Here is a 71728-nt window from a genome sequence, read left to right as displayed (position 1 = left end):
GTAGCCTCAGCCCTGATTAGGCACTGGATGCATACTTAAGTCCAAGGGACACAGACAAACAAAGCCCATGGTTGTAGCGGCCACAGGGGAGAGTGCACTGAACAGGAATTCGGAGCTCAGCGCTGACCGGGATGCTGGGAGATGCCCCCTTAGGATGAGCACACTAAGCTGCTTTCTGGAGCCCAGAGTCAGTGAGGACGGGCTGGGGAAGATGCTCTTGCCCCTTCCCCACCAGGCTTGGGTCCTGGGTCATCCAGTGCTGGGTGCCCTCAGTGGACAGAGAATGAATCCCAGGGACACCAGAAGGCTCAGGCCACATCCTCAGCTTCCTGAGCTTTTGTTTGTTGACCAGTGTGATCCTGTCAGGGGATAGGGGACACTGAGCTAGGGTGGGGCAGGGCTGGGTGACACTCCCCTTCCTCCCCAGGAGCTGTTCAAGCAGGTGCTGCCCCACCAGTGCCTGGGCTCCGTCTGGCCTCCGAAGAACAAGCCCGGAAGACAGCACCGGGCACACACTGTCAGTGCCACCATCACACAATATAACTCTCTGGTCTCCTGTGTGGTCACCACCTGCCTGGGGGACCCAAGCATGAAGGCCAGGGACAGGGCCAAAGTGGTGGAGCACTGGTTCAAGGTGGCCCAGGTGTGTGATGGGAGGCCCAGCAGAGCGCCTTTCCCGAGCCTTAGAAAGTGCCTCTCCTGCTGGACCAGCTCTCAGGGTTGAGGTCTGAGGTCTGAGCCCCAGCACACTTACTAGGTCCTTAGTGTCAGGGGCACGCTGACCTGACTCTCAGGTCCCGGGGTGGGAGGCTCACTTCCTAGCTGGCTCCTCCCCTGGGCTGAGCTAAGATCCTCCTCTCAGTGAATGTTGGGCTTTGGGGGCCTAAGGGGGCCCCACCCTGAGCATCTGTCCCACCCAGGAGGGCTGTCCCTGGGGGGCACTGAAGGGAGAAATCCAGCCCCCACCTCACAGCTCATTGCTTCCCTCCGCAGGAATGCAAGACCCTGGGCAACATGGCTTCACTGCACGCAATAGTATCGGCCTTCAGGAGCGTGCCACTCCATCGGCTAAAAAAGACCTGGGAGAAAGTTTCCCGGTATGTAGGCCCCTCCCCATGAGAGGATGGACGGTGAGGTGCCTCCCATATGTCTCCCAATGTCCCCTCAGCAGCTGCCACCTCCTGGGAGGAGCCCACCCTGCTGACACGGACTGGGTGGTTGGGTGAGGTCTCTGAGCTTCCCTGGCACCTCAGGGTGACAGACAGAGCAAGAAACACCTGGAGAGTTTCAAGTGTTTCTAGCAACATGATCCTGTGCCCAGTTGACCCAAACCTTGTCAAAGCAGAGCTGCTCAACAGAAATGGGAATGGAAGGCCAGGTGGCCCATAGTGGGGCCCCAGCCCAGTCCCCCAAAGACCTCCCTGCTCACAGGACCCAGGGAAAACCCTCACCAGGGAGTTTAAAACCTTAGATTGTCAAAAGCAGTTTGCTCTTAACTGATCTCCCCTGTTCTTCCTCAACGTGTCTTTCCCTCTCCCACACCCTCAGGAGGAGCTCAGTTATGCTGAGAAAACTCTTTCAAGACGTGGATGGAATGACCACTAAGCAGCTCAGGAACATAGAGCCCAGGCTGGAGGTGTGGGAAGGGAGCAGGGTGTGAGGGGGTGGACTGTGCGGGATGAGGGTTTTTTGCTACTTTGTCACTTCAAGATTCTTTGAAAATGGCCCTGCTATGCGTCTGATTAACAGGAAGATGGAGCTGTGTGGTCCATGAGCAGGTGGGGGCAGTGTAAGGGGCAGGAGGCCCGGGTCACAGCATGAACTGGTGGAGGCTGGGCAGCTCCAGCACAGGGGTGCCGGCCTGGCAGACTGAGTGGGTCTCTGGCTTCCGGGCTGCTGGGCCATCCAGGCTGTTGGGTGGATGGGTGGATGGGGTCCCTTCTTCCCTAAACCAGCCCAGCGTGTCCTCAGGAAGCCAAACCCCTGGGGCTCCTTCAGTCTTCACCACATCTCCCAGAGGAGGGCACCCCGCCTGCCCCGGGGATGGGCACTGCAGGGATTCCAGCCCGCCAGGTGCACCAAGGGGCTGCTGGGCCTCAGTCCCGACTGCAGGACCAGAGACGGAGAGGAGTGCACTCTGTGACTCCCCGCTGTGCCCCAGAGCTCTCACTGCTAGTCAGTCAGAGTCAGGGTTCTCCCCCAGCGCCCAGGGGGTGGCAACACAGGCCAGATGGCATCTGAGAGGTGTCTGGGGCACTGACGGATTCTCAGTGCATCCTTCCTGAACAGACCTCAGAAGCTTCCTCTCAAGGACCAGTCAAGGTGTCCTGTCAGCCCTACCCTGCCAGACCCTGGGGGACATCAGGGTGCCGTCCTGAGTGGATGCAGAAGACTGCTGTGCAGGGGAGGGTCCTGGGCTCCCTGGGGGGGAGGTGGAGGCCGGTATGGCCTCGGTCGCAGCCTGGTGGGCACAGAACCAGTGGGGCGGGGCAGGCAGGATGTGCTCAGCCAGGATGCAGGGACACCTGTGCATCCTGGGCTCGGCCCAGATGTGGGCGTGGGCACAACCCGAGAGCCCTGAGGACAGGGCTCTGGTCAGTGGGGAGGCTGGGGGTGAGGTGAGGGCAGGTGGGACAAAGCCTCTGGCTGGGAGGCACAGGAGGCCTTTCCTCTGTGGGCTCCTGAGCCAGTCACTGTCCCCTGTTGGTCCCTGTGTCCTCGAGAGTGAAATGGGGGGGTGACTTTCTGTGCTGCAGGCCTCCCAAGGTGGTCATGAGGGTCAGGGCAGGAAAGGACTGTGCAGAGCTCTCTGCCCCGGTCCACCCCGAGGGTGGAGGGCCAGAACAACACCAACAGGAGTACGACCCTGAGTCCTCAAGAGAGCCCCTGAGCTGGGTGGAGCTCTCACCCTTTCCAGAGGTTGAAATGGGCTCAGGGAGGCCGGGCCCGGGCCCCAGGTCCCGCACTGAGTGAGTGTCGTGGCTGGGAGTGTTCTGGAATCAGAGCATGCTGGGGCAGAGCAGCATCGGTACCAGCCGACTCAGGTCAGTTGTTCAGGGTCTGGGGTGAGGAGTTTAGGGTGACATGGGGTGAGGGCAGTATGGCCTCAGTGACCCTGTCCTGACCTTGGCAGAAGCGGCCCTCCAGGTTTGCCACTCTGCTGATGCACCTCCGGGGAGCTCTGAAGAGGCAGCAGAAGAAAGTGAGTGAGCCCATCTGGGGGGCGCCAAGGGGTCAGAGGAGAGGGGGCTCTGCCCTCCCAGCTGGAGGCCTCCAGGGCAAAGAAGGAGGCCTTTCTCCTGCAGCCCCGCCTCCTGCTCCCGCAGACCCTGAAACCCTCCACTAGCAAGTGACCAGAAGGAGGGCCTGGCAGAGATGGGTGTAGGGTGGCCCTTGGTGGTGGACCTGGGCCTGGGCCCTCAGACCCTGTGATTTGCCCAAAGTGGGTCCTGAGATTGGATTAGGAGGAGCCTGGTGTTGGAGAGTGAGGGAAAGGGGAACTGAGGGGAGGCTCAAAGGGTCCTGGGCTGCTGCCTGTGGTTACCTGGGGGTGGGCCTGGAGGCTGACAGGGGGAGCCTGTCAGGGGAGGGTTTGTGGGGGCACCTGAGAGCAGGAGCTCATGCCCCCCTCACCCCGACTGCCCAGTGTGTCCCCTTCCTCAGAATATATATCAGTGACCTGGGGATGCTGCACACTGCCATACAAGACTACCCTGAGGTTTGTGCCCTGGGGCCCTGGCTGGGGTGACCAGGATTGATATTTGGGGAGGAGAGTGCCCTGCCCCAGTCCTGAGCCCTGAGCTCACAGCACTGCAACCCCCGAGAGCGGGGGCAGCATGCCCATCACAGGGATCCATGTCCCCTCTCCTCTGGATCCCAGAGCCTGTCCTGAGTCCTAGTCCTGTGTTTGAGTGTGTCCAGGGCCCTCCTGGGACCTGACCTAGTTTTACCTGAGAAAGAGTGGGCATGGGGGTGGTCATGGCTGGGGGACTCTTTCTGATGGACCCTGGATGTCTGCCTTCCAGGGACACATGAAAAATTTAGAGAAGAGGAGGAAGGTGAGTAGCTATGACACTCCCTGGGGGGCAGGGGAGGGGAGAGGGAGTCAGAGACACCCTGGCCAGCACACTGCTGGCTCCATCCCCTACATCTGACATTTGCTGGAAGAATCTGAGAACGGAAGTGGGGAACCTTTCAAGGTGGTGGCTGGGCATAGCAGGATGGCATCAAGGATAACTTCCAGCAGGAGGGGCTGGCAAGGCCCACCTGTGAGCACAGGCAGGGCCTGGGTGGAATTCGGGGGAGGAGGGCGCTAAGTGTGCAAAGGCCCAGGAGCAGTCCCCTGCCCCACCCTCACCCCCTGCTCTGCCACTGTCTGCATCCTCCCCCTCCCTCGGGCCCCAGGAACTCAAAGTGTTGGAGGAGATCGTGCTCCTGCAGCAGGCTGCTCAGCTCTACAGCATAGAGCCCGAGGAGTGATTCGGGGCCTGGTTCTGGGCCCTGGAGAGGCTCAGCGAGAAGGAGAGGTGAGGCCGGGCAGGATGTGGGCAAGGGCGGGGGTGGACTCCTCTGCTGGCCAGTCCAGAGAACCTGTGTCTGTGGCTCCCTGCTCAGCCCCAGACCTTGTGCTGTAGCATCTCCTGGGGCACCTGACACGGGAAGGACACCTGAGGTGTGGGTCCTGGGAGCTCACAGGTGCCTCTCTGTCCTGTAGTTACACCCTGTCCTGCCAGCTGGAGGCCCGGTCCTAGTTGGCCTGCACGGCACTCAAGGCCAAGAACATCAGGCGTGACTGAGTGTCCAGGTGGGCGTTTCGACCTCGTCATCACCAGCGGGGACGCAGCTGGGACTCCAGGGTCCCTGGGCAAGCTCCTTCTGCTCTAGGTGGAGAACGCCATTGGAGGCTTCTTTTGAACGTGCCCTGAAAGTCAGGAGGGAGGGAAAACACCCCCCACCTACCTCACAATTTCTCCCCAAGGCCTATTTGTCAATGGGAGGGGTGATGTTTATTTATTTAAGCAGGATTTGGGGTCCTCGATTGGCAAAAACCCCAGGGGCACGGACTTCTGTGTTTATAAGTCAGACCCCCTGGCTGGGAGAGCACACTGTCCCTTTGCACTGAATATGGTGCTTCTAGGCCGAAACTTGTGGACAGCAGGACCAGTAAATGGCAGGGTCCGATCCAGATGGCATAAATGATACAAAAGAAAATGGGGTCACTTATGGCAACAAGATGCCTGCCAGTCAGCCTGACACTTCAGTTCCCGTCATGCTGGACACTTCTGGCAAGGGGACACACTCTGGATGTTCAGAAGAGCCGTGTGTGCGGAGCGGGACCTCCCACAGAGAGGCTCCTGGGGAAAGTCCACAGCGGCCAGCAGGGGTGCGGAGCACAGCAGCCACGGCACACACCCATGTCCTCCTGAGCAAATTGCACACTTGACGTCAGGGGGGCCAAGACCCTTGTGCAAGAGACCCAGAAGAGTGGAGCACACCACTTTCCAGCATAACTGAGGCAGGCTCCAGAGCACTGCTGAGACAGCCCAGCCCCACACATCAGAGTGCTGCTCCTCGCCACACTGAGCTCCCTTGGATCAGCCACCAGCGGCTCCGCTCTGCGGCTCCGCCCTGCTGCCCCGGGGACTGGGGCTTCCCCGCTGCCCACCTGGCTCTGGAGATCCTTCCTGGCAAGACACTGACAACCCCCTTGCCCACCTGCTGTCTTCCGGACCTGCAGGCTCAGACTTAATTTGGTGAACATGTGAATTTTGAGAGTACGCAGATATGACAAATAAAAAGTACACTAATATGGAACTGGAACTTGGATTTCTCTCTCTGTTAAAAGGACAAAACTTTATACTATTAGTATGCCCTGGAAATGGGAAAGTGGAGATTTCATGTGCTCTGCATCATCAGGTCTTTGCTTGATATTTGAAGAGTTAAGTCTTGCTTGGAATCATTTAACTTTCTGTAATTGTTTGTGAAGTTTTTAAGTGGATGATTAAATGGGTAATGAAAATAAAGAAATCTCTTTACAAAGGAGGAAATAAAACTAATGAGGCCTAATAAAACGAAGTAGGCCTCTTTGAGTTTTGAAAAGTAGATTTCAATCCAATGGGCCCCCTCAAGCATAGAAATAGATTCATCTAGATGTGTTCTCAGTGGGTAGAAGCACTGGCACATTGGAGGGCTACAGCTGCAACAGTTACCAGAAGACTTCCAGAAAGGGTTTTTGCTGCTTGCCAAAGAGTCCCGTAGGGACCAAGGGACCCAGTTTAGCAGACAGAGTCTCCACTAGGTGTGCAAAACCTGCCTGATATTATAGCATTTCCATTGCATTTAGTATTTCCAGTCCTCTGGTTTGATGGAACCAAGTGACAAGGTAGTTAACTTTCAGTTGGTAAAACTTCTTGAATCTACCCTAGCTGGCGTAGCTCAGTGGATTGAGTGCAGGCTGTGAACCAAAGCATCGCAGGATCTATTCCCAGTCAGGGTACATGTCTGGGTTGCAGGCCAGGTACCCAGTGGGGGCCATGTGAGAGGCAACCACACATTGATTCCCTCTCTCTCTGTCTCCCTCCCTTCCCCTCTCTAAAAATAAATAAAATCTTAAAAAAATAAAAGCAGGCATTCAGTAAAGTAGCTGAGTGAATAAATGATCACATGGGGGGAATATCATTTAAAAAAAACTTCTTGAATCTTTTCATCTGTTTTCACCTAAGGCCCTTTTCTGGGTATTGCTTGAGATCTATTCCCTTTGGTAAACGTTGATTTTTTTCTTTCTAAAATTATTAGTGAAAGACCTACAAGACTAGATCAGGGAATGCAATAACCTGTTTTATTAAGGAGACCTTCTAAATTATTGCAAAGCACTTATAAAGGCTCTTCAGTCAATGCCAACTTGTGGACCGCTCTTTCCACAACATACCCCCAGAGACAAATACACTGAACACCATTGCCTATGACCTAACAATACTGTCTGTTCACAAAGTGTATTTCCATGAGGACTTCTTCCAGCCTCTCTGAGTTTCAAGGTCAATAGGTATTGACCCATGAGTCTATGTTTTCCATTGAAAAGGGCTCCTACACTTGCCCCTCATTCACCTGATGGAACACCCCAGCCTACAGGAGACCTCAGGTGAGAGTCATCCAGAGCAGGGAGCTGCTCAGACAAAAGGCAGATGGCCCTCGAAGCAGATGCCTTCGACCAGAATCCAAGACTGGGCCAACGAACACAACTTCTGCTGTACATAATGCTTACATTTATTTTATAGTTGTTATTTTCCTGGGTATGTTAGTGATCTTAATTCTCTTATGAGAAGCTGGTCCCCTTCATGACATTTTAGGTTGTATGTTGTAGTTATTCCACATCATTAACCCTTGAGTATATAGAACTTTCTGGAGTTTTTGATGTTTTCACCTTTGTAGATGGGAAACCTTGGCATAAAAGCATTATGATACAATGTGCTCAGACCTTAGCCTGGTCATGGCACCTGCATGAACGCTGCAGTGCCATCTGATGCCTGCCTGTACCTCTGGGAAAACTGATGATCCCACAGTTCCTTCTGCTGCCAATTTCTGAACTGTTCCCAACTTGACTATTGATTTCACCCACCCTCCCCCTACTGAAATTCATCAGGTGAAATTGCAAACAGGAATTCCACCTTTTTTCTTGCCTACTTAAACCCACCCTATGCGTGGGCCATACTCTCCCCAGGTGGGACCAACCATCTTCCAGGGTGGATTAGTAAATGCTTTAAATCGGGTTGCAACCCTATCTGCTATGGAGCTCCCCTTTGTAAGGCCATTTTGAGTGCAAATAGCCACACTGTTCAACCCCCATGGTGTTCAAAAACACCAAAAGGCCTTCTAGAGGAATGTTCAAACCGGACTGAGCCCTGTTTGGAAAACGTTCTCACTTCCGTTCCTGTTAATGGACCCGGAAGGGAATGAGCTCTTGCAGGCATGTCCCCACAGTGTGAACCAAGAGGGGAGGCCCGCCTGGCGCCTGATTAACTCCGAGACCTGAAGTAACTCCAACAGGTGGTCTGAAATTAAAACTCATTACCTCCAAGCACTTTAGGGCATGTAGTCATGTCCTAGGCTAGAACACTCCCTGACAGAAGTCAATCTGTACCTGACTTAAGTCTGTCTGTTGTCGTTTTGCATCTACGATAACATGCCTTCGGAATTCAGGGGAATCCCCCTTCTCTGGACCCCTCAAAGCACAGACACTGCAGCGGAGCACCAAAGCAGAAACCCCAGATCCTCCCGTGGTCACTGAGTTCACTGTGGACTGTGAACTACCCTGCACCCGTTTATGTAAAAGAAGTGTGTGTCTATCATTTCACTTCTGATCCAATCCCAGAAGTTCCCCTGCTCTGCTTTCTCACGCCTCCTTCATCTATCACCAACGCACTTCTTGGGACCCACCGACCGTCCTCTCTGTCGACTGTGGTGTGTAAAGCAGGGGGCGGACCGCATCGTCTGGAGCATTTCCTCAATCCACCCAGGTTCTGCTTCCCAGCAATTGTCCTTAGTGTGGCTCAAATAAACTCATGAACACTCCTCAGAGGTTTGGACGTTCCTGCATTCACAACAAGTTATGTTTTGTCTGTGCATCTGAAAATCAGCCTTAGGCATTTAATTGTCTACATAGCCTTCTGAGTCACTCAGCATCCTCTTGTACGATCCTCAAAATGAGAAGAGACACCCCTTCAAGTTCTCATCAGAAAGATAAGAAGCCTTTATCAGGAGAAGATGACTACCCTGATGAGAATCCCTGTTTATGAAGATAACTCTTTTTCTGACCTGCCAGCAGGTTTTTCAGGAGATGAGGGTAATTGCTGTCTCCGAATTATGTTTTCAAGATGTGTCCTTGGTGCTGCTCCACCAGACGTAATGATGCCAAACCAACCTACAACTGTGCATCAAAAGGCCCGCTCCACTGCCAGAGCCATTCAAGCCCCCAAAACTCCTTTAGACTCCTTAGTATGAGTAATCCTCATCAGGGTCCCCTTGCTTTTATGCTCACAGCCCAAGGAGGAGTTTGTGCCACAGCTAATGCTTCCCCACAGTACCTGGGTAAATACTTGTTCTGAGGTAGAACTAGAAACAAACTCCTTACTCTTGACAAGTCCCTTAAGGGCATTCCGGTTTTTCTTCTAGTGTCAATGACTGCTTAGGATTTGAATTTCTGACCTTTTCAGTTGGCTCCCAAATGGGATTAAAGCTCTTCTAAGGTCTGAGTTGCAAATTGTTTTGCTTATTGTTATTTTAATTTGTTTAACGTATTTGTCAAGTTATTGATGTTATGTGCATCCAAATGTTTAAAACCTCCTGTGAAACCTCGAGTAAGGGTTGTTGTTCGAAGGATAGAAATGACTCATCAGGCCACTGTGTCCCCTCCGAGCCTGTCATGTGGAATAGTTAAAACTGTGCTCCCGATGCCAAACACATTTTGTCAATGATCCCTCATTCGTTTTAAGAACTAAGGGCCTTTGTTGTTCTTAACTTTCCCCAAGTTGTTCTGCCTGCTTTTATAAGAGACTGTGATTTTTGTTTAGTTTGGCAGGTGCCTAAGAGACCTCTGGTGAGCGAATGGCTCCAGTTGCTCCATTGGTCACTGTCCTGCCACAGGAGTCCCACCCGGGACCAGCTGGGACAGGGCAGGGAGCCGAGCACTCTGGCGCCAACACAGGACACACGGACCTGATGGGTCATCAGTGCTGTCTGTGGACAAAGTTCTACCTGAAAGGGGGGAAGTGTGGACTCTGAGAAGGAAGACACCCACAGAAAAGGGCTCCTAAGTGGCTGACTGGGCTCCAGTTTAAAAGCAGAGCCTGACAGTCATTTGTAAACAGGGGCATCTCAGGAAACCACACCTCAGAGAGAGGCCTGTCCTGAACTACCTGGCGCCCACACCGAACTGCTTGCTTGAACTGTGTTCCTATCAGCTAAGCGGGCCCTGATACGGGAGTTCCTAGGTTGGTATTTCAACCAAGAGGACTGAGGCTTTCCCCCATCCAACTGGAGCCGTGTAGCTATGCGTGCCATCAGCATCTTACCTGACCAGTCAGAGAGGCTCCATTCTGACCAACAAAGACACTGCTTTTTGGACCAAACTGCTAGGATTTGGGGTCCTCATTTGTATGAGGATAGTCTAATCAGGGACCAGGGGCTGAGAATTCTGTCTGGATAAGCCAGGCCCTCGCTGGCTCTGGGAGCAGAGTTTCCCTTTGCATGGGAGAGTGAACATTACATTTCCTCGACTGGAGCTGAAACACCAGGGCTGAAAGACTGAAGATGTCTCGCTGGAGCAGAGTGGAGCAGAGCAGCTCAGGGCAGACTGGAGCAGATGGGACTGGACCCCAGCAGGTGGAACAGACCAGAGCACAGCAGAACTGTGGAGCCAGAGAGGGTCCTGGCCCCTGGGGGGCCTCACAGCCTTGCTATGCTGCTTCATATTTAAGTTGAAACACTCTCCAGCTGTTCCACAGCTGTACCGTATCGCAAGTGAGCTCTTTGCACTTGTAAAGTTCTACTCTTCACTGCACCCCACACTGGGGATTCTTGTTGGTGTTCAGTCAGTGCCAATGACCTTCAGCTGACAATAGTAAAGGCCAGGTTCAATATTATTATAAAGTCCTGGTTCTGTTACAACCTGGGTTTTCTGATTTGATTCATTCACTTCCCATGCTCCTTTCAATGAGGTACAGACTTTCACATTGCTCCTTGGAGTATGAAATCTTGCAGCATCATCAGCTTCTTGAGTATGAGAGAAGGGAGAAGAACCAGTCCAGCCTCCCTGGCACCCCAAGGGAGTAGACACCCCAAACTCCCCTTCTTCAGAGGACACATTCATTTCGGTCATGAACCTGGGTCAGGAACAGAACCAGCCCCTCAGAACGCCTGGCTCTTAGAGGTTGGAGGTGCTGGCACAGGCAGAGCAACCGCCACTGAAATGGGGAGCCTCAAAAGGGCACTGGCCAGGGCCCCTCCCTGCCCCAGGGCAGTGGGTGCCTGCTACGATTTAGGGAAAGGGGAAACATCTTCTGCCTCTCTTGCCAAGGTTCCTTTTGCCCAAATATGAGGATCCTGTAGTTTTCTAGTTTAGTCTCAGGAATTGCATCAGCACTAAGTGGGAAAAAGCAAGCAAAGGATCAACCCATGGATGTGGAAAGACAAGGTCACAGGAAGGTCATTTGCAAGAGGGCTGAGGGCAGGCAGGACTTTCCATCCTCAGGCCCCCTCTGGGCTTTCACATTCACAAGATCTGCATCCTTGTGGTGTCCTGGCCGCCACCCCCAACCCCTTTTCCTGCAGGTGTCTTCTGCAGGGGAAGATTTATTGTGCAGCTTTTAGGGCCACAGCTCGCCTTCATTCCATGAACATTTATGCTCCATGTGACCCAGGATGTCCAGCACACCCCTGCCCTTCCTTGTACAATTCTGTTTAAGGCAGACACTCTCTAGAGGCCATCAGCCTCTCTGTCAGCTGCATTGTGGCCACTCCTCTGTGGCTGGGACCTGATGGATCAGGGACGGGTTCTCCTTTGCCAGGATAGGGCCCTGTGTACTTGACCAAGGAAAACCCCAGACTCTTCCTTGCTGGCCAAGGTGACTTCTGGGCCAAGTGCTTCTGAGGTCCATGGTCTTGGACAATCACCAGGTGACGCACTCACTGTGTTGTTACTGACTTTCCTAAAGGGGCAGCTGGGCCTCAGCTGTAAAGCATGTAGTCTCTCTGGGTCCCCCTGGGACCGCTGAGTTCTTTTCCACAGTCTTGTGCTGTAGTTAAGTCATGAGGCCAGGGGGTTGAGCCTTTCCTGTGGTGAGCTTTCAAAGGTGAGACACGGGGCCATGGGGGATCCAGCAGGGAGATGCCACCAAACTCATGATCTCTGTGCATGCATGCACACGGCCATACCTACTACAGTAATGTCCGGAAATGCTTCCCATCTTGGTGGGTAACAGACACTGCTCTCAGCCACCCAGTAGACCCAGCCTAGGTCAGGAGCCAGGGGTCACCACCTGGACTTTGGAACATTCAGTGCTGATTCCCAACAGCCCAGGCCCTTCCTGTATGACACAGTCCTCCAGCAACATGACCTGCTGAAGGAAAGACAGGTGTGACTACAGCCCAAAGGGAGAGAGCTGTACCAGGTTCAGGGCTAATCAGGGCAGGGGGAAGGCAAGGGTGCCCCGACCGTTTCCACTGCAGGGCTGGCAAGCTCCTGAGAGCCGATCCTGCCTGTCACAATATTTACTAACCCTTATGCCTCACGGTGTGGCAGAGGAGGGATAACTTACTGCATCTTTGGGGATGCGGTGGCCAAAAGTACCCTCCCTGTCACCCTGCAGAGTGGCTCGGGAAAGAGCCTGAGTAGTAGCCACAGAAGAGTCATCCTATCCACCAGATTATCAAATTCCTCATTGGCCTAGGTCACCCTTGGTGAACATGTTTGTGGGTCCCTAATAGGTTCAGTTTTTCAGCCCTTCACAAAAGTCTATGCTGATGTTACAAACTTTCCCATTACATTCTCCCAAGCCCTTGGACATTCAGCCAAATTATGCATCCATGAAATAAAATAGAATATTTCTGGCCATTTATGTCTCAAGTACAATCAACAATCAGGTTCACTGCTCAAGGTCTGCCCACTGGGAGCATTTCCCTTTGTCACTCTTCCAGTGATATCCCATCACCACCTAGGAGCTTGTCTTCTGTAATCATCTGATTAAGAATATCAGTGATGATTCTTTGCATATCTTTATTACCACACTGCACCATGAACTATCAATGCCTTCTTTCCTGGGGCTAGGAGGGGCCTGAGTAGACAGCATAGAGCTCCAGAGGGCAGGAGGTGGTGGCCCAGAGAACTTGTGGTAAGAAACAATGCAGATTAAGCAAAACCGAGCTCCACCCTGGATGGCATCAGGCCTTCAGCCTGGGATATGAATGGAATTCCAATCAAATGGGGATAGAGTCATCAGCTAGCAGCACTACAGGTGATTTCCAGGAGAAAGAGAGGCACCCAGTTAGAAGGACAAGGACATAAGGCCTCATAGGTCCCATTGCCAGGTTGACAGGGTGGGGGTGGGGGCATTTGCCTCCTGATTTATCGGGTGGAAGGGCTGCCAGGACACGGAGTGTACAGGGAATGGGGACAGGGAAGGGGGCACCTCCAACATCTGAGGGATCCTTGTGTCCTGGCGTTCAACCCGAGCAGGTTCAACCAGGAAACTTTACCTGACAGCCTGCTACAGCTTCCTCTCTGTGTGGCCTGTGACCAGGACATGAGGGAAGCTGACAAACACGAGGCTGTAGTGACAGTGATCCACAGGGCATGCCCACCCACACACTGACACTTGAATCCAGAAGGCACATTAGGACAGGTGGTAGGTGACAGGATGGCCCCGTATGTGCATTATATAATAAAACTGCATTATCAGCTTGTTCCTAAGTGGTGCCTGTGTCTTTACTGAGAATCTAGACAATGAGTTACAAAGAGCTGAAAAGGTCCGTAGAGATCGCACCTCATACATCCACATGAAGGGGATTGTAAAGCTCAAAGGGGCTGGGAGCTGTCCCAGCCAACAGGGAGAAGGCACCAGGCATATGGATGAGTAAATGGATGGACACGGGCCAGAAACAGAACAAAAACTACCTTTGCTCCACAGAAATGCCTTTCACTTTGGAGCATTTCAACTGAACCTTTTCTTACCTAAATAAGTTCCCAGCACACACCATTATTTCTTAGATGCACTCTGTCTTAACAATTTTAGAGACATGCATTCATAAACTTTTAATTATTCATATAGAATTCCACTACCCATTAGTGTCATTCATCAAATCTCAAATGTTCTGACATAACGTTCAGGTATTTAAAAGCCTTAAATTCCCTTCTAAGCCCTGGTTAAATGATTCTCCTTGTCATATGTGTAGCCTCCATGGGAAGACCCGCTCCCAGTGTAAGTGCAGAGTGTAATTAATTAGTTGGCCACTGATACCTGATATCCAGGTAGTTTCCAGAAGGAGCAAGACCAGCCACCTTTGATCAGAGGTGGCCACTTGCCCACGTCTGCTCCCTCACTGCCATTCTGCATGACGGGTCTGCCTGGGCAGACAATCCACCACTGCCCAGGATACAGCTGAGGAGGAGCTGGGAGTGTCCGTCGCTGAGGCCCTGCATCACCTGGTATAACATTACATTCGGCAGCTGCAGTTTTGAACCATTGTCCTGTGAAGGGACATCAGCTGAGTGGAAATCCTTCTTTTTAGGTGGCTGAGCAAGCAAGCTCAAGAGCCACCCCAAGCAAGATGAAGTATAGGTCAAGTCCTACACTTTCACCTCCTGTGTGGCCTATTGCAGTAGGTGGGAGGTTATTGTCCCCACATCCCAGCACTGATGGGAGACCATTTCCATCTCCTAGCTGTGTGACCTAGTGCTAGAGGTGGAGATGACTGTTATCCCACCCCCAGCACTGAGGTATATGTTGCTGCACTTCCCAGCCAGGCTCTTCCCTAGAGGCAGTAACACAGCTGTTTAGCCTCAAGCTCTCTTCAGGGGACCAAGTTCAACAGGAAACAAAGCTCTTTCCTTGTAGTTTACAAATGTCCCAGGGTCCACTCTGATTTGACCGGCTTGGGATGGACCTAGTTCCTGAGTCCCTGGAGCCAGGATTCAGTGCCCTGACTGGCAAGGCCCAGGGTCACTTGTCTACCCACACCGATTGGAGAAGGGTGATCCCAGGGAAAGGAGGGAGGGGGATGGATGCTGAGTATCTCCCAGAAATGGACAGGATGCTTGGCTTGAGGCTACCCTTCAACCTAATCTGGCTTCTCCTTCACAGGGCTGGGCTCCTGTTGGTGTTCCTGACAGGGGTATGTCCCCAGCCCCATCAGCACTCATTATAGGGCATTGTCATGGTTTTTTTCCCATGTCTTTCTCTTCAAATTCTTCACTCCAGACATCTTTGTTTATCCAGCTGATGTCAGAGTGTCTTCTTAGATCTCAACTAGTAAGGGAAGGAGATAAAAGGTAGTTGCCCAAATAATGCAGTGTCATAGTAAAGATACACCAAAAAGTGCAATGGGAAGTGTATAAAGGACAAAAATGAAGGGCTCAGAAAAGCAATTCTAGGATCTCTTTGAGGGCCCTGAGAAATAAAGGAGCAGCAGCCAGGAGCCAAAAACGTATTATTGATGATAGAGAGGCTGAGCTGGAGTACATAGTGTTAGGTTTATTAGGGCTGCTAATACAAATCCTATGAGGCCAACCCCCCTACCTGGGGCCCTGTAGGCATATAGCCCACCTCAGCAAGAGCAGTGGGATTCTATACCCTGCAGGCAGCTCACATTTCCAAGAGGAAGTTCCCTGCCCCCATCACCAGAGTGGTCATCTCTGACTTTCCCTGAGGCCAAGCAGTGAGATGATAGGACTATTACCCCTATTGGAGCTCCTTGCACATGGGAGGAAACAGATCAACTTTCCAAAGGTTTCTAGAAGGTAGTGTTTAAGATGGGTCTACCAGGTCCTAAACAGGAGGGATTGAGGCCTTCATGCCCACATTTTTAGGCACAGCTTCTCTTCATCCCACTGTGGCCCTCCCTACCCTTGTCTCATGGCTCTAGTGATCATCATTCTACTTGCCTCCCAACCTGGGTTGCTATATGCAATACCTCTATACCCTGGTACTTGGATCCTGTCTTACTGGCACAAGGTCGTGCATCTCTGAACTCTGAGAAACTCTCCCAGCTCCAGCTGGCTTTGTTCCTCTGCACCCGCTACTTTGCAATGAGCCTATCTATCTTCAGGTGCAGCAGCCCTTGCTGGACTTCTTGCCACTGTGCACCAGGCCAGGCTGGAGACTTGATAGTAACCTAAGCTGAGCCAGAAAAGCTCTGACTGCAAGGCAGTAAAGGAGGGAGGGAGGGAGCAGTAGGAATCATGTGTAATTCACTCCCTGGGCTCTAGGCCCCCCCATTGTCCCCTTGGGAGAACAAGGACAATCCTTACCTATAGGGGGCAGGGATGCCTTACTCCCAGGGCAGGACTGGTTGAGGCTGCCTGAACAAGATTCTCACCAGGGATTTTGATCTGGTTCTGAGAAGGGCTGATATATATGCAGACCCATACTTGATGACAAACACAGATGTTTTCATGAATTGTTTTAGGTTATGAATAAGGGAGAAACTGCCTATGAAGATTCACATACTGATGAGAAGCTCGTAAACACTTTCCATTCTGAATAACAAAGGAATAGAGCTTTGGGTTACATACCATTTTAAAGAGAAGGCAATTATTCCTGCTTTTTGGCCTGCCAGTTGGAACCCAAGTACTGTAACATACTTACACAACTTACTTGCCAAGTACTTGGGGAGAAGGAACCACAACATAGGCATCGAAGCTAACCCTAATTAACTTACAGTTGGTCCACTGAACCTCCTGGGAAAGCCATATCCTTGGTGTAATACCTGAGAAATTTCTACATACACCACTGCTAATGGATGCTTCCTCGTTCTGCCAGGTTCTCAAACTGGGACCAATTATGTCCAGTCATCTCATCTGCAGGCCATAAAGAAGGGCCCAACAGAGGGCAAGGACATCTGCTGAAGGACAGCGGAGAAGGCTGGCTGCATAGGGGAGTGTGCAGTGCCCCCAGCACTTTCCAGACATTGAGCAAACCCATGACCTAACCCTTAACTTCTGTAGACAGGCATACTTTACGGAGCTCAATGAGTCTGTTTCAGGAAGGGTTCCCTGGGCAGCTGACTTTGATATGGAGATTAATATGTGGTATTGTATGTGTGTGGGGGGTGCTCTTGGGTTCAACACCTATGGAAGAAGGGAAGGAAGCAGCCTTGGTCAGAGGGAGGTGGGGTATAGTCTCAACAAAAGCCTCAGCTGAACCCATTGAGAGTTCTGAAGCTTGATGGCCTTTTGAGTTGTTCTGAGTTGGGGTGAGGGACAAACACTTCATACCTCAGCTTCAACCAGTCACTGGATGCATGCTGTCTCCACAGTGGAGGGTATGACCCGAGGAAGCTCCCTTCACTTGTGGTAATTCCTGAGGAATTACCTGTCAGCCAGCAACACTCCCAGCAACTAGGGCCCTTCAGCAGTGAAAATAGACCTGGATAGTTTATCATGGTGTCTACTATTCCTTTGCTACTCAGATTCACTTCTTTGTATAAGTTCTGGGAGCAGCTCTACTTTTCCTGAAGGAAAGTGATGGTTAATGGGACGAAACCACAGTCCCCACCACTGCAGCTGGTCTTAAAGCCTGAACTGATAATCATCATCTCCCCCTTTATTATATTTTAGAATCTTCTCACTTTCAGGAAGCACCTCTGCTGAGTCCCTGGTAACCATGCCATTTTCAGATGATGGCTGCTGTACCTGTCTATTTACCGTTAAAACTGAGCAAGGGTCCAGCTGGATTGTCTGGGTGCCAAACATCTTCCTTTTTGCTCCATTGTGTAACCACAGCCCTGGCTCTTCCTGATGAGCAGGTTCAATTGCTCCTGCCAGCAGAGCCTCCTGCTTCTTGCCTGCTGGTCCCTTGGCATAAGGAGCTCAAAGTGCTTGGTGGCAAATGTACACTAAAGTTCAGTCCTGACTGGTGTGGCTCAGTTGGATGGGCATTATCCTGCAAAGTGAAAAGTTGCTAGCTTGATTCTGGGTCAGGGCACATGCCCAGGTTTTGTCCCAGGCCAGGGCAACGGATTGATGTTTCTTTCCTTCTTTCTCCCTCCCTTCCCCTCTCTCTAAAAAGAAAATATTTAAAAAAAAATCAATGGGACTTTTGCTACATTCTCTGATGGAAGTATTTCCTTTTTGGGGACTAGGGCCTCAAAATCCTTTAAGTTCAGGGTTGTGGTGACAGAAATACCTGCAGTGGGATCATGGAGATTAATGGTAAGAAGAGCCACTCCTACTTCCACCCTTTGTTCCCCAGACCTATACATTCTTCTTATTTGTACACAGCACCATGTTGATTGTGCCCCATCATTAGATGGCAGGATCTCTATGCTGGCATCTCAGCTGTGTCTTCACAGACCATCACTTCTCTGTTTAGGCTGGCCTCTCCTGGATGGCAGAGAACAAGATAGGACCAGTGGATCCCATGGTCATGTCCCACTGTCGTGCATCCTTAGCTGTGTAAGGGGTCCTTCGGTCTGATGTGATGTTACGTGGGATCTTCTCCCAATGGGTCAGAAATTCAGTAAACACTCAAGAAAGTGGTGCTAGCTGAGGCCCTACAGACAGAAAAGGCAAACTATATTCAGAATGTGGCAACTGCCATCAAAATAAATTGCTGCCATTTCCGAGATGGAAGGTATCAAATGTAGTCACCTTGTCATCACGTGGCTTGTTGGTCTCTTGGAAGAAGACTGCCATTTGTGGGGAATAGCAGTGAATTCATTGCTGACAGGTTGGACATTCAGCAGTGGCAGTGTCTACAACAGCCTCTGTCAGTGGAGCCTATGCTCTTAGGTCCACGTACGGCTCCTACCCCTGCCCCCATCGCTACTCCCTTCACATGCCCATTGTGCCAGTAATGAGATGGTTAATAGCATCTAGCTGATCTCAACTGGTGAGTCATTCTCTCTACCTGGTTGTTCAGTGCCTCTTTTATGTAGATGTTCTCTGGTGGGCATTGCATACTTCTTGCCCACTCACATGCCTCTATGCTACACAGACCTCCTTGTCTTTGATCTTCTAATCTCTCTCCTCCCAGGCCCTGATCAGCCAGCCAAGCCAACTGCTAGCTCCATGAGTCTGTACATATTTTAACCTTGGCTACACTTCTGTCCACGCCAAGTGAATGATCAGGTGCACCATTGAGAGCACTTATCCACTGGAAGGATTTGCCCTGCCACTGTCTTTCAAGATCACCCCAGAGTGGAGTTATAGTGCAGCCATCATTCATTTTTGATTTGCACTCAAATCACACATTGACCTATCAGTGAATCAAGCTTTGCTTTTTTCCCTGTGTCTACTGGTCATAAAGGGGCCCCACCTCCTATGCAGGCATACACGTGAGCTGAGGGAGAGGTGCTGGTACAAAATGATAGGTGACATGGATGTCTAGGCTATTTGCTTGTGCCCCTGGCCCCATTTATGCCCAATTCTGGTTGTACCACTTCTGTCTTACTATGGATTATTTTGGGGCCTAATCGACTTTATGTTTGGTGATCTGATAGGTGGAATGTAACTTATATGAGGCAAGCTCATAAGGAAGTAGTTTGGATCAACTTGAAAATATACAAAGGGCCATGAAGGAGTAGTTCAGTTGGTTAGAGCATTGTCCCATACACCAAAAGGCTGCAGGTTCAATCCTGTCAGCATGTACATAGGAGGCAACTGATGGATGTTTCTCATGTCAATATTTTTTTCCCCTTCTCCCCCTTTCCCTCCCTCTAAAATCACTAAACATATCCTCCGGTGAAGATTAATTAAAAAATACACACACACAAAGGAAATTAAGTATTTCAACAATGTTTTGGAATACACAAGCAAAACAAGTTTGTTGATAATGGATTGGAAGAGATGTTAGGTCAGAGATGTTACAATCTGAACAAAAAAGTGGTAGAGAAAATGGTATAAACTGATTTTTAAAATTCTGAGGAAGTGATAGGTAGATGCAGAAATGGAGACAGCAGGCACATTTATGCTATCCTTTTAAAAACGAAATCTAAGCTGTGAAAGGAGAGGGGTGTGGTATTTGAAAAGAGTTAAAGCTTCTTTATTTTTAGGCTTTAGAAGATGGGCTTGATTGTGGTTAAACCGAAAGGGGCAGGGGAGATGGGGAAATGGCGGGGCTGGAGGGGCTCCGCTGGACTTCTGAGCACTCATGTTGATGAACAAAACAAAATGAAAACAGAAACTAAACAAGAAGACCAAGCAGAAGTTGTAAGCTGTAATCAAGGGAAACAAGACAGTAGGAAAGTTCGACCTCTCTGCCAGCGGCCCCCTCCCGGCCAGCTGACCGCCACAGAGAAAAGCCTGGCTCGACAAAGCATCAGACACTATTTTCTGTTATATACCCACTTCTCCTTCCTTGCTATGAAGGGAAAGCAAACATCAATACCAATACCCAGAGTAAGATCAGACAGTCTGCATAGGATACATGTAAATTTCAACTCCCACTAAAGCATGATTTTCTCTTTCTCTTTTTGGAAAAAACATCCTTTATTAAGAACATCTAAAATTCCTCCACCAGCTATGGTCAGAGTTAAATTCTGATGCACTGCCTTGGAACGAGCACAGCCCCCTTCACATGATGATGTCCCTGGACAGCATCTGTTTGCTTGTTTGTCAGTAAGGTTCTTACTGTAAGTGCAGGGGCGGGGGTGGGGTGAAGGCAACGATGTAGTGCAAGGTTTTCCTTTTGGACATCCAGCAGCTTCACTTTTTTGAAGTTGGAGACAGAATAGTCCTTGAATGCCTTTCGAGATCATTTAGGCAGGCTGTCCATGGCTGCTGCAAAGTAGGTTTAGGAAACCTGTTCACTTCCTCACGCTGTGCAAGTAACTCCAAAGGGTTACCTCATTTCCAGGCTGAGGCGCGCCACCAGCTCACCTGGCTCTCCAGAAAGTGTCCTGGGCTCTAAGGAGGTAGACCCTCCAACTCCCCTCCCGACCGCTCTTCCACAAAGGTTAGACGAGTGCACAGACTCCGACCCCGGGGACCCGCTGGGCGCCCCGCATACCAGAATCGGTTCCGAAGCAGTCTGCCGGGGAGTCCGAGGAAGGTGTGGTGGCAGCTGCCACCAGGCCTCAGCAGGTTCTCCTTTCACCAAAGGCGACTATACCGTCCCCCTTACCTGGGCACCCCTCGTGGTCCCGCAGAGGCAATGCCAAGGCTCCATACTACCCTAGGCTCAAATCAGTGAGTAGGGAGACCCAACACTACGTAGGACTCCGAAGGCACCAGGCTGTAGCCCTTCCTCCGCGGGGCAGTACTTGGTGGCCCGAAGATGGCGGCGACGACTGGGCCAGACGGTCATTCCTCAGGGCGCCCTTGACTGGCTCCCGCCGCAGCGCCACCTATCTTGCTAGACTGGGGCCTAGGCGCGTGAGCAAAGGGCGAGAAGAAACGGTGATGAGCGCTCGGCGGGGCGAATCAGCAGCGAGGAGCTCTGGCAGAGCCCAATCAACGCCCAAGAGGCGGTGACACGAATAGGTTGCTAGTGGGCTGCTTGTGTGGCGAACGCCGAACGCCAGGTGTCGAGCACTCCGTCTCGCCGCTTCGCACGCGGTCTGCACCACGACTACTGAGAATATTGAGGAGCCTGGTGGCTGCTGACCGCCCGGTTCCCGACACCGGCCTAGGAGCGCCTCCTGCAGCGGTCCTGGACCACCTCCTTTAAGGGTACCCTTCCTCAGTGGTTGCTGCAGAGAGACATGACGGGTTCGGCGCCGGCCAAGTAGGAGAGTCGGCGGAGACCACGAAGTCCTCCCGGACTCGTTCCTCCGTCCAAGGAGCGGGGCAGACGGCATGTTCCCGCGGAGGCTGGCGGGCGCGGCGGCGGCAGCGGCGCGTGCTGTGCCGCGGAGTTGGGGCCTGCTCGCCCTCCTAGCCAATCAGTGTAGCTTCGTGACGGGCCTGCGCGTGCGGCGCGCGCAGCAGATCGCGCTGCTCTACGGCCGCCTCTACTCGGACAGTGCGCGCCGGGTCCTCCTTGGCCGCCTGTGGCGCCGGCTGCGGGGCCGCTCGGGCCATGCCTCGGCGGTGATGGCAGCGCTTGCGGGCGTCTTCGTGTGGGACGAGGAGCGTATCCAAGAAGAGGAGTTGCAGAGGTAGGCCCCGTGGCGTGGTCGCTACCCGCCGGTGGTGGCGCGCCTCAGGTGGGGAGAGCGGGACCTTGAACCTGAGTCCGCTCGCGTGGTGTTTGAAGCGGCGGTGGAGTAGCTGGATCCTCTTTTAGCAATCTGCGCTTTTCTTGGTTGCCTCTGTTAATTCTATTTGTCGGGCTAAAAGTAACAGGTTGTATAGGTTAATGTAGGAGGGAGATTGTGAATGGGGACCAGGATCCTAAAGAAATAGCATTTTAAAAAATAAAAGATGTTGAAGGCACGTACCTGCGGCTGTTGTTCGCCTGATCTTTAACCCAGAAAGGTGCAAATTCAAGACGAGTTGTAGGTTTTACCTAAGGGGATAGACAGGCAATTTAGAAAGTGACCTCATTCCGAGTGGGACTTGGTCAGAAGTGCCAAGAGAGCTTTTGTCATTGTGACTCTTGTGGCAGAATGATGACACTTAAACCTGTAAAAAAATACTTGTATTTTGCTATTCTAACTAGGACTTTGAAGGTACTGTTTTATTTGGCTCTGAAACCATGCTGTCATCATCAAAACCTCAGTGTGGAAAGTGTGTACCATTGACTGAATTTGTTAATCTGTGACTCCAAATCGGAGTCCTTACAGTTTTCAAGGTTTCCTAGCGAAACCTTGTTTCAGCGCTTGCTTTACATTGTCTCTGTATTTTCTTTTTCAACAGATGCTGTATTCTTAAACTGTTCTTTCTCTCCATACCATGCACACTGTGCCCCTGAACTCTGAAACTGATTTCAGGAACCTAGAACGATCCCCTTCCCCCACCAAATGCCATACAGGTTTACTTATTTCAGATATTTCTTCTGTTATTCCACATTTTTGGTTTGGTTAAAAACGGAAATACTGAAGTAAAGGTAACACTGTGACCTGTTTGGAGGTGTAGCACCCAGGTGCCAGGCATATTTGCGCAACACTGTGTGAGTTGTAATTAAATGCAAATTTATCTTAAGAACTGTATCTTAAAAAAATACTAAAAAGTATCTCAGTACTTTTCATAGCAGGAAGAATGACTGGTTTAGGGATACAATTTAAAGCCATAACCACAAATAATCTTATCCACAAATAAGTTAAGATATCAAAGCATGATTGGTAGTTTGCCTAGTTTCTGTTAGTATTCTTTCGCTGCTTGTCCATTTTTTTTTTCTGGTGAAACAGTCTCAGGTGTAAGAAATTAAAGAAAACTTATAAATTGAGAAATTATCAGTTAGCTGTTATAATTTTCATTTTGTGTTTTTGGTGATAAAACACCCATGTTCCACATTGATTGAAGTTTGAGGGGAAAATTAAAATTCCCATACGAATCTGTTTGGAGAAGAGAAAGACCAGAAAAGGGCTATTGGGTGCAAAAGAGAGGGAAGATGTATGGGGATTGGGAGCTGAATGGTCTTGGAGCCTAGGGAGTAGATGACATTCTTTGACTTACTTCATGTGTTTTTTTATGGAGATATGTCCTGGAGTCTCTGTTTAGTGCGACTCCCATTTGCAGGAGCTAGAAGGGAAAATAAGCTAGAAAATCAAAGCAGTAAACATTTGAGTTAGTAGTCACTCTCCACTGTGGCAGAAAGATGACACCACATCATGCCCAGTATTCATCCCATTTGCCTCTCTTTGGTTTGTTTCTGAAATCCAGGAGGCAGTTGAAACTCTTAGTTCTAACTCAGCTCCTAAACTGGGATTGCTCTGTGTTAAGCCGCTTGGGAATTTCTGAAGCTTAGATGAATGCCAGTCAGAACACCTGCTGTGCTTTTTTTGGACCCTGCAAGGGGTTGTTATAGAGAAGGCCCTCATTTGTTCAGTTCATGCTTGAATTCAGTCATATACTTAAAATTTGATGAAGTCCATTTTGAGGGCTTTTTTAATGTCTTTTTTTAAGACTTCATTTATTTTTAGAAAGAGGGGAAGGGAGGGAGAACGAGAGGTAGAGAAACATCAGTGTGTGGTTGCCTCTCACACCCCCCTAACTGGGGACATGGCCTGCAATCCAGGCATATGCCCTGACTGGGAGTTGAACCAGCAACCCTTTGGTTCTCAGGCTAGTGCTTCATCCACTGAGCCACACCAGCCAGGGATTAATGTCTGTCTTGATAGGGAGGCAAATAATATGCTGTTCAACTATACCTTGGTTGTATGGTAGTTCGTTTCATAGGTCTTTGTTCTGATAGCTTGTCCTCTTTATATTTTATTCAATACAGTATTCTGGGTCCAGGTTAGCTTTTTTTGCTTGGTGTTTATTCTGTTTGCTTTAACAGAGGCACTGCTGATGTTGTCATAGCTAGCTTAGAACACTTTAGATCTTTTTTGTTCTAGTGAGATGATTTTGGGTAGCTTCCATGATGGAACACAGTTAAATATTCCTCAGGACAAGTGCATTTCTTTCATTGTTAAAGGAAGAAGAGAATAATTATCTTAATTATCTTGTGACCCTTAAATCACAGCCTTTGGTTCTTATGTGCTGTTTCTATACCAACTTGTACTGGTAAAAGCTAATTCTGCGATTGCTGTCTTGATTAAACAGGATAGCTCTTTGAATATGTGCTTTACAGTAGCATGTGTTTTTTCTACTGTTATTTGAGTTCCTATTCAGAATGAAAAAGAGTAACCTTGCTTTATATTGTCTTCTGTTTAATGACATCTGAACAACACATAGGATCTTACTAATCTAGCAACAGGAAGAAAATTTAAGAAAAGAAAGGTGACACATGTAGAAATCAAGTCTAATGCTTAGTCTAGTATTCTTACTCACTTGGCTTCAATTAAACAAACAAAATCACTTCAATCACTATTTTTGGTGCTACCTGGCATTATGTAAGCCCAGGGCAAATCTTGTGGAAAAATACAATAGTAATTTTTTTATTGCTTTGGAACACTTAAGAAAAAAGTACAGGAATGAAAAGAGGAAGGAAGATAAAAAATATGAAAGGCTGAGGGAAATGTTCCATTAACCTTCCCTCTTTTTTAAAAGTTGCACTTTGTTGCTCTAGAAATTTGAGTAAATAATTGGCAGTAAAGTTTCATACAGAAAATTGGCTGTTTTCTCATTTATGCCTTTTAGGGCATTCTGAATACTTTTGACTTCAATATGTCATTAACTAGGTAAATAATCAATGAAAAATCCTTTTGACTTAAAGGAATTTTTAAAAAACTTTTGTCACTTGAGTGTATTTTACTGTTACTGTCTTCTTCTGTCATCGGAACTACATAAAAGCTGACTTGAATTTTTTGAGCTTGTCTTCACAATTTTACCATTAACCAGTTGGCCCAGAATTGTAGTTTGCTAACTGATGTCCTATTTCTAGGTGTGTCCCATAACAGTTGTACTTAAAAGTCTCTAATTTTGACAATAATTTGGAATTTGAGAAGGAGATTATGTGTAGTGAGTCAGTTGTCTTTCTAAGTTGAACCACATGTGGTTATAGTGATTTTTCTGTTTTCTTGGTTTATGCCTTCAATTTCACCAGCTCTCCATCCAGCCTTTCTCAAATATTGAACTGACTATAGTTTTGGAGAAGGGGAAGCATTTGACTGTCTTGATCCTCTTACTAATCTGTTGGTTGTATTACTATTTTGGGAGTAATCTCTTTTGTCCTTCTTTCCTTCTTATTACTTGTTTATGTCTGTGAGATAATAAGGTTTAGACCACCCTGCCCAAACAAGATTTGGAACAGCAGGCTGCAGAGAGATGTGGTGAGAGGTTTTTCCTTCCTTTATGTATAGGGTAGTGAGTGACTTTGTGCACCCGGGTCTGTCCTGTCAGCATTTAGCGGTTGAGACCTTTCAGAGATGTGAACCTGGGAAGATGATCGTTTACATTTTCATAATGCAGTCTTGCTCCAGGGTTCATATTGTGCTATTAAAAAAATGAATATTCTTTACAAGACATTCCTTGTCCCCTTAGGAACTTAGTCTCATAATTTTAATAAAGGCCACTTATTGCTCTTAATTATGTGGGTCAGAAGCTCTGTACCACTTTGAGCCCTTGGAGGCCATGAAAAATATTGCTTATAGTCATATAGTTTAATTTTCTTAAAATCTTATTACTCTGTAATTTAGTGAGCCTCTGATATATTTTTAATAAACTATTCCTGCCCCCTTCATTATGTGATAAGGATTACATTTGAGAGTGGTGCTTATTTTTAATTAAAGGATACTTAACTAGTCCTAAAAAGTGCTGTAATTGGTGCCATGTGATGCCTGACTTATTCTTTGAGCAAATCTTACTGTGGTTTTGCTTTTTTTCTCCTCTGCAAGATCTTATTGCCTACTCTAAAGTTCCTTCCCTATTTCTATGTTTGCAGTGGTGGCAGTGAATCCTATTTTGCAACTTTTAATTCAAATTAAAACTTTTCTAAATTGGTTAAACCTTTTCATCAGAATAGCAGTATAAAAAAGAAACTGATATTGGTTAATTTAAGACAAAAAGAAATTAATCAAAAAAGTGTTAGGTCACTCAGAACATTGATAAGGCCAAAGTACAGGTTGGCCAACAGAACGGCCAAGACCAGCTATAGGAGTAATATCCTCAGGACACTGTTGGTGGTTTTTGTTTCCCCTAGATCGGTTGCACTGCTGCACCTCAACTCCCTCAAGATCACTGAGAATAATGTTCAAAAGATCCTGTGCCTTTCTTATTTCCTCAGGATTCAAGTCTCTACCAGAGAAGGGGGCCACATCCCCCCTATTCTGGGAGTCTCCCAAATTGTAAAAGTTTTCAGTCAGTCAGAACAACAAATTTCCCCCTACATAAATGTTTTCATCTAACTCCAAAGTTTAAAATTCAGAGAATTGGAATTTTAGTGCTAATCAAAACCTTCAAGAAAGTATCCTCGCTTTACAGGTAAAATGACTTGCATTAGATAACACAGATCTCTAGATTCAACATCATTTCATATTTCTTTAAACTTTTAATATTGGGTTACCAGTATAACTTTGAATTTTTGACTTTTAAAGCACTGTATTACTGTAATCTTTTAATAAGAATTTGGATTATTGAGGCCTACTTTCATATTCACTCATTTGCTCAATTTATATAGTAAATAAGTGTTAAGCATCTAATGTTGACCAGGCACTTGATAGGAGCTGGGAATACAAATATGCAACAACGGATTTGGGGCCATTAGGGAATTCATAGTTTAATAAGGTAGGCAGTTAAGTGTTATGTTTCTGTAGAAAAAAGTAAATGTAGTAAATGTATATGGTTAATTGTAATTGTATATGGTTAAATGTATAGTGAACCTTGAGGATTTTTTTAAAGGTTGAAAAGGAGTAAAAGGGCACTTCCAACAGAATGTGTCAGTAGTTGGTGTTTTCTTTGTCTCGAATCATAGAAGAGTTCTATATGACATAGATAGCCAACAGTCTTTCTTTCCTATTTGCTATTTAAAGGTTAAGGGGAAAGTACAAGTCATGTTTTAGAAACTTATTATAAAATGTTTCAGATATATAAAAGATTTAAAGAATAACATGAATGTTACAAATACAGTTATTTTTAAGAAATAAAATATTATAAATAAGCTAAAACCACTTTGGTACCCTTTTCCAATTGAAATATCCTCTCTCCCCCAGATTATCCCAATTTGTTGTATTTTATTCCCACTCTCTTTTATTCATACACACACATCCCTAAATGATGTATAATGACACATAGTATGATATGTGTTTTGTTTTGAATGTTTTAAAGCTTTATGAAGTCCTGTACAAAATACTAACAAACTGAATCCAGCAGCATGTAGAAAGGATTATACAGTATGAACAAGTGGGATTTAACCCAGAAAAGCAAGGTTAGTTCATCATATAAAAGTCAATTTAATATACCATGTTAAAAGAATAAAGGACAAAAACCACATGATTATCTCAATAAATGCAGAAAAAACATTTGACAAAATCCAACCTTCTTTTGTGTTTAAAAAAGAAAATATTTAACAAACAAAGAATAGAAGGAAACTTCCTCAACCTTATAAAGGGCACTATGAAAAACACTGCTGACAGCATAGTTAATAGGGAAAGACTGAAAGCTTTCTCCCTAAGGTCAGGAACAAGACAAAGATGTGTTCTCAGCCACTCCTATTTAACATTGTAATGTACGTACTTGCCCGGGAAATCAAGCAAGATAATGAAATAACAGGCATCCAGATTGGAAAAGAAGTAACACTATCTGTATTTGAAGTTGACTTGACCTTGTATATAGAAAATCATAAGGAACCCACAGGAACCTATTAGAGCTAAGAAATGAGTTCACCAAGGTTGTGAGATACATGATCAATATTTAAAAATCATATTTCTATGCACTAGCAATGAATAATCCAAGAATAAAATAAAAACAATTTCATTTATAATAGCATCAAAAAGAATAAAATATTAAGGGATAAATTTTTTAAAAGATTTTATTTTATTTTATTTTTTAGAGAGGGAAGGGAGGGAGAAAGAGAGAGAGAGAGAGAGAGAGAAACATCAATGTTGGGTTGCTAGGGGTCATGGCCTGAAACCCAGGCATGTACCCTGACTGGGAATCGAACCTGTGATACTTTGGTTCGCAGCCCACGCTCAATCCACTGAGCTACACCAGCCAGGGCTTAAGGGATAAATTTAACAAAAGTGAATGACATGGTAAACTGCAAAAGATCATTGAAAGAAATTTTTAAAAACATGAATGAGAAGATATACTGAGTTCATGGGTTAGCACACTTAATATTGTTAAGATGACAATACGAGCCACAGCAATTTGTAAATACAGCACAGTTCCTATTAAAATCATAGGCTGTTTTGTAGAAATTTCCATGTAAGTAAGCCGATACTTACATGGAAATGAGACAAAGCCAGAATAGTCAAAGCAGTTCAGGGGGGTCGGTAGGGAGACAGATTTGGAGAACTCACCCTTCCCAATTTCAAAAATCACAATAATTAAGATGATATGGTACTGGCATATGGATAGATGTACAAATTGTTGAAATAAAATAGAAAATTTGGAAGTAAACCCTTACATTTATGGTGAATTAATTTTTAGCAAAGGTGCCAAGACAATTCAGTGGGGAGAGAATAGTCTTCAACAGATGGTACTGGGACAACTGGAGATATACATGCAAAATAATGAATTTAGACCCCCTACTTCACATCATACACAAAAATGGATCAAAGACCTAAACGTAAGCTAAAACTAAAACTCTTATAAGAAAATATCTGTGTAAGTCCTTACTACCTTGATTGGGCAAAGGTCTGATACAATACCAAAAACAATCAGCAATCAGAGAAAAAATAGATTAAATGGACTTCATCAAAATTAAATTTTTGTGTATCAAAGTTCACTAGCAAGAAAGTGAAAAGACAACCCACAGAATGCAAGAAAATATTTATAAATTGTATATCTGATAAGAGATTTGTATCCAGAATATATAAGAATTCTTTACAATTCAACAATAAAAGTCAACTCAATTTAAAAATAGTTAAAATTTCAATAGATATTTCTCCAAAGAGACACAAATGGCCAGTAAGCACTTGAAAATATGCTCAACATTATTAGTTATTAGGGAAAGGCAAATTGAAGGCCACGTGAGTTACCATTTCACACGCACTAGGGTTACTAGAATCAAAAAGATGGACAATGACAAGTGTTGGCAAGGGTGTGAAGCAGTTTGAACTCTCATACATTGTTGTGAGTGTAAAATGATGCAGCTGCTTTGAAAAATAATTTGTCAGTTCCTCAAAAAGTTAAACATGACTCAGCAAATCCATTTCTTAGAATCTACACTAGAGAACTAAAAACCTACATCCACACAAAAACATGTACACAAATGTTCAAAGCCATACTATAATAGACACAAAGTGAAAACCTAACTGTCCATCATCTAATGAATGGATACCAAAAATGTGTATCCACACAATGGAATATTATTCAGCCATAAAAAGGAATAAAAACAACATGAATAAACCTTGAAAATAGATTAAATGAAAAAAGCCAGACACAAGAGATCATAATGTATGATTCCATTTATATGAAATGGCCAGAATAGGTAAGTCCATAGAGATAGTAGATGAATGGTTACCCAGGTCTGTGGGGAGGTAGGGATGAGGAGTAACTGTTGATAAGCATAGGTTTCTTTTGGGGATGATGAAAATGTTCTGGAATTAGTAGTGATGGTTTTACAACCTTGTGACTATGCAAAAAAGCACTGAATTGCATACAGTAAAAGGATGATTCTTAAGATAGATGAATTACATCTTTTTAAAAGAGGCAGAAAAATATATAAATACTCTTATAATATAACAGGAAGACAACCCAGTTAAAAATAAGCAAAAGGTATTAAATGAGTGTTCACATTCATAAACATTTTTTAAAAGATTTTATTTAAGCCCTGGCTGGCGTAGCTCAGTGGATTGAGCGCGGGCTGTGAACCAAAGCATCGCAGGTTTGATTCCCAGTCAGGGCACATGTCTGGGTTGCAGGCCATGGCCCCCAGCAACCACACATTGATGCTTCTTTCTCTCTCTCTCTCTCTTTCTCCCTCCCTTCCCTCTCTAAAAATAAATAAATAAGAACTTTTTAAAAAAGGTTTACAAATCCTTGTAGATCTTCTACAAATAAGATCTTTTAAAAAAATCGTATTTATTTATTTTTAGAGAGAGGAGAGAAACATCAGTGTGTGGTTGCTTCTTGGTCACTCCAAACTGGGCAGCTGGCCCAGTACCCAGTTACCCTGTACTAACTAAGAAACTTAATTGGAAGCAGAATAAAATTTTCTCTGCCATGTCTTCATTTTATGTGTGTGGGTATTCATTTGGAAAATCTTTGTTTTACTTTTCTTTCTAAAAATTAAAATTTTTAATATATTTATTTTTTAAAATGTATTTATTTATTTTTAGAGAGAGGGGAAGGAAGGGAGAAAGAGAAGGAGAGAAACATTGATACACAAGAGAAACATAGATTGGTTGCCTCTTATACTCCCCCAATGGGGGACCTCGCCCGCAACCCAGGCATGTGCCCTGACTGGGAATCCAACCGGTGGCCCTTTGGTTTGAAGGTCAGCACTCAATCCACTGAGCCATACCAGCCAGGGCTAATTCATAAACCTTAATAGTTAACATTTGAGGGCCAATTTACATATATATTTATTTAATTTTTATAACCAACCTTTGAGGCAGGCACTATTATTCCCATTTCACAGATTAAGAAATGGAGACTAGTTAAGTAATTAAATATATTAATGAATCTTGGAGTAGGAATCAGACTATGGAACTTACATTTTTATTCACTCTATGCTCTTTTAAACCTATGTTATTCTTATGCTGGTATTTGTGTGGACATGACATTTCCTAGGACTGATGCCAACCACCTGTACTATGCCTGTTGTTTTTCTCCTTTTCAGATCCATTGATGAAATGAAACGGTTGGAGGAAATGTCAGCTATGTTTCAGAGCCCTGGGGTTGAGCGCCACCCGCCAGAACCAAAATCCCAAACAGGAGGGAGTGAAGCTGCAGGGGCCAAAGAGCAACCTTGGGAAATGGTGATGGATAAGAAACACTTTAAGCTGTGGCGGCGCCCTATTGCAGGCTCCCATCTTTACCAGTACAGAGGTGAGCCCAGCTTGGCTGCTTTGTAAGTGTGTTCCATGGTTGCCCATGTGTGCAGGCCTTCTGTTCCTTATATTCTCTATAAACTGTCTTGTTCTGGCTATTTCTCAGGAAATTTGCCATGTTTTCCTGTTTGTTGTTTTTCCTCTCTTAGATGATAAGTGTCTCAGTGTCTTCTTTGCTATACTTTGCTGTAGGGTGTCTTTGCTGCCCCAATAAGATTTCTAATTTCTGAATCTGCCTTTAAGATCTGTCAGAACTATAATTGAAATACAGTTAAATGATAGGAATAGGTGAGTGATGAGAGTGTGGCAAACATCCATGATTCTTACTTGTCATTCTAGTTTTTGGAACCTACACAGATGTGACACCCCGGCAGTTCTTCAATGTTCAGGTGAGTGCATTTTTCTTCCCCCATTTGGAGCCTCTAAGCCTGGAAATTCACTTAACCACCGTCCACATGAATAATTTCTCTGAATCAGAAGACATTGACTTCATACATCCATCTATCTCTGTTCCCCCTCATCTCACATTAAATCGCATCTGGGTAAACATTAGACTTACATCTTTGTCTACTGGGGATGAGACCAATTTTACCCCTTTAATAACTAGTTTATGATTATAACACCCACTGTAATATGCACGAGCATACTTCCCTCTCAGGGCTGTTGGAAAGATCAAACAGAGGAATGTATTTGAATGCTTTAATATGTTTTATAAGGATTTGTAGTTGTTTACTTTCTAAACAATTTGAGGTTAAGTTGTATACTTGACCCTTTATTTTAGAATTCTTCGGTATGTATATACTAAAACTAGACATATTCTCTTAACCATTGTGCCATTAATCAAAGTTGGTAAATTTAACATCAATGCAACATTTACCATACATAATCTGTTTATATTCTAGTTTTATATATTGACCCATTAATGTCCTTTGTAGCATTTTCTTCGGTATCAGTTCAGTTAGGAGTTAGTAATTTGAAACATTTCCACAGTGAAGGTTTTTTTTTTTAAGGAGAAGGAAGCATCTGTTCAAAGACTGCTTTTGTCTTTGTAGGGAGACATGAAAAGTGGTGGCAGGACCATCCAGAGTTTTACAATAAAGTTTTTTTCCCTCCTGGATTTTTTATTTGTTTTGCTGGGATTTTAGTAACTAGTTGATGATTATAATAGGCACTATAATATGCAAGTGCACACTTTCCCCTACACACTGAATTTTGTCAACTTACATTGAATTTTCCTTGGTTTGGATGTGTCTAATAGTGTCTTATTTTGAAATTCCTTAGTTACTCGTGATAAAAAAATTTTTAAGTAAACTACTTGCATTTCTTTCTGTGAGGTATATACTCATTCTTTTGGACTTTTTGTCTGTTTAAAACTTCTTAGAATTGTTCTACACTTACACATTTATATCACTGTCTATTATATATTCCCCAGGTACACCTGTTATACAGGGTTTTTTTTTCTTACACTGTACTTTGGTTTGTCTTTTTCTTGTTAACGATTCACTCTCAAGGTAATGGTATTGGCCTACAAGAAGAGATGTTAAAAGCCTTGTCTGTAGTTGTAAACACAGCCATGTCTTTCACATTTCAGCACTTAAAGGTTGGATTGCTGTTTTAGGAAAAGTCCTTGGGTCAGAGGCCCAAGCCTCTGGAGAAGGCTTCTGCAACTTTGTTTTAAATCTCTTGAGTGTTTTTCTTTTCATAAGCTGGATACAGAGTATAGAAAAAAGTGGGATGCCCTGGTGATCAAGCTGGAAGTGATCGAGAGAGACGTGGTTAGTGGTTCTGAGGTTCTTCACTGGGTAACACATTTTCCTGTGAGTATTTTTACTTTTGGTTTTATTTTTATTATCTCCATGTGAGGCACAACAATAATACTGCTCCTTTTTTATTTTTAGTATCCAATGTACTCACGGGACTATGTTTATGTTCGGCGGTACAGTGTGGATCAGGAAAACAATGTGATGGTGTTGGTGTCACGGTATGTATGGTAGCCTGGGGCTTCTGCTGAATTCTGTTAGCTGCGTCCTTCATTCATATATGTCTGTAGTGGGTTTGCATTTTCTCAGTGCCCTTATAAGCGAAGCCCAGGCCCCAACTGTCCCAACTAGAACATGAGATTGAAGGGATATAAGCTTTTCATTAAATAATTTCTTCAGTTTCTTAATACTGATAATTTTAAAAAGAAGTGCTGTCTTCAACACAAAACTTAGTGAGCTGGGAGTTACCAAAGGAACTCACTTTGAGAAGTTACTTTGTATTCATTTGTCTTAGTGACTCCTGTGTTGTATTTTATAAGGGCCAGGTTTTTAGATTTTCTTCTTAACTTTAGCTTCTATGCTATTTATGCTGTTTTCAAGTAGACATTGCTCAGTTTCCTTAACTTTTCTCTTTGCTAGTGCTGTGGAGCACCCTAGTGTGCCGGAGTCCCCAGAATTCGTAAGGGTCAGATCATATGAATCCCAAATGGTTATCCGTCCTCACAAGTCATTTGATGAGGTGAGTTTTACATCCTTTAAGATGTGATATGTAGTGGCTTTGGAATTTTCTCAAGGAATGCTTTTATCTGAAATGGGGAGGGTGTAGGTTGCTGTAGGATAGTGGTTCTCAGAATCCCCTGGAGCTTGTTACAGTATAGTGCTAAGCTGTGGCCTGAAAATTTGTGTTTTTAAGAAGTTCCCAGGTGAGGCTGATGCTGTGGTCTGGGGACTGCACTTTGGGAACCCCTGCCATAGGCTGATGGGCCTGGGGCTTCCCCCACAGCAATGTCCTATTTATCTGAGACGAGATAATAGCCCCTGATTCATTAGCCTGTGGTTAGCATCATTCTTTAGGAACTGGAGTGAGTACTTTTCCAGTCAAATTTCACCACAGTGGGAAGAACATTCATGTATATAACCTTTCTAGACTTCTGTCTGCTTGTAAAATGAGGGGGTTGGACCAGCGATTTTCAACCTTTTTCATCTCACGGCACACCTAAACTAATCACTAAAATTCTGTGACACACCAAAAAATGTTTATTGCTGATCTGAGAAAAAAATAGGTATAACTTTGATTCATTCACACCAGGTGGCTGTTTTTGTGTTGGTTGTTGTCTTTTTTTTTTAATATTTTATTTTATTTTGAGAGAGAGGGGAAGGGAGAGAGAAAGAGAGGAAGAGAAACATCAGTGTGTGGTTGGCCCCTCACGTACCCCATCCTGGGAACCTAGCCCACAACCCAGGCATGTGCCCTGACTGGGAATCAAACCAGTGGCCCTTTGGTTCACAGTCCAGCACTCAGTCCACTGAGCCACACCAGCCAGGGCTGTTGTCATTTTTTATTTGACACTCTTAAGGAAAAGAGACCAGTGCCCTAACTAAATAGTCAAGTATTGCATGTTTTAAAAATTCTTGCAGCATACCAGTTGAAAATCGTTGAGTTTAGACTAATGCTGTCTGCCTTCTTTAAAATTTTATGACTTCTTTGAGAATGTTTTCTCGCCATAGTGGGGTGTTTTCTTGTTTAGCCAAGTCTTTGTTGAGTATATATATTGATTCTAGTGGTTGCTCTTTTTAGTTCTATCTCACTATGTTTTTCTAGTACATGTGCTGCCAAATCAAGCACCTGTTTTATTTTATAATGGCACTTTTTTTTCTCCCCACCACTTGTTTTAGAGCTGTATGGACTTTGTTCTTTTTTTTTTTTTTTTTTTAGATTTTATTTATTTATTTATTTTTTAAAAGATTTTATTTATTTATTTTTAGAGAGGGGAGGGAAGGAAGGAAAGAAAGAAACAGAAACATCAATGTGCGGTTGCTGGAGGCCATGACCTGCAACCTAGGCATGTGCCCTGACTGGGGATCGAACCTGTGATGCCTGGTTCACAGCCCAAGCTCAATCCACTGAGCTATGCCAGCCAGGGCTTGAACTTTATTCTTTAGTGTGGTTTTGTTGTTTTCATCAGTTGTTGTATTTATACCACCTGAACTGGGACTTTTAAATATGACGGAAATTGTGTTCACTTCAGGCAGTGTGGTGTTTGCATCTCTTTTTATTGGGAGATCCCTGTGTTTACCCCTGAACTATTTTTAGAGAAGTATTTTTCAAACCATGGCTTACTACCCATTAATAGAGGAGAAAATTAGTTTAGTGAATTATGACTAGCTTGACAAAGGAAAAGAGTAAGTAAAACAATAGAAACTGTTTGAGTGTAAGTGTATTTCATGAGACTTGTTTGGTTGCATAATGTGTATGAGTGTATGTCTCTGAGAGAAGCTGGGAGAGGAAACTGGGTTGCAGTGTAAAAAGGATTATTTACAGTGTGTTGTGGTTAAAAAATGTTTGGAAGTCCTTGCTTTTGAAGATACAAAAGCAGTAAGATTCTATTGATGTCACTTTCTCTTAGGAAGGGGAGTTTAGATCAGGCTGGGAACAGTGTGGAAGGCAGACTTAACGCCTCTCTCCTTTCCTTTATGTTGCTTTTGAAATCTGAATCTTGTCCATATATTTCTATTTGAAAAAAAAAGTGACTTGAGTTCGGAAGACAGCATGGCTGTCTTCCGAAACTGAGCATGAAACAGGTAAAGCATAGTTCAGCACCTGGCAGAGTGTGTTGCATCTAGTAGGCACCCAATAAATAATTTCTTTAGCTGGGGTGAGGGACACTAGGAATTTTCTGTATGATTCTCTTAGTATATTTGTGACAGGCTCTTAACAAAAATGTGAGGCTTGAGTTGGTTTTTGTGAAAAGGCAGGTGGACTATATATATAGAGAGAGAGAGAGAGAGGAAACCAAGAAGGGCATGGTGGAAGGCTTGGTTCAACCAAACACAAAGATAAGAGTGAACCCTGTGTGTGTCCAACACTGCATAGAAAGGAAGGTAGAGGATAGTGGCAGTGATAGATTACATTGATGTATACAAAGGGTACTAGAAAAAAGCAGTCGAGTTTGGGTTTGCCTGATGGAAAATATGTTCTTGAGCTAAGAAATGGTGTTTTGTTTTACTTTTTACTGTGGATGATTTGAAATGTATATGAAAGATAAAGTATTAGTGACACCCTGATGTATCCATCCGAGCTTCAAAAGACCTCCGCTCACAGCCAGACTTGTTTTATCTGTGCCCTTTCCCATTCCCCTGATTATTTTGAAGCAAAGTCTAGCTTTGGTATAGAAGAACGCATGAAAGAACGCTTCTATAGATTTTTCAGTATTTATCTCAAAAAAAAGATTTTTGAAAACAATAAATAATCCCTAATATCAAGTATCTAGTCAGAGTTTGAATTTTTCTGGTTATTCATGAATTTTTTTAGTTGGTTTATTAGACTCAGGATCCAAATATTCAAACATTGAACCTTGTTTCTACTATGTCATTTTTTACAGAATTTGCTATGACTAATACTTTATTGCCTGTTATGTGCATGATGCCTTCATATTATCAAATATGACAGTTCTTGCAACAGCTCTGAGAGGCAGACATTTTACAGGTTAGGGCACTGAAGACAGAAACTTAAAGGATATATTTGATTTTATACAACTGTGTAATAATGGTCACCACTCTATATAACAATAGCCCCTAGTGCTTTATATGTGATTTGTTTCATTACAATGCTATGAGATAGGTATTAATGTCATTCCCAGTGAATAGACCAATGAATTGACATGCATTAAAGTTATTTCACCTGTCCACAGTCACACAAGCAGTATATGGTAGGAGCTTAGTTTTCAATCAAGGGTAAAACCGACCTCTAAGCCCAAATGCCAGCCAGCATTTATTGTCTATTCTGGTAAGTGGTACAGTCACAGATTGAACCTGCGTCCTCAGAATCCAGAACTGGTGCTCACTTTGTGCATTTTGCCAAGACACTTACCCTCAACGACAACTGTCAGCGTGTTTTAGTTCCCCATCTGGCACATGATTGAGCAGTGAAATGACTAATGATCAGGCTGAGAAAAAAAGAGAAAAATGAAGGTTTATGTCATTCTTCTCCTAAACCATCAGCCTCAGAATAGCAGGTTGTATATTGAATATAAAATTGCACTCATAAGAGGAGTATAAATCCTCAGATATCTAGAATATGTCTAATTTTAAAGGAAAAATTAATTTTAATATTTTTTGACATTCAATATTATTTAATATTAGTTGTGGGTATATACAGTGGTTAGACAATCATATAATTTACAAAGTGACCCTCTCAATATTTCAGGTGCTTACCTGCCACATTCATAGTCATAGTATTATTGACTATATTCTCTATGGTGTACTTTACATCCCTGTGACTATTCAGTAACTACCAATTTGTACTTTCACTCTCTTCACCTTTTTTCTTTTTTTTTAATCGTTGTTCAAGTACAGTTGTCTGTATTTCCCACCCCCCCACCAGTCCCCCCCCACCCCAGCCATCCCCACCTCCCTCCCCTGATCCCACCTGCCCTTGGTTTTGTCCATGTGTCCTTTATAGTTGTTCCTGAAAACCCTTCCCCCATTTCCCCCCATTATTCCCTCCTACCTCCCTTCTGGTCACTGTCAGTTTGTTCTTTATTTCAATGTCTCTTGTTATATTTTGCTTGCTTGTTTGTTTTGTTGATTAGATTCCACTTAAAGGTGAGATCATATGGTATTTGTCTTTCACCGCCATGCTTATTTCACTTAGCATAATGCTCTCCAGTTCCATCCATGCTGTCACAAAGGGTAGGAATTCCTTTTTTCTTCTGTGCAGTATTCCATCGTGTAAATGTACCATAGTTTTTTGTTCCATTCGGTTACTAATGGGCACTTAGGTTGCTTCTAGCACTTGGCTATTGTAAATTGTGCTGCTGTGAACATTGGGTGCATAGGTTCTTTTGAATTAGTGTTTCAGGGTTGTTAGGATATAATCCCAGCAGTGGAATTGCTGGATGAAAAGGCAGTTCCATTTTTAGTTTTCTGAGGAAATTCCATACTGTTTTCCACAGTGACTGCACCATCTCTTCACCTTTTTCATTCAACCCCCCAAACTCCCTCCCCTCTGACAACCATCAGTTTGTTCTCTGTATCTATGAGTCTGTTCCTGTTTTGTTCATTTATTTTGCTCTTTAGATTCCTCATATAAGTGAAATCATACGGTATTTGTCTTTTTCTCCAACTTACTTCACTTAGCATGATACCCTCTAGATCCATCTGTGCTGTTGCAGATGTTAAGATTTCATTTTTTATGGCCAGCTAATGCATTGCTATATGTACCACAATGTCTTTATCTAGTCATTTGTTGATGGTCACTTGGATTGCTTTCATATCTTGGTTATTATAAATAACACTTCAATGAATATAGGTTTGCTTATATTTCCCCCCCTTAAATTAGTGTTTTGGGGTTTCTTCGGCTATACCCAGCAAGGGAATTGCTGGGTCATAAGGCAGTTCCATTTTTAATATTTTGAGGACTCTTCATATTGTTTCCCACAGTGGCTGCACTAGTTTGCATTCTCACCAATAGTGCACGATGGTTTTCTTTTCTCTACATATTCACCAATACTTGTTTGTTGATTTATTGATGATAGCCAGTCTGACAAGTATGAGGTGATAATCTCATTGTGATTTTAATTTGCACTTCTATGGTGATTAGTGACAGTGACATTGAGCATCTTTTCATATGTCTGTTGGCTATCTGTATGTCCTCTTTGGAGAAATGTCTATTCAGATCCTCTGCCCATTTTTTAATTGGATTGTTTTTTGGGTGTTGAATTGTATGAGTTCTTTATAAAGTTAGGTATTAACCCCTTATCAGATGTATCATTGGTGAGTATCTTTTCCCATTCAGTGGATTATATTTTCATTTTGTTGATGATTTTCTTTGCTGTGTAAAAAATTTTTAGTTTGATGTAGTTTCATTTGTTTACAGTTGTCTTTTGTTTCTCTTGCTTAAAGAGATGTATCAGAAAAAAACATTGCTAAGAGAAATGTCAGAGTGTACTACCTGTGTTTTCTTGGAGTTTTATGGTTTCAAGTCTTACAAAGTCTTTAATCTGTTCTGAGTTTATTCTTGTATATGGTGTAAGAAGGTGGTCTAATTTTACTTTTTTTTTGCATGTATCTAATTTTCATAACACCATGTATTAAAGAAACTGTCCTTACTCCATTGTATGTTCTTACCTTTGTCATACATTAATTGATCATATAGGCTTAAGTTTATTTTTGGGCTCTCTTTCCTGTTTCATTGATCTATGGTGTCTTTTTATGCCAGTACTGTGCTGTTTTGATTACTATGGTCTTGTAGTATAGTTTGATATCAGGTACTGTAATACCTCCAACTTTGTCGTCTTAAGATTGTAATGACTATTCAGGGTCTTTTGGTGTTCCATACAAATTTTTGTTACAGTTCTGTGGAAAATCACCATTGGCATTTTGATAGGGATTGCATTCAATCTATAGATTGTTTTGCGTAGGATGCACATTTTAATGATATTCTTTCTATCCAAGAATACAGTATATGCTTCCATTTATTTCTTTCTTCAATTTCTTCATTGTCTTATAATTTTCTGAGTACAGTTCTTTTATACCCTTGGTTAAATTTATTCCTAAATTTTGGGGGGGGGGTTGTTTTTTTTTTTTTATGCAGTAGTAAATGGCAGTTTTCTTAGTTACTTTGATAATTTGTTATTGGTGTTTAAAATTGCAACTGATTTCTGAAATATTTTGTATCCCATTACTTGGCTGAATTTCAGTTCAATAGAATCTTTAGAGGTATATATATAGTATCACTTCATCTACAAATAATGACAGTTTTACTTATTCCTTTCCAATTTTAATGCCTTTTATTTCTTCTTACCTGATTGCTGTGGCTAAGATTTTCAGTTCTGTACTGAAAAAGAGTGATGGAAGTGGACATCACTTGTTCTTGATCTTAAGGAAACTCTTAGTTTTTCCCTGTTGAGTATGATGTTAGCAGTAGGTTTGTAATATATGGCCTTTACTATGTTGAAGTGTGTTCCCTCTATTCCCACTTTGCTGAGACTTTTTATCGTAAATGTGTGCTGCATTTTGACAAATTCTTCTACATCTGTTGATATAATCATATGGGTTTTTTACCTTTCATTATGTTTATGTTAATTGATTTCCACAAATCAGTTTTGAACCAGTCTTACATCTTAGGAATGAATCACACTTGATTGTGGTGTATGATCTTTTTAATGTAGTGCTGAATTTGGTATGCTAATATTTTGTTGAGGAATTTTGCATCTATGTTCATTAGGAACATTGGTCTATAAATTCCTTTGTTATGTGTTTATGTGTTTTTGGAATCATGATAACATTGACCTCATAAAATGAGCTTTGTGAGTCTTCCCTCTTGAATTCTTTGGAATAGTTTGAAAAAGATAAGTGTTAACTTTTTAATGCTTGGTAAAATTCACTTGTGAAGCCATCTGGTCCAGGACTTTTGTTTGTTGGAAGTATTTTTAATATTTTTTTTATTTTGTTGGTTGTAATCAGTTCAGATTTTCTGTTTTTTCTTGATTCAGTTTTGAAGATTGTATGTTTCTAGAAATTTATTTCCTTCAGATTGTCCAATTTTTTAACTTAAAATTGTTTGTAGTAGTTTCTTATACTCCTTTGTATTTCTGTAGTGTCATTTGTCACTTTTTCTTTTTCATTTCTGATTTTATTTATTTTGGTTCTCTCTTTTTGTAAATTCTTACCTGAGGACATATTTCCATTGCTTTTAGAGAGAGTGGGGAGAAAAACATTGATGTGAGAGAAGCATCGATCAGGTGCCTTCTTGTATGTGCCCTGGCTGGGAATTGAACCCTTGACTCTGGCCTTTGACACAACTATTCCAGCCAACTGAGTCCAACCAGCTTAGGGCATGTCCTCTTTTTCTTGATGAGTCTGGTTAAAGGCTTATCCATTTATTTTATGTATTTATTTTTAGAGAGAGGGGAAGGGAGGGAGAAAGAGAGGGAGACAAACATCGGTGTGGCAGAGATATATCCATCGGTTGCCTGGGACCTGGTGCACAACCCAGGCATGTGCTGCCCTGACTGGGAAATGAACCTGTGACCTTTTGGGTTCTCAGGTCACCAGTCAGTCCACCAAGCCACACCAGCCTTGGCTAGCCCATTCATTGTTAAGTAACATGTTATTTAGCCTCCATATTTTTATGTGTTTTTTAGTTTTTTCTTGTAATTTATTTCCAGTTTCATACCATTGTGGTAGAAGAAGATACTTAATATGATTTCAGTGTTACATTTTTTGAGAGTATTTTTGTTACCTAACATGTGGTATGTGACCTGGAAAGTGTTCCATGTGCTCTTAAGAAGACTGTATGTTCTGCCTTGGGGTAAAATGCTCTGAAAATATCAATTAAATATATCTAGTTTGATATGTAAGGCTGCCATTTCCTTGTTCATTTTCTGTCTGGAAAATGTATCCATTGATGTCCATGGGTGTTAATGTCCCCTACTCTGATTGTATTGCTGTCAATCTTTCTCTTTTATGTTTATCAATATTTGCTTTATATATTTAGGTACTCCTATGGTGGGTGCATAAATGTTTATAAGGGTTATATCTTTGTTGGATTGATCCCGTTATCTTTATGTAATGTCCTATGTCTCATTATAGCCTTTGTTTTAAAGTCTTATTTTGTCTGGTAGTTTTTTGTTTTTTTTTTAATTTCCATTTGCATGAAGTATCTTTTTTTTCATCTGTTTCCTTTTAGTCTGTGTGTGTCTTTTGATCTGAATGATTCTCTTGTAGGCAGCATGTATATGGGTTTGTTTATGCATTCAGCTACTCTGTATCTCTTGATTGGAGCATTTAATCCTTTTTTTTCCCACTTAAATTGATTATTGATAGGTATGTAGTTATTGCCATTTTAGTATTCATATTTATGTTCCTCTTTTCTTTCCTGTTTTTTAAGAAGTTCCTTTAACATTTCTCATAATACTACTTTTGTGGAGATGAAGTCTAGCTTTTTCTTTCTGGGAAGCACTTAATTTCTCCTTCGATTTGAAATAATAGCCTTGCAGCTTAGAGTAATCTTTATTGTAGGTCTTTGCTTTTCACACTTTGAATATTTTATGCCAGTTCCTTCTGCCCTGAAAAGTTTCTGATGAGAAAGCTGTCTTTCTGTTGCTGTTTTTAAGTTTCTCTCTTTGTCTTTAACCTTTTCCATTTTAATTATGTATGTTGGTGTGGGTCTCTTTGGGTTCATCTTGTTTGGTACTCTGCACTTCCTGGCCTTTTACGTCTGTTTCCTTTGCATGGCTAGTGACGTTTTCGGTCATTATTTCTTCAAATAGGTTTTCAATTCTTTGCTCTTTTTCTTTTTCTCTTGGTGTCCCTATGATGTGGATATTGTTACGCATGATGTTGTCCCAGCTCTCCCTTAATTTACCCTCAGTTTTTAAAATTCTTTTATGTTGTTGCTCTGATTGGATGTTAACTGTTACCTGTCTTCTACATTGCCAGTTCAGTCCTCTGCTTCATTTAATCTGTTGTTGATTCCTTCTAGTGTACTCTTCATTTCAGTTATTGTATTATTCATTTTTGACTGGTTATTTTTTATGATTTCATTGTCCTTTTTTAATGCTTGATATCTCTTTGTTGAAGTTTTCACTGAGTTCATCTATTCTTCCCCTAAGTTCCTTGAGCATCCTTATAACCAGTGTTTTGATATCTATCCCCCCCCCATAGATTACTTGCCTCCATTTCATTTAGTTCTTTTTTCTGAAGATTTCTGCTGTTCTTTTATTTAGTGCATGTTTCTTTGTTTCCCCATTTTAGCCACCTACTCTTGGTCAGGTGGCCTTATGTATTGGTGTCCTGTGGGGCTCAGTGGTGCAGTCTCTGATCACCTGAGCTGGGTGCTTCAGGAGCATACCTTGTGTTAGTTATGTGAGTCCTTCTGTTCTGGGTGGGTCTTGATTGCTGTTGGCACATCAGTGGGTAGGGTCTCAGGCTGGCCCCACCACAGTGTATGAGCTCTGTGCGGGGGCTGGCCCCAGGAGGTGGAATTTGTCCAGCAGGGTCTAGTGCCTGTCAGACCTCCCTTTGAGTGCGTTGCATGTGGAGCTTACCAGGTTGTGCTCTCTTTTGGTCTGAAGCCAGCCAGTAGAGTTCATTAGACTAAAGCAGATTGAGATTTGACCCTGTGAAGGAAGGGCTTAGTATAGGAAGGGTGGTGCCTGTCAGGCACACAAGAAGACAGCCCTTACCCTAAAGCCACACAACTCAGTCTCTGCATGTGTGTGTTTGGTACCCACCGCACTCCGAGCCTATTCAGAATTCCTTGAGAATTTCTCCAGTAAGAGTAGTTGCCTTGGGCAGGGCCTCAGGGTGTAAAAAGACTGTAATGTGAACCCATGCTGGTTGCAGCTGGCAGAGCATACAGCCCTGTGGGAGTTCGGTAGGGCAGGGCCTTGGGAGTTGTTGGGATAGGGCTAGTGTAGCTCCCCAGGCTAATGCCTTGTGATGAGAGTACTTGACCCAGGAAAGATGGCATTCATGGGTGGTTTGGGAGAGGGACTCAACAAAGGGACATCAGTGGCTCTCCTTCCACCCCTTTCCCCAAAGCCACACAACCCAGTCTCTCCCTGTGTGATATCAGCACCCTCTGAGTTGCTGCCCCTCTGGAGCCCAGGATGAGTGCCTGTGAGTGAGATTTTAAGAGGATGACTGGGTTTCCAGCAGCCTTTAGCTACTGTGCTCAGGAGGATGGAATTCCCTCTGATTTTCCCAGCCAGATATTATGTAGGCTCTTCTTAGCACTGCTGCTCTGGGCTGAGGAGTGCCCCATGGGGTTTAGATCCTTTGATCCTCGGGGAACCTCTACTCTGGATCCTCAGCTGCCACACGTGGTTGTAGGGCCAGCCCATCTAGTGTCTCTGCTCCTCCTATCAGTCTGGATGTACTGACTTCTTCTGTATATTCTTAGTTATAGGACTTCTGTTCAGCTAGTCTTTAGATGGTTATCCAGGTTGATCTGTAATTTGGTTGTAATTTGATGTAGTCATGAAAGGAGGTGGGTGCAGCTTCCACATACTCTGCCACCTTCGAAAATCCTCCTCCATACTATGTCTGCAGTCTCTTGAAATCATTAAGTTCTTTGTATCCCTTGTAGTTGTATTTTTTCAAAGAATTTAAACATTTTTTTACTTACTGATTTTTAGAGAGACAGAGAGGAACACCAATTTGTTGTTCCACCCATCCCTGCACTTGTTGGTTGCTTCTTGTATGTGCCCCAACCGGACATCAAACTTGCAGCCTTGGTGTATTGAGATGATACTCTAATCAACTGAACTGCCCTGCCAGGGCCTTGCAGTTGTATTTTTTGGAGAGCAGCATTTTGTCTTGCCGATTATATCCCCATAGTGTCCATAGGGTTATTTGACACACTTCTCTGTCCCTTCTATTTCCTGCATATTGGTCCATATATCTAGAGGCTTGAATAGATTTGGGTTGTTTTGTTTGTTTGGGTCAAGACTATTTTATTAGAAGGCAAATGTCTAATTGTCTCTTTCTTTGTGAATTTAGAAATGCTTAATGATTATTTTTCAGATCCATTTTATTAGGAGTTACAAAATGCTGATTTTGTAATTCCTTTGTTTGTTCATTTATTTCTATTTGTTAGTTGAAATACTGAAAATTTTTCTCATCAGCTATCTGGTTTCCTATAGTTTACATAGGAAAGGGAGATAAGAGAAATGCTTGTTTCCTTTACTTACTAGTTCTCAGAATAATGAATTAATTTTTTCAACTAGGGATCCTCCAATGGTAACTTTAAAAAAAAAAATACCATTAGCCCTGGTTGGTGTGGTTCATTGGTTTGGTTGCTGGTTCGATTCCCAGCCAAGGCGTATGCCTGGGTTGCAGGCCAGGTCCCTAGTAGAGGGCGCAAGAGGCAACCACACATTGTTGTTTCCCTCTCTTTTCCCTTCCTTCTCCTCGCTCTAAAAATAAATAAATAAAATCTTGGGGGAGGGGAATACCATTAGAAATTCAGAGAATGTATGTATTTGGTTAACTTTAATCCATTATAATTATTCTTATTGATGTTAAAATTGTTCTGTGTTTGGCCATTAGGAGCCTCATCTTACTGGCTGGAGTCTTTTGACTTGACCTTAGGAGCTCTCTGTTTTCTGGTATTATGAGATGTCCCGACCTCATTTTGTATAGCTTTAGCTCTAAACTTGGACATTCATGTATCTTCAGGGAGCCCCTGGTTCCTCTTTAGAAAACGTCACTCAGGTACCACAATTTGTCTTCTAGGAGTACTCATAGTAGTGGCCTGCTTTTTGTTCTTAGGTTTCACAGCATAGAACTAAGTAATAAGTTTTGTTTGTTTATTTTAAAGATAAATCCTAAGTGCATACTAATACTTAGGATTTACTAATTCAAACTCAAGACTGTATAATTTTTATTTGTATCTTAAATCTACCCTTTTTCCCTGGGCTGACAGACTCAATTCTCAACTCATCACCCCTATGTAACACTCATTTACTTTAACTTGAAACATACACACACACATCAGCATCGGAATAGCAATGTCAACAAAATCAAAAATGTTATGACTAAAAAATGTGTATTTCCTAAGTCTTATAACTGGCCTTTGTTGTGGGTACTGTTCCCACTCCTGTTGTCTGGGTGTTACCCACTCCTGTTGTCTGTGTCTCCTTCCTCTTTACTTCCATAGTAGTCCACCTATAGCTCTGGCATGGCACCCATTTAGGCACCCCATTAGCCTACTCTTTGAAAGTTCCCAAAGGCAAGGACTAGTATATTTTTCTTTTTTCTGTAGCACCTAGCACATTGCCAGACACATAGCAGATATTCAGGTAATGCCACCTGGAGTTGTGGCTATCAGCCTTACAAAGTATAGACACAAGTGGTTCTCTCTTACCCCTTTGGGTGGAGCATAATTGGTTCAGACCTCTGCTAAGATTAGGATACCTCTCTGTCTCCTTGATCCTCACCCTTCACTCTATCAGGCAATGAGAGGGCTGGCTTAGAAAGTGTGGGTACACGAGAGTTTATGTTGGCTCTCATTGAGTATATGGGGGGTGACCTTGAGCAAAGTCACTTATCCTCTCTGAGCTGAGTTTCCTCATCTGTAAAAGAAGATAACAGCTCCCATACTCTAGAACTGTTGTAAAGTCTTGAAGCCCTTCCTGGCATATAGTTAAGTGCCATGTAATTGTTAGCTGTTAGCAGTAGTAAATACCATTTTGGTAAAGGTTAAGATCTTTAACATTGGCGTTATGTTTTGGGGGTCTTCAAGACCACCCCTACAACTAGAAGTTTCACTAGAAAGACTCACAAGACTCAACATACAGTTGTCCTTGTGGCTAAGATTCATTACAGTGATATACAAGGATGCACAGCTGGATCATAAGGGGAAAGACAGAGTCTGGAGGGATCTCTGCGCAGGCTTCCCATACCCTCTTCATGTCATGAGGGTCACAGAGAGTCCATTCTCCCAGCAACAAGAATGCAGCAACGTGGTATGATGTTCCTGCCCGGGGAAACCCATTAGACACTTGGCACCTGAGATTTTATTGGGGGCAGTCACATAGGCACCCTCTGCTCAGTATATGCCAAAATTGCAGAGCCCTGGGAAGAAAGCAAATGCTGAGCCTAAATTGTATGTTTTGCACTAATAGACAAGGCACAAGGAACTGCCCTTAGCAGTTAACTGTTGACTGGGGACACTCTGGGAGCCGAGATCCCAGACTCCAGCCGAGGGCCAGCCTCTTTCAGTGTTAATTCTTCTGCTTAGGGTAAATCAAATGTCACTCTGCCCCAGACTCCAGTCATGGTTATCCTGTGGGCCCAGATAACAGAAGTTGTGGTGGGTAATTCAGGTACCTTCTTCTTTGTTGTTTTCTTTTCCAGAATGGCTTTGACTACTTGTTGACATACAGTGACAATCCCCAGACTGTGTTTCCTCGCTACTGTGTTAGTTGGATGGTTTCCAGTGGTGAGTGGGCACTTGTGTGCATGGCCTGGAACCTACCTGGGTTGAACACTTTGTTTTTCTCTAGTTTCTTACTGGCAGCAAGAAGATACTTGTGTCACTGGAGCCCTGTTGGGGAGATTAAATGTCCTTCCCAGCTTGTGCTTGAATACCCTGAAGCTGTAGAAGCCTCCACCCGGGTTTGGAGGAATGAGAAGTATGACATCCCAGAAAAGAACTGTGCCCAGAAGGCAGTTTTAAGAAGAGCATTTGTTTAATGCCGTAAATATGGACAGTGGACATTAATGCACTTCAAGTATTTCTTCTTAGTGTTGGGCCATAAAATCTGGCAGAGAAAATGTGGTTGTAGGACAGTCACCTGGGTCCTAACAAAGGTTATACACCACGGCTGTGCCTACACCTTTCCCTTTCAATGTCTTGCCTTAAAAAGCACCCTGATGTGATTTTCTTTCTTCTGGTAGCTTTTTGTACCTCGGGGAGAATGAAGAGGAGACTAGGTGTTTCTGTGTGGCATTTAATGAAATAAAATAGGTAGAGATATAAGCTGTGCTACTGATAAGTGATGTTTTCATCACCTGAAAGAGAGCCACTTGGGATGTAAGTGGCTTTCAGCACCCCTTTTCAAAGTATTTCAGAGGTCATGAGTTGTCTTCATGCCTTACACATTTTGAGAGGCAACTGTCACTCACAGGTTGTTGATCAGGCAGTGATTTCTGTAAGGAGGGAGGGCTCCATCACAAAAAAATAGGGCGTTTGAATTTTGAGCCCACATCTGGTCTGTCTGTCAGCCTACTCAAATTTCCCTCTTCCAACAGGCATGCCGGATTTCCTGGAGAAGCTGCACATGGCCACCCTGAAAGCCAAGAACATGGAGATCAAAGTAAAGGACTATATCTCATCTAAGCCTGTGGAAATGGGTAGTGAAGCCAAGGCCACCACCCCGTCTTCTGAACGGAAGAATGAGGGTAGTTGTGGCCCTGCCCGGATCGAGTACGCTTGAACAGGGTTTGGAATAAGGGGGGACAGGCTGCTTCTGGCCCTGTCTCAGTCCCTAGCATTCTGCTGCAGGAGGGGGACATGTACTAAAAGACGTCTGCTGTAACCACCCGTGCAGAATAATTCAGTAACTGATGTCCGATTTCATTCAGAGCGCTCTTTGCTCTTTGTCAAAACAGAGGAGGAGGCATCAATGGGGGCATTGTCATATTCTCAGGCCAAGCATGTTGCTGTTCAGTATGTCAGTGAGCTAATCTAGAACACACCTCAGGCCAGAAGGAGATCGCTTGTTTTTGCTCCCTCTGAGTAGTTTCCTCTGCCAACATTCCAGTTTCCACCATCAGTTCTGCATTTGGACTTCCTTTATTTTAAAGGTCCAACTGGAAAGTGAAGTTGGCTGGTTGATGTTTCACTTGGTTCAGTGAGGGGTCATCGGGAGTTCTCTTGATAACTGCCCTAGTGTTGAATGGACGTGCACTATTGCTTGGCAGTGTTAAGTGCCTTGTCCTCGCCTTGCTATCTTCAGGGACATAAAGTTTGTACCAGGAAATTTCTTTCTTTGCCTCCCAGATACCACCCATTGACTACCCAAAGCCATTTCCTTTCGACTAGCTAGCTCTTCTCTATTCACGCACTGTGTTCATGTGGCTTGGCACCTCATTCCTTGGCTCATTTACCGAGAACACTGGGAAACGATTCCTTTCATACAGTAGCTTTCTGTGTTACTGTTTTGATAGAGTAAGTAGAAATGTTCAAAACATCACACATTAATACTTTTTAATCTTTGTGTCAAAAAATAGGAATTGGAGAATTGTACAGAATTTCTTTAGTCCCACTGTCCTGAAAACACCGTTCTGATTCAGGCATTATTTTTCATGCTTCACATTTCACTGGATGCTGAGAACTTGTCCATGTCAGAAGGCTAAGCAAAGGAGTGAGATTGGGCCCCTCCCCGGAGCTCTCAGACCTGTAAATAAGCTCTGTGACCCAAAGGGTGAAATTTTGCCCCAAACACTAATATAATGGGTTTATATGACCCTCTTGTTCCTCTGAAATTTTTTGCTCCTTCAGAGATAAAATAGAAGCAAACTGTGCTCTTTGGATGAAGTCACAGCCAGAGGGTACCAGTCTGGCCTTGCCGACTCTGCCGACGGTCGTGGTGCCATCTGATGGGAGAATAGGGATCAAGTTTTAAATCCTCTTTCCCCTTTTTTTTTAGAATTTAAATGATGAAATTTCCCCATTTTTTTCCCTACTTGGATCTAAACCTGAGACTAACTTAAGCCCCTCAACCTTTTTGTTGCCTGTGAAGATTTGTGCCAAGGAAATAACTACCCAGTGTTTCCTGTCTTGCCTCCTCTGAGTCATTGGCAGAGCAGAGATGCAGCAAGCAGCCTCAGCTCCCCCCACTTTTTTTATCCTCACTCGAGGACATTTTTTCATTACTTTTAGAGGGAAAGAAACATCAATTGGTTGCCTCCCGTATGCACCTGGACCGGGGGTCGTGTGTACCTGGACTGGTGATTGAATCTGCAACCTTTCTTTAGGTTATGAGATGACGCTCCAGCCAACTGAGCCGCATCAGCCAGGATCCCTAGCTTCTTTCACTGATCAGTTCTCTGTTCTCACCCCTAGAACCTGGTAAGCCAGGGAAGTGGCCCTGGGTTATGTCTGCACTTAGCACCTGTGATTGTCAGGGTGTGGGTGGCTGTGGGCAAGAGTGTGCATGAGCACGCAGGTGTTAAGGAGCTCTGTGTTGCTCATGTTTCGATTTGGGGGAATTTGGCTGCACTTGGAGTCGATCTGTACAGTTACTTATGTCATCGTAATGATTTCACTCCTAACTGATATTTTTACCATATGTGTGAATAAATATATAAAGATTGGTATAAAAGAGTGTTTCTTTTGGGGTGGATGGTGGTGGGGAAATCTTGCATAATGGGTTTATTGTTTCTTCCTGATTATAAAATTTGAAAAGAGTGTTGCTATTCATAATGTTGGCATGTGGAAGTAGGTATTAGTCCTCCCTGGTGGTGGCTGACAGAGCTAACCACCTTGTCTAGACAATGAGCCCTTTCCAGGTGACCAAATGGCAGCTGAAAACAAGCCATCTATTTCTACTGTCTTGTGTTCATCTACTAGCCCATGTCCTTGGCTTTTAAAGAAGGGTCATCTTGAAGGAAACGGTGATAGAATTTTGCTGATAAAACCTGAGGGACTGAGGAGAGGAGGAGACCTGAGCAAGCCTAGGTCTAGAGCTGTGGAGGGTCAGTTTGGGGCCTTGTTGGAGAGAGTGGGTGGTGACCTCAAAACCCACTTGGCCTGTGGGAAGTAGTGTCACACAGGCCATTGTGCCAGAATTCGGATTTCTTCCAAGGCAGCTGATGGAGACACTGGGAACATAATGTGAAATTTGAATTTATGTGTGGTTTTGCCTCTGGGAAACACTAGGTCAACACAAATGAACAGCCTGACTCTGAACTCTTTTCTCCAAGATCACTGGAGAGACTAGTTTTCTGGGGTTGTGTGCTTGCAGGTGTCCATTTGTCTGTATAACATGCAATTCTGAGAGTTGTCTGTTTGGCCGCCTCACCACGCAGCCCCCTGCACAGCATCCTGGTGTTCTCCAGGCTCCACTGAACACGGACACTCAGCAGCTGAGCTCTGACTGAGAGTAACGTTTCCAGCGTCGGACAGCTGTGGCTCTCAGAAGTTCTTTATGTTAAGACTAGATGTGCCTCAGGCTCCTGAGTCTACCACTGGGTCCAGTCCTGTCCTTGGGTTGCCAGGAAAAACGCTACCATGGGCAGCACTTCACATTCTCAGAGATAGTAGTCATGGAACCCTCAGCTTTTCCCAGGCTTTATTTCTCCAGCAGCTTTGTTAACAAGAGAGACCTGGTTCTTGCCGACGCAGTAACACAGATCATCAAGCCCATTAACATGCACGTAAAGTTTGTTAGTGCTGAGTTCTAGTGGGAGAACAAAAGCAAGGGGGCCCAGAGCCACCCCTCCCCAACCTTCGACCCCTGCCAAAGGCCGGGTAGCCAGGAGCCCCTGTGTGGCAAAAGGGCTAAGAGAGCACATCCTTTGTTCTGAGGAGTCACGTAGTTGGTGGATGGGGGTGAGGGTGAGGGAGTTACACATTGACTGACTGGTACAGGTGGTGCCAGCTTTACCCGGGGAGATGCGACTACCCAAACATAGGTATGTGCGAAGGTCTGTTAGTCTGAACCCTTATCTTGCTCTAGATTCTATTTGTTCATTTTTTCATACATGATAAGGCAGGCAGTTTTATGGGCTTTTCTTTGGGCACTATTAGACCCCCTCCCCTTCTCCCTTCCAGGCCTTGGGACGAATACACAGTCTCAAGGTTTTCGTTTTTCCAGCTAGTGGAGATGATACACACAGATTTTCAAGGTCTGTCCCCCCGCCCCGCCCCCAACAACACAATAAACTGGCTATCATAGTTTACTTGTGTTAATCAGAATGCCTAGCAGTCTTATCGAACCAGGCGCAGGACTACTGGGTCAGCGGGTGAGACACGTCCTCCTTTGCCTTTAGCCTCCTGTATTGTTTCTTAGATTGCAGTGGTGAGGGCCCTGCCTTGATTACCTCTGGCAGCTCCTTCCATTGCCTGGCATCCAGGACACTAACCAATGGCTAGCAACAGCAGCACAATCTCAGAGTTTTTCCTGTGCTATCTCTGCATCAGCTTCAAAAATCCTCCAACTTTTTATTTGGGAAATTTTCATATATAATGAAAAGTTGAAAGAGTAACAATAATACAGGGTGGGGCAAAAGTAGGTTTACGGTTCATATGGAAAAAGATGTTCAGGTTATAGTTATTACAATAGCTTTATTAACTTTTGTGTACTCACAACTTGTAAACCTAATTTTGCCCCACCCTGTGAAAAACCTCGTAGACTCCTCCCCTACCTTTGCAGGTAGTTATCAGCTCGCTGTGGTTTGTGCTTTATCTTTTGCTCTCTACGAACACTTTGCTGTGGACTAAGCTGTGTCCTACTGAAATTCTAGTGCTGAACCCCTAACCCCCACATGCTGGCATCTGCGGGGGCCTTTGGGAGGCTATTAGAATTAGATGAGGTCCGAGGGTGCGGCTCGCATCATGGGATTAGTGCCAGAGGCTGGCTTGGTCTCCCTCCCCACCACCTGAGTTGAGAATGTGGCTGCTGGCAAACCTCACCAAGGGACAGCTCCTGCCAGGCACAGAATTCACTGGCACATCTATCTTGGACTTAATCCTCTAGAACTGTGAGGAATAAATTTCTCCTCTTTATTGGACTTGTTTTTAATGGCAGCCCAAGCAGACTAATACACTTTTTCTTATCACCATTTGAAAGTAAGTTGTAAACATCACCATATTTCACCCCTAAACACTAGATCACACTTTTTTATAATCACGTGTGTAACCATGTTACCATTAGCTCACAGATATCCAATGGTTTAGTCCATATTAAAATCTCCCCAGTTGCACCCCCCACAAGGGACTTTTCTAGTACCCCCTCCCCCAAATCCAGGCTCTAATTAAGTATCCTGTGTTGCATTTGTATCACTCGATATCAGCCAAGCAGCTAAAGCAATTGTAGTCTGTTCTTCATGTGGAATGTAGCCTCACAGGTACTCTTGATGGGGGACTCAAATGTTGGAAAAATTTTAGTTTCGGGCAGTAGCTAATAAGCTTAGCCACCTCAGCGTATGTAGAAAGCTGTTGTTTCAGGAGCTGAAGTTATGACCCACCCTGACTCCAGGAGACCACAAGCACAGCCACCTCTGCCTCAGGGGGACTGCAAGCAGTCAACATGATGTCTGAGCCCTTGTGCCCCAGAGTGAGACACGGATGAAAGAAGGCTGCTGCTCTTATCTGATTAACTTTTTCTCTGAATTCCAAACCTCTTAGCTACACTTTTCCTCTTACAAAAAAGGTCAGTTTAAAATGGAATTTACAAAGGTCTGTTAGGGGACTAACCTGCCGGCCACCTGAATAAAGCGCCCATAAAGATTCAATCCATGTGTCTGCTTTCTGGGGCTGGTAGGTGACAGGCAGCACGAATGCCGGCTTTTCTGGTTTCACTCAGCACAGTTTAGTGCAGGGGTCCTCCAGCTCGGCTGTACCTGGGCTGCACCCCCATGACCAATCGCAGGTTGCTGGGCCCACAGTGTGGGATGCGCATGCGATCAAAAGGACCCGGCAGGCAGCAGTCTCCTTTGATGTGGGGCCTGATGTAAGAGAAGCTGTCGGTTTGTTTGTCACCCTTGCCCTAGTTGGGCTTGGGATCAGCTGGCCATTGCCCCTATTACCCAGCATTTGCTGTGGCAGACGCTGTGCTTCACGTTTTTAAACAGGGCCTCATTCTGCCACAGCCTTGTGAACATGTAGTTATCCTTGTTTTACAGGTAGGGGCCAGCACCAGAGATTAAATAATTGTCCTGTGCAGGGTCACCGGAGGTGGCGGAGTCGGGATGCAGGCCTGGCTCTGACCTCGGCGAAGCCCCGGCAGCGTGGCTTCGGGCTCAGGTTGGTTTCTTGTAAATGCTCTCACCAGGTTCTCTGCCAGGGCTGTTCACTGCTAATTACAAAGTAACCTATCCCTACCCATTGTGGTGGGACAGGAGTCTGGAAATCCTTTTCAAAATGAAAATGCTCTTGATAAATCTGAGAACTGAATTCTAATGAATAAACTTGGAAGTGTCTAAAAAACTAAACTAGCATGTGGGTGGAAGTCGGGAGGACAAAGCCAGCCCCATGTGCCATGCTGGCACCAGTTGCCGAGCAGGCCTGTGGCCTTGTTGAACATGACCGCCGTTTCACCTTTCTGAGCTGCTGTCCCCAGGACTGGAATGACTGGAAAGCAAGAACTAACCGCTCCCTGCAGCCACAGGCGGAAGATAACATGGGGACAAACTGCAGCCCCATGTGACAACACCCCAACAGCCCAGGGGCCACACAGTAGCCCCACCCTTCTTTAATCAATTATATATTATCCAATAAAAGCTCACAGCCCCCACCCTCCGTGTGGGTGTGTATCTCTGAACCTAGCCTTTCCCTTTCTTGGGAAAGTAAAATAAAAACTTTGCTCTCTGCACTTGCCTCTGTTTATGAATTCTTCCGTAGCCCGTGTCACCAACCCCCCCAATAGAAGTGATGTTAATATAAAACATGCTTAGTTCTACAGACCTCTGGTTACTTGATAGAGCATTGTTCTAAAAGAACCCCCAGGCCACACACTATCACAGTTGCTCTTAAAGCCTCGTGATTGATTTTGCTCTACAAATAAAATTTTTTTCAAACAACTTACAAATGACCTAATTTCCTCATCAACTTTTATGGAGCCTAACCATGCCTAAAAAGGTAAGGATGAATGTTTAAAAGTAATAATATTTAGGTGTTTTTGTGGTTAGTGCATTTTATTATATATTAAACCTCTTCTGTGTACATAGTTAAGATTATGTCCTCACAGACCCAACCTGTCTTGAACTGCCTTCTATCACACGGGGCTGGCATTGCGTTATATATTTGGATAAACTACGGTTTGTTGATGCTTTTCTTAAAATGTGGAGCCCAGGACTGGACCCAACTGCCCTGGGGTGGGTGAGCACAGGGGCTGTGTCTGCTCACTGCCTGCTTGCTGAGTCCTTGGTATGATGTGGGGTCTGTGCCACCAGCCATCACGTCTGTTTTACCCCATAGGAAGGAGCAAAGAGGGAAATGAGAATGTCCCGCCCTTTGAGGACACTTTCCAGAACTGTGCACCATTTCTGCTTAAACTTCTGTGGCCAGAATTTAGTCAAAGACCACAAAAGACCACACCAACTGCTAAGAAATATTCTATTTATTTGGGCAGCCATGCTCCCAGCTAAAATTCAGAGGTGATTTTGCTGAGGAAGGAGAGAATGAAAATGGCAACTGGCAGGCTTTTCCAAATTATACTAAAACATACTTACAACTTTAGAAGCATTACTTCAAAGTGGATTCTGTTGGAAATGTCACTGGAAAGGGGCCGAGCCAAGGCAGGTCTGGCCCAGCAAGGTTTGGGATGTGTGGGTCCTTGACTCATGCAGGAAAGATTTCAAGACAGTCCAGGTGAAGGTGGGAGTAAGTTTATTACAGCTTGGTACAGGACAGAGGAAGCAAAACCACAGGAACAGGACTGAGCCAAGGCAGGGCTGCTCTGGCTCTCGGAAAATGAGGCGAGAGGAGGGCCCTCGGAGCTCAGGAGAAAGACAGCACACGCCTGAGGAAAGGGAGGCTCCACTGTGCTGAAGGGGGAGAGAGAGCAGCTGGCCGCCTTTGTCCCAAGGGCTTTTTGTACACGGTGTTTGGCCCCTGTCCTGTAGTGTGCTTGTGGCAGCAGCAGGGGGCAGGGCTGTGTCTCCTGCCAGGAGCCTTTCCTCAGCTGCCCTTGGCCACTAGAAGATCTCAACGTTCACAAAAACCCATGGTTCAGGCCTGTTTGGGCACTGCCACCCTGCCCGCAAAGCCCTGACTCTTGACTATCCTCCAGCCCTATGAATAAACAAGAGGAAGTGGGTCAGATGACCACAACCTGTGTGGGTATGTGGTAGTGTAACAGGGTACAGCCAAGGGGGGGCGGCCCAAATGGGGATTTGTAATGGGACCCAGAACTCAGGGTGTCCAGGAAATACTAGAAATGGAAAGAAAGGAAAGAAAGGAGAGAGAAAAGAAAGAAAAATGTGTGTGTGTGCGTGCGTGTGTGTGTGTGTGTGTGTGTGTGTGATGTCCTCACCCCCACAAGTCTGAGCTGGGGGATAGGATGCATGGAGCAGGGCCATTGAGAGCTGTTTTGAATAGCAACAGTTTTGCAGATAACCTCTAGAATGGTCGTTTAACATATCTATAACCATTAACTGGTTTCATAGATATGTTAAATAGCTGTGGCCATGCTTTGAGCCAGGGGGATGGGAGTGACTTCAACCCAGGATGTAACTGGGAAGCAACCCCCCTGGTTACAGTGCCTGTGTGAGAGTTTGGAGATGATTGGCTCCACACCATGGAACCACACCTGCCCAGACTTACTGTGGCAGCCCAGTAAAGCTGGAAGAATACGGGAATGCTGGCAGGTGTAACATTGTGCAAGGAGTCGGAAATGGGGTTGCAGAGGAAGATTGGCGCTGGGGTTTAAACCCAGGCGTGGCAGCCATGTGGGGCTTTTTGGGACCATGCGGCTTTGGTGAAAGTTGGGACCGTGCAGCTTTAGGGTGCTCCTTTTTTGCCATGTGGCTTAGGAAGCAGGAGAGACTGCCTGGAAGAAAAGGGGTGAAAGGATTCTTGTTGGTGGGCCATGAGAAGGTGCCACATGGTTTTGGATTAACTGGAGATCGTGGCAGTGACACAGCAGATGGTGCCAAGAACCGGAGCCACAGACTTCTACTTCTTTTCCTGAGATACGATACCCCAGACTGGGCAAAGGGGAGAAGGAAGGACTGTGTGTTTATGGGTATTCTAAGGACTTCAGTATTTTTAATGAAGACATTAACTCATTATTCTAAGTCTGTATAACTTTTAAAATAAATAATCCCTTTCACCAATCTCTGGCATTGAGAGACGTCTTTCCATGGTGGCAGGCAAGACGAACCTAGTACAAGGTGGGGGACCCCCAGAGCACAAGGGCGGGTCCATTCAGTAACAGTATATCATTTGCTCCCCCCCCACCCCCCGCCCTGGGGTCTGTTCTGTGACAGTAGGCTGGGGAAAGAGGAGGCCGAGGGCAAGTGGGAGATTCCCAGACTCTTAGCCCAGGTCCAGAACTGTATGCGTGGAGGACTGAGGTGGAGAAAAGGAGGTAGTAGCCTTCTCAGCCTCTTTGCTCCTGGTGGACCATTCAGTTCTCAGTCTAGGGAGGTGGGTCATCCACAGATCCAGACAGGACTGGTAGGCCAAGCAGGGGGACCCCACCAAGTGAGTTTCCAGTTCTCCTGTTATAGTTCTCATTTGTCTGCTATATTCTGCACCTAGGAAAGAAGGCATGATGTGATATTCAACAAGGAATTAATGAAGGCCCACCCTGTGCCTGATGGCTTTCAAAAGAATTACAAAGCCCCAGGGAGATGACAGTGCAGGCAGCAGAATGAAAGGAGTATCACTTCTGTGTGGTGGGGAAGGGCAGGCAGGCATGAGGCCAGCAAACAAACAGTCTGGAACGTACAAAACCAGTGTTCTGCTGATGCATCACTGAGCACATTCTTGACACTCCTGTGGGTTTTGCCTTCATATTCTTTTGTTTTCCAGAGTAACCATGTGATTGAAAGGGTAAAGCATTTCAAGGGTAAAGCATTTAATATACATAGAAATATAAAGAACAATGATCTATAATCCTTATAAGCCAAAGAATCGTTTTTCCCCCATACTTATATCTGTACATAACATTTTTTGTAGTTTAAGCAAGCATGAACATAGTTTAAAAAGTCAGATTGTTCTTATAAAGTTTGTTATAAACTTTATAACAAACTGTTACTTCCCCTTCCCAGGGCCAGCCAGTTTTTTTAGATAGTAGCTAGGAATGAGCGGCCAGAGGGGAAATAAAGGCAGGGCCTTCACCATTACAGTCTAACAAAGAACTTAATACAGGAGGCTAAAAGCAAAAGGAAGACACGTCTCATGCCCTAACTCAGTCGTCCTGAGATCCATTTAGTAACATTGCCAAGTGGCCCAAGCATTACAAGCGAAATAGCACAGGAGGAGGGGCGAGTCCTTGAGCCTGTGCTGGGAAAAGGGGCTTCTGTAACAATCTTACTAAGATTGCCGTGTTCTGAACATCACAAGTAGGGATTACACAGGAGGAAGAGGGGGCCTATTGTGGGAAAGAGAACCTCTGTAACAATTTCACTAAGACAAAGGGCATTTACTTTCACTGAGAAAGAAAGCCTTTGTACCTGTATGTTATTCCCAAAATTTAGAAGGGGGAGAAGGAGGGGTGAAAGGGGGAGAAAGGGGCCAGAGGAGAAAGCCTCTGGAAACCAGCTAAAATATATAATCCCTGAACCCCAAAAGTCAGTGTACTTAGATTAACGAAGTACCCACTTGTATCCTTGGCTCATGTATGTAGAACAAACTCACTAACTTACTGTTGGGAACCACCCTGCCTGGTTTCAGGAGCTGTAACTGCCACCCCCCGCCCCCGCCCCCGCCCCCATGGCTAAGGCTGAGTGAGCAACCTTTGGACCAGAAGCCACTGAGGAGACAAAGCTTATCTCCCTGGCAGGAGCACCACTTCTGCTCCTTTTTCCATAACTGGCCCCCAATGCTTGATCAGTTAGCCAATGACAGGTAAGATTCCCCAAGGAGGGAACGATCTAAGACAGACATGATCACATGGAGGCCCCAGGGAAGGACTTGGGGGGGCTGTGGAGAAAGGGGGTGATGGGCCCTCGCCCCTCAGCTTCCACAAAGCCTGAGTCCTCATTCTGCCTGCGAGAAGTTACTTCCCCTGCCTGACTTAAGCCTGAAACAATGACAGAGGGCATTGTGGCCCTCTGCTGGAAAGGGCGGGTTCCCAGGTAATCAGGCCTGAGAAAGAATACACAAACGGTGAACTCTGCTTCGCTAAGAATGGTCTTAATTAAATGATAAAGGTCTGGGCAGGAAATGAGTTTGCTTCCCAGAGTTTTGTAGCCTGTTAGCTAACAGACCCTGACTCAGAATAGGCCCTCAGAGTTCTTTGTATGTTATCTATTGTTTGATCCTTACTGCCTGATAATGATTAATGAACTTTACCTGTATTCTGTGCAATTCAAAAGCCAATAAAGACCCTCCGAAGGGAAGGATCAGGGTGCTCTCCTTTGAGAGAGTGGCCAGGCTGCTCCGAGGTGCGTTCCCCTTGAGAGGGTAGCCGTGCAGCCCCTTTTCCTCCACAGGACTCAGTAGTCCCTGTGAATGTATCTCATGTCTCATCCATGATGGCGTGGACACTGGCTGCTGGCCAGTGTCTGTGTCAACTAACAACTTTATTTCCTCTGTACTTGGGCATTTAGACTAGCCAGGTGCCTGCTTGCAGCTTTTTGCTCCTGTGTGTTTCATAAACAAACTTGCTATTGATACAGAGAGATCTGATCAGATCACTAGGAAGGAGTGGGGGTGGCGAGGGAGGAGGTTGCCCAAGGCCATGATGAACAGCCTAGGACGCGGCTGGCCAAGAAGCTCTGTGCCTCCAGAGTGCCAGCGTTTCCCACGGACGGCATTTTGGATGGGAAGGAACTCTGGGCACAGCCTAAGATTGCTGTCCTGGCAGAGGGTGGCAGGTTTATTCTTCTTTGGGTGTTCTGGAGGGACAAGGTCTGGGGCAGAAGCTTGCCATTTTTCCAAAATTATGCAACTTTTATATCTTAATGCTGTTTTAATTTGTAAACTAACCTTATAGAAGATCACTAAAAACAGGAATGCTAGGAAAACTCAGGTGGTAAAGAGTTTAACCTTAATTGATGGGCTTAAGTGACTAAAACTGTAACTAAAAAGTCAAAGACTTTAGTCTTAATTGTTAGGCCTAAGTGACTAATTCTTATGGAAAGCTATTATTCCAAAATTGTGAAGCTTTTGAATAAAGGCTCCTTTCCTTTATCACCAAAACTTTGCATCTGGAATTTTGCCTAGAGGGTGGTGGTGGGCAGCAGGGCCCCAGTTTGCTGTCCGGTGACACTGTCTCATTTCCACACGTGTTTGTCTCTTGCTCTGATTGTTCTGTTGTGGGCAAGACGAGGACAGAGGGGTGGGGAGTGGGCCTCCTGACTGGGTCTGTCTCCCTCTCCACCCATAACACTTCACCTCTCAAAGGGGTTACACTGAGTTCCCTCCAGCTCAGTAAATAACATGCTTACATTACCACTCCCTGACTTTTCATTTGAGACATTATATGAAAATTCCTCTCTCCCTTCCCCTTCCTCTGTCCCTACCATCCCCTTGTCCTCCCTACCCTAAGCAGTTACATGGATTTCTGGTTCCCACATTATTCAGCATCTGTGTTGTGATGAGCATGGAAATGTTATTCACAGACAAGACAAGACACCGTGCTGACTCCTTTCCTGCACACCTTTTTATGTTCTGAGAGTGAGTACTTGGTTTCCGTGTTGCAGCCTTTCAAGCCTGGGCAGGTTCAGGCAGGATTCGGGCAGACAGAAGAAAATTCTCAGAGCCATGGGAAAGCCTGGCATGCCTTTATTCAAAGGTGGGAGATACATGCCCGCTGCGAGTCACCTGTCGCGCTGGCTGGGAGTCCCAACTCCCCTATATACTGAACACACACAAAACTGGCAGGATGCCAGGGACTGTATACCACAGTGTGATTCTGTGTGTGCGGGCCCATTCTCAAGGTTATGGGAAAACTGCTTCTCTGAGTTGCCCAGACATCTGGGTGAGGGAGCCTGACTGACTCCACTTTCCCTACAATCCACTCCTTCAGGGCTCCTCACAGTACAATCTACACAAGGGCGTCTTCTGCAAAGGTCCCTTGGTGAGGAGGGCGGAGCCCTGCACCCAACTGCCACAGCAGCAGTACAAGCTGTAGCAGCAGGCAGAAAATAAGGCCACCCCTAGGTGCAGCGGCTGGTCCAGTTTCCGGGCAGATGAGGCCACCTGTGAGAGCCACACACCCAGAGGGTCCCTGTGGGAACGGCAGCCCGTTATCCCATGCCTTCCAGACATGCTTTAGAGTCTGAATCTGACACAGACCTGTCGGAGTCCAGCCCATTTGGCCTTCAGGGTTCTTAATACAGAGAGGGGACTGGCCTAGCCAACCCCACAGTCCTAGCTGTGAACCAAATCCGAGCCACCCCACGTGGAGCAGCCGACCAACCGCCGGGGCTGGTCACACCATTGCCCCGCCCCAGCACAGATGCTGGTCTAGGTCGAGTTCCACAAGGAATGTGCACTGTTCCACTGGTGCTGTAACCAAGTCCAGTTTGAGACAGAAGCTGGAGAACTCGTAATGGGCCATGAGAATATCACAAAGGTGCCACGGAGAAGCATTTTGTGGTCTGCTGGCTCTGGGTATGTCACCTTTAAGACTGGGGGCCATGTCACAATCACCCAGGGCACTATTTGCAAGTTTCTCTCCACCCCTTGTCCCAAAGAGGCAACAAGAGCCACCCAACACATGTGGATGGCTTTTATTTCCCAAGGCCATGTCCAAGTGGCTGTTTGCCCTCACTCCAGGCCCTCTGGAGCAGGCAGGATAATATTCCCCTGTTTTCCAATGTCTGGTTTCAGCAAGGCATCCTTAGTCTGTCCCTCAGCTATACTGGAGCAGCAGTCCCGTGGAGCAGTGCTTCCACTGGAGCTGGGCCCCCCTCCGACTCCTCTCATTTGGAGTCTGGAGGACTGTCCATAAGTGTTTATGGGTGGCTTATGGACAGTATTGGGGTGGCAGCTGCAGGCCCTGCTTTAAGAGGCCATTGTAGCATTCAGTCATTCCAGCAGCTTGGGTGTGGTAGACTACCTGGCATTTCCAGTCAATCCACAGGTCTCGGGTCTATTGTTGGACCAAGGCCCCAGTAAAATGCGTGCCCTGATCACTCTCAGTGTTCAAGGGCTGCCCATAGGCAGTGCATAAATGCTCCAGTGCAGTGACCGCTGCTTTCTGATCTGGGTGCTGTGCAGGGTAAGCAGCTAAAAGTCCAGTAGCCATGCCACACATGTGACTACATACTCACATCCCTCTAAACTAGGCAGGGGTCCAATTACATCTACCTGCCACCAGGTCAGCAGTTCCCAGGTAGTCCCAGCACTACCTGCCCAGTAGTTTCCACAGGCCTCCAGGGATACTCTTGAGAGCAGACAACACAGGTCTCACAAGCTTCTTGTACCTCTGTTAAGGTGACAGATAACCCCCAAGTTTTTAGAGTGGACCACGTGGTCTTCTGTCCAGCATGTAAGAGGTGACAATGTAGCCACTGGGCTACTTCTCTTCCTGACAGGCCGGTAGGCACTGTTTCCAGCCAGCGCACCTTGGCTAGAGTGTCAGCCTCATCATTTCCAGGGGAGGCAACAGGTGCATGCCTGGTCACATGATATACAGTGACTTGTTTCGGGTTGCCTACTTTCCAGAGGTCTTGCCACAAGGCTTGCCCAAATAATGGCCTATGCATAACCATCCATGTATTTGCATGCCACATAGAGACCCATAATACTATTCCCAGTGCACCACCCAACTCTGTGCAAATAGTCGGGGGCAGGGCCTCATTGGCAGCAGAGGCAGCCACTGGCCAGCAGTGACCATGAATGCTGCAGCTGCTCATGATACAAGAAAACATACACACAGACTACTGAATCCTGTGGAGGAATAGGAACAGCACTCTCTCTAGTGAAGAGCGCCCCATTTTCCCACTCAAGAAGGCTTTTATTAAGAATACAGATACAGTTTATTGATTACAGTCTGGCAGGGAAGATCAAAAGGAATAGATAACTTTCAAAGGGTTGACAGAGCTCATGCTGAGATTTTGGGCTGAGATTTTGGGGTTTTATCACTTAAAAGGCTACAGGACCTAAAAGGCTAGTTTTGTTTCCTGCCCGGGCCTTCATAATCTAATTAAGAGCATCCTCAGCAAGCATATTTCACAAGAATTTACATACTACTTTTTCAGATCTGATCATCCCGGGAAGTCTGCTGTCCCCAGTGTGTATTATACCACCCCTTGTTATTGTCACAGGCTTGAGTTGGGCAGAGGAGACAAAGGCAGACAGGAGATTTGGATGTCTCACAGGCAGAATGAGGACTCGGGCTTTGTTAAAGCCAAGGGGCAAGGGTCGATCACCCCCTTTTTCCACAACCCCCAAGTCCTTCCCTGGGGCCTCCCTGTGATCGTACCTGTCTTATGTTGTTCCCCCCTTAGGGAATCTTACCTGTCATTGGCTAACCGATCAAGCATTGGGGGCCAGATGAGGCGCAGAAGCAGCGCTCCTTCCGGGGAAATAAGCTTGTCTCCTTAGTGTCTCCTGGTCCAGGGGTCTCTCACTCAGCCTTAGCCATGGGGGGTTACAGTTTCCTGAGACCAGGCAGGGCGGATGCCAACAGGCAGCCACGAGCCACATGGCTGGCAGTTCTGCCCATTGGCTACTCTGACCTTCTCCAGTAGTAGGCCAGATTGTGTCTGTTCAACTGCTGTCACCCTTCGTGGGGACGGTAACTGAATAGGAGGATGTTCAGCATGTCCCCACAAAGAGCCTCAACAGGCCCCACAAGGGGCCCAGGATACACTCAGGAGCGGGGGACACCTAAACAGTATACTCACGGGGGGACAGTCGCCCAATATCCAGGGAAAGCCTTCACCTTTTCCGGTTTGACCCATCTCCCATTCAAATGTCCAAAGGATATTTCCTCTCTCTTCTTGGAAGGTTGACACAGCCATGTGGTCCTCCAGATGCACAGGACAGGCCCCTCAGGGCACACCCAGGGGGGATTTTCTGGCCTTCTTTTGGGGTCACGGGAAACGTAGTTCAGCTCACAACCACACGGGGGCGCTCTTTAACTGGGAGACAGAGGGCGCTCAGGACCCTGTCCCTCCCAACTGCCACTGCTTTTCCTCCTGCCGCCTGCTGCTGCCACCTCCACCGCTCCCTATCAGGGCACCCGGAGCAGAGCTTTCCAGGTGCCCACCCACCACCGCCAGGGCGCCTGACTCAGGCTAGACCTCCAGCCTGGTCACTCTCAGCAACTTTTTTCCATGTCTGTGTGGGACAAGGGAGGGGAAGGGGTTACAGAAGCAGCAATGCCTCTCCTCTTCCTCCGAACAGTTTACTGTGATTGCGGAGGGGGATCACTGAGGCTCTGCTCTTTGGAGGTCTTCCTCCAGGGCACTGATTCTGGCTTCCAAGGCTGCTTCTCTTCCTTGGAGTTCATGTAACTTTGCTGCATCACGAAGTGCAGTCTCCGTCTCAGCTTGCAAAGCTGAAAGAAACACCCAGATCACGGCCCCCATGCCCCCCACGCCCCCCACAGCCCCGGAGCGCGTGGCTTTTCTAGGGTCTCCCTCCTCTACCACCCACAGGGCCTTTTTTACCATGTCGGGTGTGCCACCAACATCAGGCCAATTCTGGCGGGAAGCCCACGCTGCCGGGAGACTCACCACCAGATACCACATACTGGTCACCATCCACCCTTCCTGAGCCCCCTCCAAGGGGGCCATGGCTCCTCCACAGCCATACTGTACTGCGACGAATCCTACTCACCACACCAATTGTGTTGCAGCCTTTCAAGGCCCAGCAGATTCACTTGGGATTCAGGTGGACAAAAGAAAATTCTCAGAGCCATGTGAAAGCCTGGCATACCTTTATTCAAGGGTGGGGCGATCCATGCCCACTGCAAGCCACCTGTCGCGCAGGCAGGCAGTCCCAACTCCCTTATATACTAAATGCACACAAAGCTGGCAGGATGCCAAGGGATTGTATAACACAGTGTGATTCTGCCCGTACAGGCCCATTCTCAAGGTTATGGGAAAACTGCTTCTCTTAGTTGCCCAGACACCTGGGTGAGGGAGCCTGACTGACTCCATTCGCCCTGTAGTGTCTCATTTGCTTCATTTGCTACATTACCACAGATTCCACTCCATCCTCTGTGCCCCTCGTGATCTCTGGATATGCAGTCGATCAGGGATTAAGTGCCCCCTCCCTGAGGAGGTCTGGGCCGATGGTGCTTCATTTTGTGCCCACTTGGTGCCTGACAGCTCCCTGTCCCTTCCCTCGGGATCCTTCATGTCCACCCGGCTGCTTTGTGCCCCGTTCTTCCTGTTTTTCCTTGATGGTAAAAGAAGAAAGCATCCACGGGAGGTAGAATTTTTCAGCTTCTCATATGCTGGCTTATTCAGCTGAGTACTGGTACTTCAAGAGAGGTAGTTTGACTTTAGAATTTGGGCACAGTCTGACAGTGTTTTGGATCCTTTGCCTGTGATGTGTCGCCTCTCCCATCCTCAGCCTCCAAGCTTGTGAGCTGTGCTCTTTGCTCCCGGTTTTGGTCTTGTGTTGTTTGACCTATTGTGTTATCACTGGACCCTCTCTTTAAAATTCCTGTCTTTCAGTTTTGGAGAATTTCCTGAAATCACTATCTTTTCCCTCTTCTCTCTTTTGGCCCTTCTGTTACTCAGATGTTCAGACGAGATCAGGTATGTTCAGGGTGGTATGGCCATATAGATCAGATGTTCAATCACTTGAACTTGGCCTCTCATTTTCTTATGTCTTTTTTCTGTTGATTTTCATCCATCTGTCTTCTTGCTCTACTTTCTTTATCTTTATCTTTCAACCCTGATATTGAATTTTTAATTTCTTCTTCTTTGTTTTCATTACCCACGAATGCGGCTTTCTGAATGTTCCCTGTTCATGGTAACTGTTCTTGTTTTATGGGTGCCATATCTTTCCCCTCTAAGCATGTTTGTGATTTTTTAAAATATATTTTATTGATTATGCTATTACAGTTGTCCCATTTCCCCCCTTCACTCCCCTCCATCCTGTACCCCCTCTCCCACCCACGTTCCCCTCTTTAGTTCATGTCCATGTGTCATACTTATGAGTTCTTTAGCTTCTACATTTCCCGTACTATTCTTGCCCTCCCCCTATCTATTTTCAACTTACATTCTATGCTACTTATTCTCTACACCTTTTCCCCCTCTCTCCTCCTCCCACCTCCCTGCTGCTAGCCCTCCATGTGCCCTCCATTTCTGTGGTTCTGTTTCTCTTCTAGTTGTTTACTTAGTTTCTTTTGGTTTTGCTTTAGGTGGGGTTGTTAATAATTGTGAGTTTGCTGTCCTTTTACTATACATGTCTTTTCTTTATCTTCTTTTCTTAGATAAGTCCCTTTAGCATTTCATGAAATAAGGGCTTGGTGATGATGAACTCCTTTAACTTGACCTTATCAGCAAAGCACTTTATCTTCCCTTCCATTCTAAATGAGAGCTTTGCTGGATAGAGCAATCTGGGATGTAGGTCCTTGTCTTTCATGACTTGGAATATTTCTTTCCAGCCCCTTCTTGCCTGTAAGGTCTCTTTGGAGAAATCAGCTGACAGTCTGATGGGAACTCCTTTGTAGGTTACTGTCCCCTTATCTCTTGCTGCTTCTAGGATTCTCTCCTTCATCTTTACCTTGGCTAATGTAATTATGATGTGCCTTGGTGTGTTTCTTCTTGGGTCCAACTTCTTTGGGGCTCTCTGAGCTTCTTGGATTTCTTGGAAGACTGTTCCCTTTGCCAGATTGGGGAAGTTCTCCTTTATTATTTGTTCAAATACGTGCTCAATTTGTTGCTTTTCCCCTTCCCATTTTGGTACCCCTATAATTCGGATGTTGGAACGTTTAAAGGTGTCCTGGATGCTCTTAAGCTTTTTTCGATTTTTTGAATTCTTATTTCATCATGCTTTCCTGCTTGGTTGATTCTATCTTCCTTCTGGTCCACTGTATTGTTTTGAGACTCAGATTCCTTCCTTTCACTATTGGCTCTCTTCTGCGTATCTTCCTGCATCTCTTTTATGGTAACCTGCATCCTATCATCTAAATTGCGCCCAAAATCAACCAGTTCTGTGAGCTTTCTGATCACCAGTGTTTTGAACTGTGTATCTGATAGATTGGCTATTTCTTGGTCGCTCAATAGGATGAGTCCTGGGGGACTGATCTGTTCTGTTGGAAACATGTCTTATGTCTTTCCCTGTCTCTCCTTTTCCGGTCTGGTCGCTCTTGTTACAGTGGGGGGCAGAACCTTAGGTGTTCACTGGGGCTGAGCACCCCAGTCGCTAGATTGTGACGTTATATGTGGGGGCGGGGGTGGGACGGGGACGGGAGGGAACAATGGCAGTAGTTCCGTTCTCCTGGGCTCAGACCCTTCTCTGGGATCCTGGGCTGCGAGCTCTGCCCTGGTCCACAATCGCCACCTTACTGGGTCCGCCAGCCGCAGCTTGCATACTCAGGGATCACCACTGTGTTCCTGCGCCCTGGATGGCTGTCGTGCCGATTTTGCTCCAAATTTTCCCCGACCTCTGTGCGCCGCCAACCCGCGCCAGCCCCACGCCCGCCCAGCCTGTTGTCTCCTACCAGTCTGGGTGTACGGGTCTACTTCAACTTCTTGGCTGTCCGACTTCCATTCAGATAAATGCTCTATCAGTTCTGAGTGTTATTCTATCTGTAAATTATTTTTGTTCTAATCTTGGTTGTGCGAGGAGGTATGGTGTGCCCACCTATTCCTCCATCTTGCCGGAAGTCCAATTCGTGATTTTTGTTAAAGTGTTCTTTTTCCTGCATAACTTGTTTCATCCAAGGTGCTTTTTTATATTAGGTTCCTCTCCTGCTTAATGGAGGCTTTCCTGGTTGCCTAAAGGCTATTGGCTGTTGGTTCATATTAAGAAACTCACACTGGGGACTCTCAGCATGGACGTGTTGGTGGCTGGCTGTGAACTTCACTCATTGCAGGGTGGGCTGGCAGTGTATTCCACAGACCTTCTCTGATTCTTATTCTGGCCCTTCTCTTCACTCTACTTGGTGTCCCACTTATCCTGAGCCTTTTGGGATTTCTGTTGTGTAAATGGATTGGCTCTCACTCCCAATATTGGCTAGGAATTCAGTTCTTTTTTTCTTCTAAGCTATTTGCCATTTTGTGCACTGCTTCCCAGTTTCCAAAACATTTTCCTGTTCTTCCTCTCCGTGATCCTGTGGGGTTTGCCTTAAGTTCTGCTTCCTCTGCTGTTGTTGAAGTGGGGTTGCAAGAAGGAGCAAAATAAACCTGTGTTTTCAACCTGACATCTTCACCTGGGTCTGTTTTTGTTTTCTTCATACAGTTTATTCCCCCAATTCCACTGATGTGTAATCAAAGCACAGATAACTGCATATATTTAAGATGAACAATCTTTTATTCAATTTTTTAAAAAAGATTTTATTTATTTGTTTATTTATTTTTTACAGAGAAGGGAAGGGAGAGAGAAAGAGAGGGAGAGAAACATTGACGTGAGAGAGAGACATCAGTCGGTTGCCTCTCATACGCACCCCAACTGAGGACCAAACCCGCAACCCAGGCACGTGCCCTGACCGAGAATCAAACCTTTCACTTTGTGGGATGACACCCAAGCAACTGACCCACACTGGTTAGGGCAACATTCTATTAAGTTTTGTTATGTGTATACACACCTGGACATCATCGGCATCACAGTTATGATAATGAATATTTCATCACCCACAGAAGTTTCCTTGAACCCCCTTGCCATTCTCTCCCAGCCCGGCCTCCAGGCAACCGGTGATCTACCTTCTGTCTCCATAAAATAGTCTACACTTTCTGGGATCTTATATAAATGAAGTTATACAGCATATGCTAATTTTTTCTTTTATAAATTTTCATTTATTGATTTACTTTAGACAGGAAGGGGGAGATGGAGAGAGAGGAGGGGGGACAGAGAGAGAAACTTTGATTTGTTGTTCCACTTATTTATGCATTCATTGGTTGGCTCTTGTAGGCACCCTGACCAGGGGTCAAATCCACAGCCCTGGCCTACCAGGATGACACTCTAACCATCTCAACTACCCAGCCAGGTCTACACTAATTTTTTCCTGTGGCTTTTTTTCGTCCAACCCAATGATTCTGGGATTTGTTCATGTTGCATTATTGGCAGTTCACTCCTTTGCGTTGCTAAGTATTGTCCCACCAAGTGGGTGCCCTGCCGCTTGTTCGCTCACTGTTGGGGGTGTGTGCATTGTTTCCAGATTTGTCTGTTGCAGGGGGACCTGCTGTACTCATCAATACACCAGTCTCTGTGTGAATATGGCTTTTTTAGGTAAATACCTTCAAGTGGAATGGGTGAGTCATGTGGTAGGTGTAGGTTTAAACGTTTTTCAGTAACCACCAAAATTGTTTTTCAAAGTGGTTGTCTTATATTTCCACTAAGCAGTGTGTGAGAGTTCAGGTTGCTCCATCTTGTGGCCCGAACTTGTTATGACCAGTCTTCTCATTCTGCCTTGATGCATTTTCCTAATGACTAATGATGTTTAGCATTTTTATGTGCTTCTTGGCATTCATAAATCTTCTGTGAGGTGTCATGTTAAATCTTTTGCTCATTTTTACTGGGTTGTTTATCTTATTAGAGTGCAAGGGTTTTTATAGCATAAGAGCTTTATTTTTTCTCCCTTAAAAAATGAGTTGCAATTCACATAGCATAAAATCCACCCTTTTAAAGACTACAACTCAGTGGTTTTTAGAATATTCACAAAGTGGTACAACCATCACCACTATCAAATTCCAAACCTTTTTATCTCCCCTTCCCCCCTGCAAGTAACTCCCAGAACCAACAGCAATCACACCTCCAACCCTCTCCGCCGTCCTTGGCAATCACAAATCTCCTTTCTGTCCCTGTGGAACACTTGCTCTGAATGGAACTAATACAGCCTGTGTTTTGTGCCTGACTGCTTTCTCTGGGCACAGTGTTTTCAAGGCTCATCCATGCCATAGTACGGACCTGTACTGTGTTCCTTTTTATGAGTGAATAACATTTCACTCTATTGATATGCTGTATTTTGTTTAGGCATTCATCAGTTGCCGGTCATTTGGGTTTTTCATGTTTTGGCTATTTTGAACAATGCCGTTTTGAAAATATGTGCACACCTTTTTGTATGAACATATGTTTACAGTTCTCTTGAGTAAATGCCTAGAGTGGGGTTGGCAGGTCAAAGCCCATGTCGAACATTTTAGGAGCCTCCAGACTGTCTGTCTCCACAGCGGCTGGGCCATCGCACATGCTGCCAGCAGCTTATGAGGGCTCCATTTCCGCTCATCTAAACCAGCACTTATTATTGTTCTTCTTCTGTTCTGGCCACCAAGTGGGGCTGAAGTGGCATCACAGTGCAGCTTAGACTTGCATTTCCCTGACGACTAATGATGCTGTGCAGCTTTGCATGTGCTTGTTGGTCACTGGTGCATCTTGGTGTGATATCTGCTCAAAACCTTTGTTTTTTATTGGGTTATCTGTCACTGCATTGTGGAGTTGTATATTTATATATTTTAGATGCAAGTCCTTTGTCTGATATATGTGTTGGGGATATTTTCTCCCTGACTATGATTGGCTTTTTTTTTATTGTATTTTTCAAACACACAAGTTTATTAATTTTGATAAAGTTAAATTTATCAATTTTTTCTTTTATGTTTTGTGTTTTTGTGTTCTATCTAAGAAACATTTGCCTAACTCAAAGACACAAAGACTGTCCCCCTATGTTTTCTTTTAGCCATTTTATAGTTTTAGGTTTTCCATTTAGGTTTGTGATCTGTTCAGGTTATTTTGGTATATAATGTGAGGTAAGAGTCATGTTTGGCCTTGAAGACATTTCCAATTATTTCTCATTCTATGTTGTTTTATATATATATATATAAATACATAAAATATTTTAAAATATATTTTATTGATTATGCCGTTACAGTTGTCCCATATCCCCCCTTCATACCCCTTCACCCTACACACCCTCTCCCACCCACATTACCCTCCTTTAGTTCATGTCCATGTGTCATACTTATAAGTTCTTTAGCTTCTACATTTCCCATACTATTCTTGCCCTCCCCCTGTCTATCTTCTACCTACCATCTATGCTACTTATTCTCTGTACCTTTTCCCCCTCTCTCCTCCTCCCACTCCCCTGTTGATAACCCTCCATGTGATCTTCATTTCTGTGGTTCTGTTCCTGTTCTAGCTGTTTGCTTAGTTTGCTTTTGTTTTTGTTTTAGGTGTGGTTGTTAATAATGTGAGTTTGCTGTAATTTTACTATACATGTTTTTTATCTTCTTTTTCTTAAGTAAGTCCCTTTAACATTTCATAAAATAAGGGCTTGGTAATGATAAACTCCTTTAACTTGACCGTATCTGGGAAATACTTTATCTGCCCTTCCATTCTAAATGAAAACTTTGCTGGATAGAGCAATATGGGATGGAGGTCCTTGCCTTTCATGACTTGGAATACTTCTTTCCAGGCCCTTCTTGCCTGCAAGATTTCTTTTGAGAAACCAGTTGACAGTCTGATGGGAACTCCTTTGTAGGTAACTATCTCCTTATCTCTTGCTGCTTCTAGGATTCTCTCCTTCATTTTTGCCTTGGCTAATGTAATTGTGACGTGCCTTGGTGTGTTCCTCCTTGGGTCCAAGTTCTTTGGGACTCTGTGAGCTTCCTGGAATTCCTGGAAGTCTATTTCCTTTGCCAGAATGGGGAAGTTCTCCTTTAATATTTGTTCAAATACGTTTTCAATCTGTTGCTCTTTCTCTTCCCCTTCTGGTACCCCTATAATTTGGATGTTGGAACGTTTAAAGATGTCCTGGAGGTTCCTAAGCCTCTCCTCATTTTTTTGAATTCCTATTTCTTCATACTTTTCTGTTTGGTTGTTTCTTTCTTCCTTCTGGTCCACTCCATTGATTTGAGGCCCAGTTTTC

General features: G+C 45.1%; 1 protein-coding gene across 1 annotated transcript; it reads left to right on the top strand.

The window, feature by feature from the left end:
• Window positions 1–19556: 19556 nt before the first annotated feature.
• On the top strand, window positions 19557–50229 carry STARD7 (StAR related lipid transfer domain containing 7). The gene is made up of 8 exons (XM_045827516.1): window positions 19557–21807; window positions 31200–31408; window positions 31750–31799; window positions 33117–33227; window positions 33309–33391; window positions 33810–33909; window positions 47256–47340; window positions 48153–50229. The coding sequence occupies exons 1-8, from the start codon at window positions 21506–21508 to the stop codon at window positions 48335–48337; spliced, it is 1125 nt and encodes a 374-aa protein (XP_045683472.1). The 5' UTR covers window positions 19557–21505; the 3' UTR covers window positions 48338–50229.
• The last annotated feature ends 21499 nt before the right edge of the window (window positions 50230–71728 follow it).

This window comes from Phyllostomus hastatus, unplaced genomic scaffold (genome assembly GCF_019186645.2).
Source record: "Phyllostomus hastatus isolate PE091 unplaced genomic scaffold, TTU_PhHast_1.1 phas_scaffold_78, whole genome shotgun sequence".
Lineage (NCBI taxonomy): Eukaryota > Metazoa > Chordata > Mammalia > Chiroptera > Phyllostomidae > Phyllostomus > Phyllostomus hastatus.
Note: the sequence above shows the minus strand (reverse complement) of the source record. Positions and strands in the feature narration are given on the sequence as shown.

Excerpts from the sequence above, each read along its gene's own strand:
- STARD7 (XM_045827516.1), top strand. The coding sequence starts at position 21,506 with ATGTTCCCGCGGAGGCTGGCGGGCGCGGCGGCGGCAGCGGCGCGTGCT. Across the intron at positions 31,409-31,749 it reads CCATCTTTACCAGTACAGAG|TTTTTGGAACCTACACAGAT; the intron begins GTGAGCCCAGCT and ends TTGTCATTCTAG. Across the intron at positions 33,910-47,255 it reads CTCACAAGTCATTTGATGAG|AATGGCTTTGACTACTTGTT; the intron begins GTGAGTTTTACA and ends TTTCTTTTCCAG.